This window comes from Dromaius novaehollandiae, chromosome W (assembly GCF_036370855.1).
Source record: "Dromaius novaehollandiae isolate bDroNov1 chromosome W, bDroNov1.hap1, whole genome shotgun sequence".
Taxonomy (NCBI): domain Eukaryota; kingdom Metazoa; phylum Chordata; class Aves; order Casuariiformes; family Dromaiidae; genus Dromaius; species Dromaius novaehollandiae.
In genome coordinates this window covers 20,629,315-20,701,236 of record NC_088130.1, presented here as the reverse complement: position 1 = coordinate 20,701,236, position 71,922 = coordinate 20,629,315, and the positions used below count along the sequence as shown (strand labels likewise).

Here is a 71,922-nt window from a genome sequence, read left to right as displayed (position 1 = left end):
AGGCCATCCGATCCCACCACAAAAATAGTTGCGTAAAATATTGTGTGCTCGTTCTGACCTGACAGCGATGGGCCTGTTCCCCTTCACTGGGCTGGTGGAAATATCCAGCCCGGGCTGTGGCTCGGGTCCTGCAAACCCGTGCTCCCCCACCGGGCAGCCAAATCCCTCCATGCAAGAGGGAGAAAGGGAAAAGATGGGAGGGTTTTCCTTTCCCTTTTTAACATCAGGCTTTTAAAAACTGAACTATATTTTCCTAACTGGCTCCTTTCACATAGGCCTGTTGCCAGGAGGGACGGGAGAAAGCGCGCAGCGAGCAGTCAGGCTTTGGACACATTTCAGGACTGTTGCTATGTCTTCAGGAAAATAAGGACCTACAGCCAAATTCTCAGCTAGGGTCAATTGGCAGAGACATGCTGACCGCAGCGCGTTTATGCTGATTTACACCTGCTGAGAGTCCGGCCCAGGAAAAAAAGGGTAAAGGAAACTGTTCCACATTGGGCATCACGGACCGGTGAGGAGCCCACCTCCTCGGCCGAGCCCACCTCCTCGGCCCTCGCCACAGAATAACCCTATGTGGATCAGTCAGTGAAATCACGCAGGAATCTTGCTTTCAAAAACAATTTGTTCCTAGCTGGAGGAGGCTTTCTGTTTTGTTCAATGGATGTCAGACCCAGCTGAAGACCGGCTCTGCCCCGCCTTGTCCTTCATCCTGGAGTAACGGGATATCTGCTGTCAATCTGGGCTGCGAACAGGTCCAGGCACCACAGAGAAGCAATAGCCTGGTGTCATCATCAGGGAAATGCCATCAGCACAGCACAGCGGCCCAAGTGCTCCTCCTGGGCTGCGGCTTGTGACAAAGCCTGTGCTGCCTCTGCTGGGATCAGAATAGATTAAATTAAGCCCCCTTTGGGAAGCTCAGATGCATTGTAGTCACATGCATTGTCCCAAGTCTCTGTCTCCATGGATTTGCACCTCTTGAGTAATGCAGAGTGTGCAAAACAGGTGTCAGCTCTTCTGACGCAGGCTGCAAAATGTCACTGTTGCTTGTGTCAAATGCAAGTTATTTTACAAGTTGTAGAATAGTGGAAAAGGAGCATTTGACTGTTCTGCTTCCCTAGAGCTGTCCTCTCCCACTCTTTGGCATCCAGGGCTCTGCTAATTCCCTTCAGTGCGGTTGCAAGGTGTCTTTTTCCTAGGGCCAAACACCAGTATGAGCTACTTTGGCTCCCATCTGCAGCAGCACATGGCTTTTTAAACCTTTTTCAGCTTAAAAGAAGCAGTATTTTGTGGTGCAGTAGCTGCTTGTTTATTTATTTGTTTATTTTAGAAGAATCTCAGACCAGAGCTGATTTAAAATTTTCCCATTCTATATGAATAGCAGTTTGGGGCAGAAGTAGAAGAATAAGAATGGTTGAAAATTACTTTATAATAGATTAATATCTTCCATGGTCTGGGAGGCATGAAACTAAATCAACTGGCAGTGCAAAACCAACCATATAGGGTCAGAGTATAAGTTCATCCCCTCATGTGTCCTGTCTCTGATATGTGCTTCCAGCAATCTGCAGGTTAGAGACTCCCCATGCTGGAGGCGGTCTTCTTTTTCTCTTTAATGGCCCTTTTACGGACCTTTCTTCCTCACTTTGCCAGCTTGCTTTTTGAAACCTCTTCATATTTCTGCTGCACAAAGCATTTCATGGCCAGGAGTTCCACAATTTCACATTATGAGGAAAACCTGCCCTTTCATTTTCCTGTAGTACTGTAGCCCATAAATAAGGACAGAGAGAGGTGCTCTCATTTCTCAGTCTGCCTCAAAAGTCCTCTTTCAGCAGAGAAGAGTGTGGCAACCCCACTGGAGTGTAGCACAACTGTGACAAACCAGGGACACCAGCTGGAGCAGATTTAGCTATATGGCAGCAACACATGATACTAAATAAATGTTCTCCCTAGCCTCCATCTGGGTTAGAGGGCAGGCACCAGGTCCTGGCTTAGCTAGAGGAGTCATTGAATGTTAGGATGCCAATAATATTGATTATTTTTATTACAGTAGGGTTTAGAAGTCTTAACTTGGATCTGCTCAGCTCCTGGAGGTTGGGCATTGAAGTGTTCAGTGAGGAAGAGCCGGCAGGTGCGACAACTTGGGCGCACGAGGCCATAGATAGCAATTGCCTTTCTTTGGCCATTTCTAGGTTTGCTGGACACATGAGGTGGCCCTAGGCAGCCCAGGCCTGGGGACGCGTAACCAGAAGCCTGAGAAGTCCTGGTCCCCTGTGCCCGACGCCGCAGCGGGATGGCTCCTCTTCCTTCAGGAGCGCCCGTGGGGAAGGTGTGAGCCAAAACCGAAGCTCTGTCCTTGTCCACTCACAGCGGTGGCAGAAGTCCAGCTCTGCTGCATTTGAGCCAGCGTGTTGCTTCTCTGCGTGAAGCTTTAAAGCTTTAAGCAAGAGGGTGCCTGGCTCCCGGGTCTTTGCGCTTTGTCCTCACTGAGGTAGTTGAAGTCCAAACCCTTGTTTGACAGCGAAGAAAAGACAGCCTCTACCTTTGCAAGCTCTGGTGTGTTTGGAAACAGGTTGCGAATTTCCTCAGTGCTGATGAAAACAAACAAACAAAATCCCTATTTTATTTTTTTCATTGATAGATCAGAATGGGAGTAAGTTTGTTGCTTTAAAAGCCTGGTGTTCTAGATTATCCTTACGTCTGCCCTTGCACCTTACAACCTGCCGTTAACACAGAAACTTTATTTGCTAAAGAGGGTGCCAAAAAAACTAAGCCATCAGGCAGGGAGCTGTAAAATGTAAATGTAAATCCTCTTGCGTTGCTTGAGCCCTGTTACACTCAGTGCTTCTCGTTGGAGCACTGTGTAAATGGTTCCCTTGCTTTTGTGGAGGTCGAGGGAAGAAGAACGGGTATAGGGATAATGCCAGGACAGTGGCATTACTAAGCCTCTAGTTTTGCAAAATTGCCCATTATATTACTGCTTATTATCTCAGCAAGCAAGGTCAAAACAGTGCTTTTAAATATTCGTTAAGTCTTGGCCTCCATGCACTCCTATTGGAGAGTATTACTGTACGATGGAATAGGGCAGAAAAATAATGCTGCTTATTAATTATTAATATTTTTTTCTTCTTCTTTTGTGTGAGACTCACCTTTAAAAGCTTGAAATCACATTCTCTGGTGTCCAGGCAGGCCAGGGCAGCTGGTAGGAAAAGGACAAAAGACTCAAACTACTGCAGCAACATATTGGGCCAGCTTTGCCTGTGGTGTGAGCATGGCTCAGGAAGCTCCTTGAATGTGCCCAAAGGGCTCTGGGCTGTAAGTGATGAGGGAGTCTGCTTATTCTATTTGTGCTATAAGGGGCATGCCAGCATCTGAGTCTTCGGTGGGTCTGGACAGCAGCACATGGCTGATGCTTGGTAAATACCTTTCTGTAAGAATCAAAGCAGTTTAGAAGCTTAAGTTACAATAGATTTCTGGCAATATCATCTCAAAATGTGATCTGACAACTTTTTTTTAAAAAAGAATAAACATAGATACACTTGCTTTTGGCGTACAAGAATACTAGCCTTAAAAATGCTTTGAATTAATATTTCTTGTACCTCCTCCCCTTACAGAATGCTTTGATGTGTTCTGAAAAAAAAATATCAATAACATCTATGCTTGTACAGTAAGCATACATAAAGCAAGTAGCTTTTCAGATAGACTGCTCCTAGATCAGGGTTGAAGAGCTGCCAAGAGGCTTTTGCGTGCAGAAGGACACTGTTGGAACAGTGTGCAAATGGCTCAACTTGTTGAAACAAGCCAAAACAAGATCATTTTTTTCCCCAGATAATTGCAACAAATCAAGTTGGAGGTAAAAGCACTTTTGCCTGGGCAGGCGGGGGGGCAATATGAGGTAGCTGAATCAAAATAGGAAGACAGACTTCAGCAGCAAAATTAATTCCTAACATAGCTTCAGGGGAATCAGTGGATGTTATATTGTGATGAATATGAGTAATATTATATAAGTATATATGAAAATGGCAACTTTAATGTGATACTAATCACATTTAGTAATGCGATTATTAAATGCCATATTTCCTAATGGGTTAGCTAGAGTATTGAAAAGCATTTATTTAAGAGTTTTTCTCCAAGCCTTGGCAGAATTTCAGCAAATTGTCACATCTGGCTAGGACTCCAGCATGTTCATGAGATGATACCACGGGACCATGGTCCACTCTCATGTGTGCTGTGAAACCCCAGTGACTGCAATGGGAGAGCAGGGTGCTGAGAGCTACTGATCTTTCCTTCTGCTTTGGAAGGGTTTATCATGGAGCTGGAAATGGTTAGTTATGAGCACTGCAGACTAAGAGAACATTCCCCTTTCTTTTTCTCCGATACACAAATATTATTTGAGCTGTAACGGAAAGTAGAAAAAATTCCAAATAAAAAAATAAATTGACATCGTCAGTATAGTCAACTATACATACAAAAAAAAAAACTCCTGAAGATTTATGTCATACACTGACTCCTGGCCAAAGGGAACATGTATTCATCCTAGATGGATTATTTTGAGTGAGGATGGTTATTCTGCCAAGGGAAATTCATAAAATAGCTCCAAAATACAGCTGCAGTCTCACTATGATTATGTCACATATTCTGATCAGAGTGCATTGACTAGGCTGTAGCACTTGATTTCTCTCCATGGTTGATGGTTATAAAAGGCCTTCTACTTTTTTTGCTAGTGACTGAGATGATTCTTGAAATAAACTGTGCCAATTTTGAAAAAAAAGAAAGTTCCCAAATTTTCCTGAAAATAATTTAATGTCTTTTCATCTAAAGCAACAAACTTCACAGAGATCAAGAACCTAAGGGCACATCTGAATCATCAGAAGCCTTCATACTGGTTTTACTGTCTGAAAAGAAATATGGTCAGAAGGAGGCATGTGAAGACCAGGAGGTCTGCTCTGGAGTCCTGGTGCAGAAACGTGCTTGGGGAGCAAAAATTCTTCAGCTCTCTGTCTAAAATCAGTGCCAGTCAAAGCTGCCCTCCCACAAGCATGCAGGGGCAGAAGAAAGCGGTGGCTGAAGCTTGTTAAGAAAACTGGCTTAACCTTCGGGTTGTCTTGTTTATGTACTTTTCTTTCAGCCCATGTCCTTCTAGACATTGTTAGAAGGGGACACGGAAGATAGCTTTGGATAAAATTTGTATGATATAAGGAACTGTACAAACACAGCTCTGAAGGGCAATGGAGACACAGGTTGTATTTATCATCTGTCTGTACAGTGCCCTGAGCATGATCTTGCTTAGTGCCTCTTTGAGCTGCCAGGCATTACTACTAAAAAAGACTAATAGCGGTACTGAGAAAAAAAATGAGGACTGCTTCCTTTGAGTATTCAAATAAAATGCCTTTGCCAGCCATGAGGAGAGCCTGACTCGAAGAGAGCTCGGCATCCCATTGCAAGCCCTGGGGAATGCCACCCGCCATAGACACATTCACACCTGAAAGGCCAGCCAACGCGTGTCCTCCGTGTGTGTGACACAAACAACAAAAAATCTGCACAAGAACTGAAGTTATTGCTGAGAAATCCCATAATGTAAAAGATTTTTACAGAGAACAGCTGCATGTCTGGTCTCTTTTGCTTTATTTTAATTTCTGACAAGTGGTTTTGCAAATTCTTACATGTAAGATCTTTGTTCTTTCAGATACTCTGTAAAACTTCCCTTTTAAGCCTAGGCACTAACACTTTGCTCTGTTCTCTCCTCTTTTCCCATACGTCTGCATCAGACGTATTTATTTATCAGGACAGTGAAAGTCACTGCCTTTCAAACTCGTACTATGTATTACACTCTGATACTTGATTTTAAATAAAACTTTGTTCTTCATCTACAGGCATCGTCCCCAGGAAAGGGGCAAGTCAGCTTCAGAAGTACATGGCCTGGGATCAAACACAGGGGCTTATGCAATGGGTACCGCTCCACATCTGAGTTTTGGTTTACTTTAATCCTCCATCATCCAGGGTTTGCTGGATCTAGCTGTAATTTGAGTGGCTCATTTTGAGACATTTAGAGTGTTTCATACAGTAATTGGAATTTCACTGCTTTAATGTCTCCATTCAAACAGTTTCTCTGATCACAGCGCTGAAAGGGAAGTCTTATGCACATACATAGCTGTATGTGGGGGAAAAAAAGACGTTTATGTGATTATGGTAATAGTTCATAAAATCTAGCAGACAAAGAATAATTTAGAATTCATTTATTCATGGCAGCAGAAGTTGATATTCTTCTTGCCTACAAAAGAGTTTCAGACGTTAATCTTTTCCCCTGTATTTCTGTTATTCCAGAGTGTGGCTTGCTTCAATATTATAGATGCTCTGACCTTTTTTTTTTTTTTTTTTTTTTTTTTTTGTCATTGCCTATTTTAGTGTCTGCAAAATGCTGTTCTTCCTTAAATAAATAATGCTGATTCCATGAAGATGGTATCAAAGCTGTCTCCCAACTTTCCTGCAGGATTACGCATTTGAACAGAATGCAAGTTTTGCTCTCTGTTTTGCAGCTAGGTATTTTACTGATACAGAATAAATCACCTCCCTACAGCTGAAGATTTAAGCAAGTTAACATATCCCTTTGTAATCTGAGAATTTTTTTAAAAAATGATTAATCTATTTTGGGAACAGGGGAATGGCGTGGGGATATGTCTGTTTATACATGTTGTTCGTGTTATTTTAATAAGACACTGCTTTTTCCTTCTCTCTCTCTCTCTTTTTTTTTTTTTTTTTTTTTTTTTTTTTTTTGGTGATTCTCCTCTGTGTCTTCAGCATCTGTCTATATCTAAGATGCTTCAAACCTCCCTAAATGTAATTTTAAGCTGAGCTCATAAGAGGCTGGCAGCAGCCTCAAATACTTAACTAGTTACTTGGGACCAAATTCTGCACTCCCTTGGCTGGACTTTGTCGAAAGCCCTGCGACTGAAAGCAGAAAGAATCTGGCATGTGGCCATGCGAGACTTGAAGCACAGAGACCATAGGCGCAGCGATTCAGATTGATCTCTGTATTAACTTCACTGGCGCGGTATGTCTGGAACATATTGAAACAACTTTGCGGTGTGATCGGTCAGTTACGGGCTCTCGTTCTGGGGACGGGGCTCTTGAGAGCCCTGTCCTCCAGGGTAAAGGAAGCTAGCCCTGCCTGGCTGGCAGATGGCAGGAGGCACTTGTCCTCGGAGGGGTCTGCAGCGGGAATCTGCAGCCTTTGGTGTCAGGCCCGATGCTTTGTCATGGTTTTATCGATGAGCTGAAAATAAACGCAAAATTGCCGTTAATAAAATTTGCAGATGACAAAAGGAACAGAGGTCTGCTACAGAAATACGGGTATAGAGAAGGCAGACAGGCATGAAATTTCAGAGGGACAGCAGTCTGGCCATTTGCCTTTTTGTTCATACAACTTATCGAGTAATAAGAATCCCTGACGTATGTGTGTGTATGTAGTCATGTGTGTATGACTTTAAAAAATTTTTTTTCCCTCGAGCATGGGAACAAAAAGCTGGAAATAAGATTGGCCTCTGCTTTGGTGAGCTTTGGCAAGCTCCTGGTGTGCTCGTTGCACCCATGGGGTGCACAGCTGGGGAGGCTTTGCCCTGGGGGAGAGATGGGCGCTGGATGGGATCATCCAGCCCCCAGACCCAGAGGCCTTGGCAATTCCTGCAGTTTTTGGAAACTTGTCCAGTTTGAGCAGGTTTTGTTTATGGTTTTGCAGTCTTTGCGGCCAGGGAGCCTCGCCCTGAGACCTGCAAGGGACGTGCCCTTTGCTTTGTTCGTTGTCACACGCAGGCTGTGAGGAGCGGAAACACATCAACCGGCGGCGTCGCAGAGCTGATTTGAAGTGGTCTTGAGTTACAGGGCAAAAAGGAGGTGAAATCCTGACCTCCTTGAGATCTCTGGGCATTTGGCTATTCACTCCAGTGGAGCCTTGCCTTCTTTCGGGGTCTTTAGGCTTACCTAAAACTAGGTATACTTTTATTTTTTAATTCAAAATATGTATACTGTGATTAAAAAAAGGTGCAATTCCAAATACATACTTTACTGCACAAAAAAGACACTTTTCCCGACCATAAGAAAATCCTGTCCAGCAAGCTGCGCAGCTCGAAGCAGAAGCAAGCCAGACCCTTCTGCAACCCCCGCTTCCGCATTCCCATGCCGACCTCCAGCGCGCTTAGCGCACGGGCTGCAGGAGGAGGCGTCACATCTCCATGCCTCTGTATTTTCACTAATTCCTGCACAAGCAGTACCGCTGGTGGCCCTGCTAGGACAACCCTGAAACAAGCCACCTGCAACAAGGAAAGAGGAGGGAAAAAAAAAAAAAAAAAAAAATCCATTGAGCTGGTTCGTGCTCATAGTGCACCTACAACCGGGCAAGATGGCCAGGGTGCAAGCTGGCCCCGGCACCCTAGTTTCAATTTCCTGCTATTTTAAGTTCATCCCCTTATGCCCGTGCCCCCCGCCACATTGCCAGGTGTGAGAATGGCCCTCCCTTCCCTTGGCGTTATGAACACGTGTACCAGGACAGGCCACATTTCGGGTGTGTGACCCTTATGTCAGCTGAGGGGTTATTCAGATTTCCCCCCCCTCCCCCCGCAATGAGAGGGAAGTGACACGTAGCCCCCTTGGGGGCCGCCTGGCTGCCCATCGCTGCGGCGAGTTGTGTCAGGACTGTGAGGCGGGCGCCGGGGCACAATCGCCACTGGCCTGCCCAGCTTTCGCTCTGCGGAGGAGCCGGCCCGACGAGGTGCTGTCTTAAATATCAGCCTGGAAAAAAGGAAACCAACCACCGTGGGCAGACCAGCGCCCCTGGGTGAACGGAGGTGGCTGTAGGAAACATCACCAGAGCGTGAGCGTGGCTGGGAACGGGCCTGATGTGGCTGCTCAGGTCACGGCGGCCGGAGCCACGGCCCTTGCTTCCTCAGCGCCCCCCAGACCCGGTCGCAGCGGTCCCGGCCGACCCCCCGCAGACATTTAGGGGTGTTGGGAGGGCAGGGCAGTGCGGGAGGGGTGTGGGTGCCCCAGAAAGCTGGGCACCGCTTGTAAGGAAGCCGGTGAGATGTGGGTCCTGGGCAGCCGAATTTGGGCTCTTTTTTTTTAATTAATTCTCCAGCTAACAGACTAATCGCCGCTCAGCTGCCCCCACGGTGCTGGTAGCAGCAGCAGCGAGATGTCGGGGGTGGAGGAGGCTTTCCGCAAATTTGCGACCTACGGCGACACGTCGGCCAGCGGCAGCGACATGACGGGGAAGAACTTCTCCAAGCTGTGCAAGGAGTGCGGCGTGGCCGACGGCAAGGCCGTGACCGGCACCGACGTCGACATCGTATTCAATAAAGTCAAGTGAGCTGGGGGGGACGGCGGGGGGTGGCCACGGGGGTCCGGCTGCCCCGTGACATGCCCCGTCCCCGGGCAGGACCAAGGGCGCCCGCACCATCACCTTCGCCCAGTTCCAGCAGGCCATGAAGGAGCTCTGCGGCACGCGCTTCAAGGGCAAGGCGCCCGAGGAGGCCCTGCAGGCCGTCTACGGCCTCATCGAGGGCAAGGAGCCGGGCAACGTGGGCGCCACGGTGGGTACCGGCCGCCGCTCAGGGCCGGGCTGAGCCCCCCGCCGCCTGGGCTAACTCCCGTCCTCGTGCGGCGGCCGCAGAGAGCCACCACGGCCGGGGCGGTGGAGCGGCTGACGGACACCAGCAAGTACACGGGCAGCCACAAGGAGCGCTTCGACGAGAGCGGCAAGGGGAAGGGGCTGGCGGGCCGCCAGGAGCCGGCCGATGGCAGCGGCTACGTGGGCGCCTACAAGGGCGCCGGCACCTACGACAAGACGCACTAGGCCCAGGGGGGGCAGCAGAGCCGACAGTAAATGCTTGACACGAGTGGGGCTGCGCGTGGTGTGCCCAACGCGCCGCACTTTGGGGGGGGGGGTTCTTTTTTTTTTTTTTAATGGTTATTTTTGTCTGGGGCGGGGGGGAATGCAGCGTGCGTGTTTTCTGCCCTGGGTTGTGTTTTAGGCCATTGGTTTCTGGGGGCACCCTCCCGTTTGGGAGCCGCAGGGAAGCCAGGCGCTGGCAAGGCCCGAGGGGAGGGTGACACCGGCGCTGCCTCCTGTCCGTCATGCTGCTCGAGGGCCCACGGCACGGCGGGCCGGAGAGGGCTGTGGGGAGGAAAGGACCGGAACCCACATAAAAACTAAAAAGCCTTATGCCTGCTTTATGGGTTTTTTTTTTTAATTATTGTTTTTCTATGACTCAGCCCTTAGAATAGGTAGCACGTACTCAAGGTGGCTGTCCTCAGCCGTGCTTGCCTGGTACATTAGGTCCTGTACCACGGTGTAAGCAAAGTACATGTAAATTAAGGGATAATAGGACATTGTCCAAAGCAGAAAAGCAAACACATGCGGTGACACAACAGCAGAGCGTTCTCATGTAACTCTGCTGCCATAACGCGCCTTGCCCGTACACAGCCGGGAGCTCCCCAGTCTGCAGCGCTGGCTCTGGGGCTGGCGGCCGGCCGGCCGAGGCTCCCCGCGCTCCGCGGCCGCAGACAAGCAAGACCCTGCTGTGTGCCCAAAATGCGGCAGTGGCGGCCATGGCACTGAGCGGGGCAGGCCTCAGCTCCAGCATCCCACTGCAGGTACCAGCAGTGCCCAGGTTCAGCTCAGCCTCTCCTGCTGCCGGTGCTTCCAGCTGCCCTTCAGCCAGCTCGGGAGGCTTTGGAGGCAGGGAAGCAGAGGACCAGCCCTCAATATCTGCGCAAATCAGAAGCATATTTCTTCCTTAAGGCCTCATGTTCCTTGAAATCAGATGACTGAAGGAGTAGCCTACGTGAAGTTCTGCAAACACACACAGGACATGTCGGATTATTAGGTTGTTGGGTTTTTTTCTTTTTTTTCATAGCTGGCACAGAAGAAGCTGTGGGAGCTTTGGGAACAAACTGAGAGCTTTGTACTCGTGCTTGTGTACTGTGAGTTCTGGTTTGCATTAACTCGGGTACAATGTGACACTGGAGGGTGCATTTCTGAGGCATGATTCAGGCTGCACTTCAGCCTGTAATCCAGCTCGCATTAGTACGCCGGCACTAATAAGAAGCGCTGTTTGTCCTGTCTATTCCTTATAAGTAGAAACCACAAAAAGATGAAGAATGCCATGCTCGCTCCCTGCAGCATCCACAGCACGGACAGATAAAAAGGAAGTCATGGCTGACCGAACCATTTAAAAATAGTACCCGATTACTACATGCCCTTGGGGAAGCAGCAACATTAGTGGATCTCTGCTCTTAAAATAGGCAAAAAGACAGGCACATATCAATGACAGGGCCAACAATGTATTTGTCAAAGGAAAGACTGCTTGGTGCACTGGTGCACTGGGGTTGGAAGGCAGGAGCATCCGGGATTTTTGCTGTGGTGTTGCTACATCCCTGTGGCTGCCAGAGGCCTCAGCTGGGCACTGAGCAGCCTAATATGTGTCCACATTACATTACTGCCATTTAATATTATCTCCTGATAATAATCTCTCTAACCCTTTTTTTTCTGTGCAGTTTTCTTGCTGTCTTTCAGAAATACAATGCAAGACCAGCTTTAGTAACTGTTTGCCAGCTGCACATTGCTCCGGGGTACTGGAGCACAAGTTACCTGATACACCAGTTTGATAGAAATCACTTGACAACATTGACGAAATCTGCACACAAATTAAAACAAGATCTAAAGATACCACTATGTAGTAAGAATAGAGGCAGGAGGAGAGGGTAATATCAAACACAGGTAGGATTAGAGGGGGAAAAGTGCCTGTGTGTGTGTGTGTGTGTGTGTGTGTGTGTGTGTGTGTGTGTACCCATTCTTCGCAAACCTATTTTGTATTTCTAATGTTACAGTTGAGCTGGCGAGAGGCACGGGGAGCCCAGCACGCACCTTATTGAACTGCTGTAGCTCTGAGTACGCCAGGAGGAAGCTGTAGCTGCTGCCGCACAATAGTGGGCTTCATCCAAGAGCTGGCCCTTTGGAGTAATGCAAGGCCCAGATGTGACTTGCAGTGCCCTACCCTGCCAGTGTAAAGCATTTATGATGGTGGACAGCTGTGGAGAGTTAATGGTCTAGGTACTTATATACAAGGTTGGGCATCAGGGCACTATTTGAATTCAACGTTATGAATTTTAATAGCCAGCAAGGCAATGCTTTCTCCAGCTCCCTCTTGTTTCCTCTGCTTCTCTGGTTATCAAGAAATGCGCACGGCTCCCAGCCCCAGGGTAGCTGTGTGGACACTCAGTGCAGAGTTAATTATATGCCAAGGAGCTGTGTGGGTATTCACCTCAATTAGCACATATATGACAACAGAGAAAAGTACTCATTTGGTGAGCAATGCACGGTACTAGCCTGGCTTCAGAGAGCTCTAGGTGGCTGGAGGGATGTTGTTTTAGTCGGGTATGAGCGAAGCAACTCTTTCAGTGATGTGTCACCTGAAGAAAGGTGTGCAAGCTTGTCTCTCTTTTTCCAGCAGTATTAGTCAGGCTAATAGAAGATAATTCCTTTCCCTGCACACCTCGCCTTTCCGATCATTCCTTCCTTCCTTTTCCAGTGCCAAATTTGGCTGCAAACCTTATGATAATGTCACAGGCTATCTGGCTGTGACAGTGCAGGTGTTGCAGGCTCAGCACCAGCTCCCCATAGTTACAGCAGGAGGGGGAGGAGGAGGAGGAGGAGGCATTTGGCTGTTGAACATTGCACAGCAGCCTTACAACCATCCCTGGGCCCACCGGCAGGGAAACAGGGACTGAGACACGATCGTGTCCTGGGCTCGCTTGCATCCACATTGCACCATGTGGTGTAGTACTTGGGGAATCAGTGATGTTGACCCTTGAAGTGGCCTTTTTCCATCTGAATCTGGGATTGCTTTGCCTCTGGTTTGGGGTTTCTTCACTGTAGCTGTCAAGCATTATATGCTTGGAAGTTTTTCTGTTTTTTCTTCTCCTGCATGAGTTAGAGGCTTTCTGTCCTGACTGCACTTAGGGCTGGTAATTATATTTGCCAGCTTAATGTTCCCCTGCACCATTCAGCACAGTCATGGTCCTTTTCCATTCCAAAACTTGTGCAATATTCTCACATGACTTTTAAAGATGCCATGTTTCATCCCCGAGCTGGGCTCATTTCAGCCCTGGAGAAGGCATCTCTCTCAATCAGGAGCAGCACCCACCCCCTTGTATGTGCGTGTGGGACATGTTCGGTGTTGTTCTCTCTGGAATTCCCTGTTCCTGATACCAGTTAAAGAAAACGGGGACAAAGCGTCCCAGAAATACTTGCTAATCATTTGCAACTAATATCATGATTTATATTCACATGGAACTTGCTTCACAGCAAACAGTGAATAAATTAACAAGTTACTTTGTACGGCATATACGTAGGAATAACCAGAATGAAGCAGAGAGTGCCAGAAAATGAAGCGTTTAGAGACAAATGCGTGAGCCGAAACGTGTTCAGGTCTCGCCACCTCCTGGCAGGGCCAGGCCATACAGCTGCCTTCGCACAAAATCAGACCCACCCGGCCGTTCCCACATGTTCACTCTATCAAACCTCCAGTTCTGACTGCAATTATTTCAAATGTAAAAAGTATGGGGTTTTTTGTTTCTCTGATTACAAATCCCCTCTTTGCCTAGTGTTCGAAGCAGGGGGAGACTGGGGGCAGGAGTTTTAGTGCAGTTTGGGTGGGACGTTAAAGGAAAAGGTATGTGGCCTCCAGTGCTCCAGAGGAGCCACGATTTTGTAGATCTGAGCCCTAGCCGAAGCTGTAACTACACTGTTTTCCTTTCACTGAAAAGCTCTTTTAACACCCTCGCGCCTGCTGCTCCTTCCCCCAGCCGCTCACACCAGCTCCCCTTCCTCCACGCTCCTGCGTGCTGCCCCTTAGCGCCACTGCCACAACCAACTGCGCTGCCAAACAGCATTTCTGATATGAGTCAGTTAAAAAACAAAAACAACCCCCCCCCCCAAGCCACACACAACCAAACAGACAAGAGCCCCTTTATTTGAAGGGTTACTCTGAGCGCCAGCTTCTATCAGTGACCCTGCTGATGGTGCAGTCCCACAAGTGGGAGGGAGGAAAACTTAGGCCAGATTTGTTACTCAAGAAAACAACCATAGGAGTGTATGTAAATCACCCAGCGATCCTTCTGAAGTGAAGTATCTTGAGGAGCTGTCTGTCTTCCAGGCTTTTTGTTATTATTATTCATACTTGCATTCCGTCACATCCTGTCTTCGTTTTGCTGAGGACTGGAGCTTGCAAAGGGAGTCAGATGAAAGAAGTCCTCTCTCCTTTCAGAAAACCTAGAACACTTGCCTGCACTTTTAAGGGAGGCTCCATGGTGGTATAACACGACTTTAAAACCTACATAGTTGATTTCAGCAGGCTCATCTGTCATGTCAGGTACGGTTCGGTGTCAATAAGGGAATCTCAGTCTTTCCACAAGATGAACACTCACAGTAATTTGGTATATACACACTCTCTTCTCTGCGTTAAGCATTTGATAGAAAGCACATACACAGATATTCAAAGGATTCTTGTTATATCAACATATTTTATAAAACAATGTCTTTAATCTCAGCTTAAAAATCTAATCCAGTTATTTCACAATACTTCAAAATACTCCTACGAATTGTAAACTTTTATTACAATATAGTGAAATTAAAAATAGTCAAGTAACACCAATCGGGGCATTCACTCAGAAGTAAGGGGAAGAAATATTCCTCCAGTATTGTTGCATTAGGTAACGCTTTAAGATATATATATATCACAGGGAAATTGAGTGCTGTCACTTGCTGGCTGGTGGGGATTTGTGCAACTGATTTATAATTGGTCTCCCCATAAATGCACTGACTGTACAAGCGCTGACAATTTCTCTGCAAAAGGGATAATGCTAAAAACCACATATGCACAGCTATAGGGAACTTCTAGACATCTCTTCTTGTAGAAAAATGTTTCTTAAAAAAAATCAATCAATCAGCTTCATTATAAATCACATTTGGATCAGGTCACATCTGAAACATGGTTCATTTTACTGAGTATCTCAGTAGCATATGCTTTCTGAAGTATTTTGGTAGTTGGACTTGGAGTATTTGGACACTCAAAAATTAAACTACCAAAAATGACCAGGTATTTCTGGAAGAGCAGAACCTATAATTATTAAAAAGAGACTAATTATTTTACATTGAATCCTACATTTGTTTATAGTTGTTTATCATAGAATGCAAATTAACACTTTTGCACTCTAATCACCAACAGTTTCTTCAATTTCTTTCCCTAGAGAGAAAAATACCACTGCATCTCTAAGAATACCCTGATAATACCACAATTAAACACAGATACTCTAAACAGCTGTATACAATAAATATATCTATCTCTAAATCTTATTTTTCATATTCATCTGAAACTTATATCCAGTAGATGAAACATGTGTAGATTCCTGAGATATATGTAAATGCCAGTAAAGTGACTGTTTGTGGGAAACAAGTGATAGAAATTTTGACATCTAGAATATTTAAAATGAGACAGGACAAAGAAAGCATAAAGGTACAAACAGGAACAAAGGTTGACTACATTATTTGTTGTTGTTATTGCTATACTTATACAGTACTGGAGACACTGCATGGTGCATTAAAAAAAGGAGTAAGACAAAGACCTTTTCTTATGGGGTTTGCAGCCTAACGCAAGATGAAGGATTATTAACAGGCAAATACATTTAGGAGAGGACAAAAGTAAACATAAGCCAGTTTAAAAATGTTTGAGCTAGGGGTGAAATTTAGCTTTGAGGTGATGAGCTGTGGTGAATCTCAAATGCTTTCAAAGAAAGATTAAAAAAAGTGTCTGCTGCTCACCTTGCTGCACAAGGGGCTTTGGTATACCCCAAAGAGATGCATGGAAAAGATCTCTGGAGAGAGCTGAAACAGGACAGAGAGAGAAAGGTGCTACTCTTTACCTTTCAACGTACAGCTGGCTTTTTAGGAAACACAGTCATGGACTTTATGTTAAAACCCCAAATCATTTCCTTAGGTGCTGATATGTCTTGCCCCCAGACAAGAACATGTCCCTGAGTTCCTAGGTTTCACCAGGAAGAAAATACTGCCCTGGGGGACAGCTGGGCTTCCACGTGGCGTGAGGAAAGAGAGAAGCTGGTATCACTTAAAGGAGCTGATGATTCCTTTTCTCTTTCCAAACGTTAGAAATTCAGATCTCCCAGTTGCTCTCGGCTCACATTACTACTGAAAAGAATAGGATTTGCTTTTAAAGGGACTTGGGGGTAAAAATCAAACATGCTGTCAGTCAAAGTGACTGACAGACTTTCACAGTGAATTTCTTACACAGTGAGAAATGTTTATAATGTTCCTCCATGGGGAGGGGAAGGCTGGAACAACTCAACGTATTCAAGGGCTAAGAAAATTAATAACAAGACTCTAAATCCCAATCTACATTCAAATACAAGAGAGGAAGAGAGCTGAAAGATATTAAATAGGTTTTACACCACAGCAAAATATGTCACTAAGATGTAAATAAAGTAGAACGTAGCAGAAGTCTAAGCATCTGTGCTGCTGTCCGTTCTGCACGCTTTGTGGCCCCTCCACCTTTGACACCCTGTTTTGGGGCTGGATATTGCACAGAAAGCAAGCAAAGGCAATTCCACACACAGGGCTTAGCTTAAAGCTTTACGGGGTGAAAGTGGCAGTACAAAAATCAAAGTCACTCGGTTTCGGAAACTGAACACATGGACGGCTGTAGCTCCTCAGAAGGTGCTTGCTGAAGACAGACGAAGCTGCTTTTCTTTGTGCTGTTAGTGGGAAATGTCGTAATAGTAGTCACGTAATCTCAGCTCTACTGCGACAAATCCTGGTCGGTCATCAATGCTGTGAAAAGACGACAAATATCACTGTGTGGGAAGGAGAACGTTGTAAAAGGCTTGAGGGCCTTGTAACACTTCAGACTTTACCTCAGTCATGGCTCACATAAAGCTGCTCACAATACCTTTAAGGCTACCAAAATGTTGCTGCAAAATGAATACCAAGTGGCAAATGTCGCTGCAGAGCACCCAGTCAGTGGAACTTACCTGCATGCCTGTTACTTTGTGGATTATGGTCCGTGAACGCATTACGTGAAAGAAATGCTAAATCAGCTCCCTTTTATTTTCTACCTCATTTACTTCAGTAATAATCTAGAGAAGAGAACATTCACAGTGTAATGTCTGCCTTAAAACAGGCACTACAATCATATGGAGTGGCTTAGCACCATTAAGAGGAGTCTTTTGATGTGTGGCCATAATATCTTGCTTTCCTCTGTGTCTGCAGATCTTTGTTGATTTGGAAGAATATGACTAAACTGAGAACAAGTCCTGGCAAAAGTATGTAACATATTGACTGCCTGACTTGAGCAGTCTTATTGCATTTTCTTTTTTTTTTCATTTTTATTTCCTCTATCAAGGACATTTTAATACAAATAAATAGACAGCAACATTCTTTTATGATATAGTTATTAAATGCCGTTATTTAAGACTACATAACTGAGCCTAATAAAAGTGATCCTGATTCACTCTACAACTGTTACGTCATTCTTTGAGTCAAACAGAAAGGCAGAAATTATTTTATGGCTCCATGCTCTTTCTCAAGTACTAGGTATAATAAACTGATAAAGAAGCAAGGTATCTAAAAGTGAAATACTACAGCTCCTGAAGTGGAATCCAAAGACCTTTGTTTGACACACATATCCTCTGACCTGGAAGAGAAAGTCATGTCACAGTGGGATTTGGGTGCTATCTGAAAACTTTCCGACAGGTAAAAAGTGACTTCGACAGAATAGTTAAAAATGATAAATTATAAACCAAATTTTTTCATGCTTTTTTCAATATACCAATTAGAAAAGATTAGATAGGTTTTAGTTCATCTTCTTCTGCTCTACTTTTCATAACAAACTTGTGGAAAGTTATTGAGCTGAAAAAAAAGTTTCTTAAGTGCTAAGTAAGATTTGAAAAGACAAAATCCAAGTTGAGGATATTTTGAAACAAGAGAGGAAAAAAAGAAGGTCAAAACTATTAAGAATTGAGGAACAGAAGGAACATTTTGGAATAATACGACTTTCTTTTACTTTTCAGTAAAGAAAAGGCTTTGGAAAAGAAAATGAAACAAAATACAATCCCAAACAGAAAGAAAAACGTTCACTTCATTTCAAATGTTATTCTCCAAGTATATCAGACTGATATCTCTGAGGAAAGACTGTTTTTGACAATACCCTGTTTTTTGTATTTAAGTGTTCCGTCAAAAAATGGACCAGATGTGCAAAATCAGCTTCTTGTGTACACCACAATTACCTCAAATCATTTTCATTTGAAAGTACAACTGAATCCTTAGTTTGGAGGTTATTTGTAAGCTAAACACCAGCTGAAAGGATATGTTATGAAATACCTTTCTTGCTTCCTTTCTGGCTATTAAGTAGATTAAAATGAAATGCCATTAAGAGAGAGATTATCACATCACACTCACTTATATGTCCAACACAATTTCATTAAATCGTAGACTTCAGTTGGACAGACTTCGGGACGCTCCATTCGTTCTCCTCTTTCAATCATCTGTGCAACTTCGCCACCTTTCATTCCCTGGAGTTGGGTGATAAGTTTTCTGAGTTACAAATGATTACAGTATACATGCCAGCATAAAACAAACAGAGGCCCAGAGCCAATTTTGGGGCTATCCTTTGACTCATTCATTGTCACAGATGGGTAGCTAAGGCCTGCTTTGAGCTGTGACCACACTTCCAGGTAGGATAAGTTCACATATGTTCTGAATTTTGACAGACAAAAAAATTGGCAGCTAGAGCTACTCACCTTATATGGCTTCTGTCCGTAAGAAAAAGCTTCCCACATTAAAACCCCAAAGCTCCAGACATCACTTTTGCTAGAAAATTTGTAAAAATTCATGCATTCTGGAGCATACCACTTCACTGGCCATTTTCCATGACTTTGTGCCTAAAGTAAGCCATAATAGAAAAGAAAAAAAACAGGCTAGAGACACAGCAGTAAGCAGTAAACAACATCAGAATTCATGTAGACCAAGTTAACTTGGAAAATGTAACAGAAAGGAGTCAAAATGCCTGCACACATTTGCACTAAGTAGCACAACATTTCTGTCTGATGTAGTTGGCATTAAGGGATAACATGCAGAAGCATCTTCAAAACTGTTACTAAACTGTTCATAATCTTCCACTTTCTAAATGAAACAGTGAACTGAACGTTATGCCACAGCAAAGCTTAACTAAATGACCTGGAGTTATGCCTGTAGCGGCATTCAATTGTAAGTTGCTCTTTAAAAGTAAGATTTTTCATCTAGCCTCTCCACAAGAGGACAAGAGATAGATACCCAGCTATGTTGAGGCTCATATTTACTTGAAGTCGATGCTTCATTTCAAAGTGCAATGACTGCCTTGTGGCAAACGGCAATTTGATTAAATTCTGCCGTTACACTCTATTACGACAACACAAGTGTCAAGATATCAGAGTGCAGTGCTCGTCCTAGTGAAGCAGTCCCACAGCGTTTCACAGCCTTGTAAAGGGAACAGGCCTTTAATACTAAATCTCAGACCTCTAACAAGCAGCTCTGGTTAGGCTAGGTGCAGTGATTTAAGATGTTACTGCTTTTTCTGGCAGCAGCTACTGTTCCCATAGGAAGGCTATCGGAAAGGAGTATTTGCTTGTTCCTCCTCTGCTCCATTTCATGGCTTGGCTTATTGGCTTTAAAGGGCTGATGAAAGGGAAAAGGCAGAAGAAAGGAATAATTTGAACTGCAGGAGCAGTATGTCAGAATAAAAGATGCAGACATGATAAGAGCCTGCATCTCCCAAGGATGGTTTTACCTTATTAAACATGGCAGTTATTTCAGTCCCTTTAGCTGTAGAGAGGTCAAATTAATGTAAAGCCAAGCTAAATGAACTCTGCATAGCTCGAGTGATTATTTACCAAGTGTACTTTTTCAGCACATTCCCAAAATGCAGTTCTGTTAGTCAATAATACAGTGTGCTGGCCTGAATTTTGCTTGGAGATGGTGAAAAACATACGTGCTGAAAAGTTCCTACCTGCAACAAAGACATTTTCCTCCTTTTATACGAGGAAGTACCCAATTTCCACAATAAATTTCAACCTTCTAATTACAAGTTCATCAAAAAGGAAATAAATAAAGAAGGAACCGGCCTCTTCCTCCTACCCATCTCTTTATGTTGATGATGCGTTTTGAAAATCTGTTTCAGTGAGCTGCTAGCAGGCTAAAAAAATACATGATATATCTATTATAGTGTTTCTAATTTTCAACTTTTGAAAACAGCAGCACTTCAACTGAAAATAATCTTAAGCTATACTGCTATTCAGATTTGATATTCTGTGCAAAACTTACCTTGTAATAACTTTCATCAGCACTAAGAGCTTTAGAAAGTCCAAAGTCACTGATTTTGGCATAATGTTGGGTGACTAATAGTACATTTCTTGCAGCCAGATCCCTGTGTACAAAGTTATTCTCCTCCAGGTATTTCATCCCCATGGAAACCTGATGTACCAGCTCTGTTATATTCTTTTCTGTGACATGTCTGAAAATCATAATTGAATCTTTTAAGAGGTCAGTAGTTCATTTTCATGATTTTTCATGGAGCTACAATACAAATCTGCACTATGACCTTCCCCACATCATAATAGCAACCTGGTCCATTTATTTTTAGCTAAGTTTTAATTAGAACTGGCAGCAGAAGAATGTCCTAAGCAAGACAAAGTGTGATCATATCAGCAAAGAGCTATTGAAAGACATCTGGAAATTTTTCCTCTATTCAGAATGCTCTATTTTACCATAAATATTTGATAGTTGGTAGACACGCGCAAGATAATCATGCCCCAGATAAGAGTAAATATTGTAAAGAATTATTACAATAACAGCATTGCAATTTAAAATTACACTTAATTTAAGACTAAAAAAGGACCTGTCTCATTTTTTCTCTTTAGATAAACTCTAAAAAATGAAATTGAAGCTTATATACCTGTTTTTTTGCAAAAATTTGTTCAAGGGCCCAAGTTCAGCCATTTCCATTACTAACATCCAGGCCTCAGCTTCACATATGCCTATCATTCGGACAATATATGGGTTATCCAGTTGCTGCATTACATTCGCTTCTCTCAATAGTTCATCCTTTATGGCTGGATCATTACTCTCGTTCTTAAGAATTTTTACAGCCACTGGCTTGGCACCCCTACAAAGGAGAATCCAGTTCTGGGATTAGTTGCAGAAAAATCTGCATGCAAATGCATACAATCTTCAAATTCTGAGAAAAGACAGAACTGAACATTCGGAGGGGAAAAAAAACCCAACTGTAACAGGAATCTCTCTGTCAGAAGACAGCTAAGCAAAAGAGGGAGAATGGGAGAAACTTCACAGAAATATAAGCTGTCATTAAGGTCTTAACAAGCCTCAACCCAGATGTATTGGACAAAATTTTCTCGCCCCTTCTGGCTATTCTCAACTAATAAAAAGACCAGGAATAATGAAAAAGCTCCCTAAAAAGTGTCTGACTGTTGAAAGAATCCCCAGAAGAAAAACCCTAAGAGCCTTGCTAAGCAGTGGGGCGTTTTGGGGGTGAGCCTAGAAAACGCAGCATTGCATGGTCCCAAGGCAGTGCTCTGACCTACTGGGCAACTGAGCCTGCTGCTGTAACCTGCTCACACAACTGCGTGAGAAAGTCGCTGATGAGACCGACAGAGCTCAACTGTGAACTACCAGTGTGAAACAAGGTTAGCAAATACACAAGCCCGCACCAGAACCACTTGAAGCCCCTCAGCCTGTACAGCAAAAAGAAAAATCCTCCCTGGCTCTAAAAGCCTGTGGTTAAAAAAGTACCTCTAGCTTTTAACAGTGAAAGCTCATGTGCGATCAGTCCAGGGGCTTAAACAACATACTGACAGCATTTGGTTATGCAAATGCACGAATTGTCAGGTGCTCCCATTTCTGCCAGTTTAAACAGGGTCCGTTCTGACAGCAGTTCTACAGTGACAGGCCACAACATGCTCTGTTTTCTTGAAAATTGACATTCCAGCCTCAAGAAACAGGTATTTATCATAGTTATTTAAGGGAAAAAAATCCCTTAGTTACAAGTAAGCTGTCCATAGCTCTCTGGTTCTTGTAGAGAGGCTGTGTAGACTAGAAATGCCAAGTAGCATGACTGCCCAACCAAATTATGGAGGAAAGCAGAGGGCTCCCCGCTACACAATCCTTGCCAGGAGAGTAAATAGTTGTAAGGGGCATTTCCCCAATTTACAGACGAAAAAATGGCTGGGAGGCGACTCTGCTATAGGCAAGGAGGTGCCTCAATTCAAAAGGAAAATGAGTGTGTAAGGGAAGAGAAGCTGGTGAATTTTAGCCCAAATTCCTGTAGGTACAGTCTGACACACCAAATGACATGCAAACATTATTTCCGCTCCAAAAAATACAAGCTAAAGCTTTTGTACATCAAACGCCATAAAAACAGAAGGGAACACTTACTTTTTCATCTTATAGAACCCTTTCTTTACTGTACCAAAGTTGCCAGAGCCAAGTTCCCCATCCTCCAGGGTTAACAAATCCCTGTCAAGAGTGACATTTTTGGGCCTCATTTCATCTGGATCAGCATATGGACTTTCATAGACCTCAGTGTCCATGGGTAAGGCCTCTCTCTGATCAGCTGCAGTTCAAACAACGAACAAATTACAGGTTATGAGAATATTCTGCTGCCACAGGTACTATATTCACTCTTTCCATGCTCACGATCATCAATCACATCTTTGTGTTTGCTTTACTGAGAGTATTACAAGAACCCACAAGCAGTCCAACCACAAGCACTTTAAAACATCCCAAAAAAGCGTGACCTCCACCTGAGGAAGTGCTATAACTATGGAGCAACTGGATAAAAGGGAAACCAGAAGACATCTCTTCCTATGTTATGTGGAGTAGCTGTATTAGGCACATGGGTCCTTGTCAGAAGGAGAGTTTAAGAGCTGCCCTTTACCTTAGTATTTCCTATTTGCTACCTCAGGCAATTCTTTATTCAGACCGCTGTGCCAGGTGTACTTCAGTTTTAGGCACTCATCTTTTCATTGCATCTTACAGAGAGCCTAGGTACCAGCTTTGCACTGTGGATTCAGTGGGGCACAAGTCTTTTTTATCAATTGGGAGGATGCAGCTTTTAGAGTCAAGGAGGTAACAGTCTTCCACTTCAACATGGAAAAAGGGATTTCTGTTAAATCACTTTTGCAACAGATGCTGACATCTGGCAAACTCTGCTACCAGGCTTTAGCTATGATACCAGCTATACCAATACATGAAATGGCATGGAATATATGCAGGAAAACAAAGAAATACAGGTGGAGCAGAGACCTCTAGCAGAAACATTTTTTTTTTCATGATATAAATTACTCTGCCTACCTGTATCAGCTCCCATGAGCGTTCTCGTCCTTTGGAGCACATAAGGATTAAAAGATGCTGATTCATCAGCGGAGTAAGCAATAGGTGACTGTTGCTGTAGCACACAAACAGAATTTTTCTGTTTAGCAACGAACAGGTAAGTTAAATACATTTTTTTTCCAGATGACTATGGCATAATGATTGCAAGAGACATGTAGGTGAGAATCAGAGAGTAAGAAAGGGATCAAACAAAGCTTATCTCATTCCGGAGGTTATTGCTTGAGTAAATATGCAGGCCAAATAAAACACACACTGCTAAAGCATAAAAAGGTACTGCAAATATTTCAGAGCATTTGATCTGAGAGAATTAACTGGACTGGGTCATGCACAAATCTTATCCTGCACATGTTAAATTTACATGCTTCCATGTAACACTGGAAGTCCTAAGGATTTCTCTTTAATCTATTCTCCCCCTCATCCCCGCCATAATCTCTCTCCATATCTAGGTCATAGAGAAATTCAAATTAAAAAAACTTGTTTTTCTTGTGGGTGTTACAGAATGACTTCACTTTTATTACTTTGAGGAAACAAGAGTAAATAGAAATTATTTTAATAAGCCTGAAAAACCAGACATCATGGACCGGCTACTATGGGACAGTCTGTCTGCTCTGTGATGGTCCAGGGAGGGAGAAAATGACCTAATTCCCTACCACGCTTGAGACATATAGTTCAAATACCACCCCTCTGCCTTGATCCTTCTGTCTGAGGAATACCACGGAGCTCACGAAACCCATCCGAGCACAAACCCAGCCCACTCCAGAGCTCCTTGGCTGGGTGATGGCTCTTGCAGGAGTGTGCACCACAATATGGCATAGGTGGCAGAAATTTATAACCTGCTGTCTCCTGTCTGTGGACTGTGAGAGAATCCTTTCAAGAACAGGGAATTACAGAACCTTTTTTCTGCAGTTTATTCTCTTTTCTTTAAGTAAAACAAAAAAGAAAAAAAAAAGAAAAAAGTAGAAAAAAGGTCTAAGGTTATCAATGAATGACCTCATCTTCCTAGCAGAGTGTCACTCAAAACCAGAAATTCAGACATCAAAAGAAGGTTGCTGAGCTCCAATAAGAAGCAAGTGTTTACTGTACTTACCAAACACCAGAGGGGCTATTTTGCAAATATCTGAGTATATCAATTTTTTCTCTTCTAATAACTGAAGCTTTCAGTGGCATAAGTTGCCCTCCAACAAAGCCGCAGTTTTCAGGTAAGGAGAAAGAGAGCTTGAGAAATGCTGAGGCTTGAATTACTGGATACAGCAGGAGCTCTATCACGGGGAAACAGCATTTTGCAGGGGAAGCATCTGATCCAGCCGATGCAGACCATTAAACCATAATGAAGTGATCTGCCCAGGTGGGTGACACAGAAGTGGTTTTAATATGTGGACTTACAGCAAACCCCACATAGGGGACTAACACTCGGGATCATTCTGGGATGAGCGTGGTGGCACCCAGGGCGGGAAGGGCAATGGTGCTCAGTCCTGTGGATCAGCGCCATGAGGCCAGCTGCTCTCAGGATAAGGCACAGGGGCCCATGAGCTGCTTCTGACCTAGGCCAGGGGCTGCACCGACCAGCCAGCCCCAAGGCTGAGGTGTCAAAAAAAAAAAAAAAAAATCAGATGGAATTATACTTACTGAGGCCACAGTGATTTTAGTCTGTGGATTTTGTATAGCCTGTATTGCTTCCAAGCACATACCAAGGCTTCTTAGGTGTTTTTTTTTTTTTTTTGGGGGGGGGGGGATTCCTAATTACTACGAGCTATTCAGTATTATTCCTAAAAAGAGATTACAGTTGCACTGGACAACTTCCTGGCTATTCTCTTTCCTCCTAAGCTAAGTATATTTATATTTTAAAAATGACATTAGTTTGCCTTCCAAAAATATATTCTTAGACCTCAGCAGAATCAGTTAATTCACATGTGGATAGACAAATCATTAATGGGTACAAATCATCAAACTGCGCTGATTTTATGGAAGCCTCTGGTTAACAATTCTTGGCCAGGGGGTCCAAAAGAGTGGGAGAAAATGACAAAAATATACTGACCACCTAGGAAAGGGACTGAGATGCTGTATCTTCAGAGGCAGTTTCCAGAACACTGGAAGTAAAGTTCTGAAATACTTAGGAATGATAGAAATTCAGTTTCAAAGGGTACACAGGTACTTTTTGTCTACTTTATCCCCCAAATAATCTCTTCAATAGAAACAAAAAGTATTCATGAGATGGCATCTAGAAGATACTGCACTGCTCTGGGACTATCTCAACTGTGCACCAAAAAGTGTGATGAGACTCTCTGAACCCAAGCCTTGTGGGGTGTCCTGCAGCACAACCCTTACTGAAACAGTGAAATCTTTCCTCTAGTCACAATTATGCAAAGTCATATTGGCACAGCTGCAGCTCCAAGCCAACCAGTGAAGCATGTTAGCCCTATTTTCTTTCCTTCCACAAGTAGCCCAGCGAGCTCTAGAGTTTGGGCAGCTGCTGTTACATAAGAGGGAATATAAATTCAGCCCATGGAAACATACAGCTTCAGCAGATCTCCCTGGTTTTCGGATGAGGAAAAAAATCGTGCATTGCTTTTCCTCATCAGCAGCTCAAGAGAAATGCAATACAAGCACTTTGGGAAAGGCCTTTCAAAATGATAACCTCAGGACTTTTAATGCACTTTAACTTGCTGCTTGAACAAGTGCTTCCTTGAAGGCAATACCACCCAGCAGCCAGAACTGTAATGACTGTGACACCTTGTATAAATCACCTGCTTGACTTGATTAGCCCTGAACAACAAGGCGGAAACATGTAGGAAGTGCAGGACGCTCCGCCAATACTGGACAAGCCCAACAAGTTTTGAAGAACTCAGAAAGCAAACTCTCTCTGAGACCAGAGAAGTAGTTGCGTGTCCCTGATCCTGGGTCTCAGCATATGAAATGTCATACTTTGGAGTGGGCAAGCAGAACTAATGTGCACCAAATTCTTATAACCCACAAGAAGCCATCCAGCAGTACAGAAGAGCTGGTAAACATATAGCTTTGGCCATGTCACAGAGGACTCCTCAGATGGGGGATATAAAGGCATTTCCTCTCCTTTGTGCTTCCAGAACAAAAGGAAGGATCAGAAAGGGTCAGATGCTCGTGTTCAGGAACTGCATTGAAAGATGAGTGCATCACTCCTCTGCTGGGAATAAAGCTCTGGAGCTGTGAGTTGGGAGTGATACAGAGAGACCAAATCCAACCAAGTTTTGAACTGGCTCTACTTCTCTTCTCATAGCTGCTAATCTTTAAGATGAATGATAACAGCTGATATATCCTTTCTGCTGGCTTAGTTAACTAATATATATGTACACGTGGAATGATACTCTTCATTGTTGCAGTCTGATTAAATAGCTTAACAACAGCTTTTTTTTATTAACATTTCTGGCTGAATCGCTATTTGATGTTTCACAGGTACCTTTTCAGCTCAAATTAGTAACTTGGGAATATTGTGTAGCCCTTAGGACACTTCAAACTTTTTTCTTTTTTTTTTTTTTTTTTTTTTTTACTTTTGCCAATTGTACATTTGTGGCATGCAGCACACTCTGCTTGCCTTTTAACAGGATGTTCTAGCAGAGAGGTTGGAATTTTTCTCTTAAAGTCAAGTGAGGCTGTCTAGAAATGGTGCAGGAGGTGCATATCATTACATGTACCATGCTCTAGCTAATAATACAAGAAAATTTCCTTTTTATTTAACTAGCATTTAAATCCAGAGTATTTTCTGCCCTATGCTTTAAAAATAGCAAGTTTAATTCTGCAGGTCTTTTTCTGACAAAGGGAGCTTTGTCTGTATATGACTAGTGTATAGGCTAGAGGATTAGTCATGGTATTCTTACAAAAAGCAGCGAATGAATAAAATGACTATGGATTTGCTCTCCCCGTTAAAAAGGAATATAAGAAAAGAGTCCACTAGAGGAACCTGCTAAAAACAGCACACACTGTGTGATACCTCGTGGTAGGCATACTAGTAAACTACTGGGCAGGCTGTCATTTTATATTCTTATCCTAAAATGGTGTGCACTTGTCCTGTTTTCATATCCACAGATTTTTTCAGCTAGGGTTTAATTAATATTGGTTAAGCTTTTCAGGTATACACGGTTTAGTTAATCTAAATGTGCTATCCATCCCCCTGTTAGAGGATGTCTATGCTGGTGTAAGCACTTTTATAATAATATAGCTGTATCCACAATGAGAGGTGAGTAGGAGGCAGAAAGTTTGTATAGGCTCAAAGATACCTTTCTAGTGAAATGAATACAACTTTCTATCCATGGATAAGGCCTTAGCAGGATGATACCAGAGCAGGTATGATAACACATAGTTGCTACACTCAAAACAAGATTCACTTACTGGGTACTTTAAAATATGAATGAAATGGCTCTCCCTGCTTCTAATTAAATCTCATTTTTATAGTAAAGATCATTATTGTGAAGGCAATCAGTACAGCAAGTGTGATTTCTTTTCGTGTCAATGATTCTCATTTGTAATAACCCAAACGTGTATTTGGACTATAAAATCTTCTTCGCTGACTAAGCCAAACTGCCTACGAAAATGCAGCATGACAAACATTTTATTACCCAACTACCCATTGAGCTTTGACTAAGACTTTCTATCGCCACTAGGTGGCACCAGTTCATTTAAATTGTCACCTAAATTGCCACTCCATATCAGTGAGCAAAGCAGCTGGAAATACTTTGATTTGGGTGAAATACTTTGATTTGGGTGCTAAACCAGTATCTACCCAAAAAGACTGTGAACTTCTAAAAAACCAATTTCTTAGTCTGAATAAATATAAGAGCATGATTTTTCCCTTTTACTGTCTGAAAGTTTTTGACATATTGAGAAGTAACTGTCTTCCTAATTAAGCAGGTTTTAAGGAAACTCTGCGTGTTACGGTTAAGGGATGGCAAATGTTGGAAATGGTAATAGCTGAGCTTTCCTTTTGCTCAGGGGCTATAATTCAGAAGTCTGTATAATTTGGTGTGGTTGAGTATTCAGAGTAAGCGCACATTAACGATGACCAAATCAGATTCTCGAAATTACTTTCTTAAAAAGATCGGTCTTTCTCGGCCAGGGTGCTTCAGTCTGTTCTGTGCAGCACGCAGGCATGGGATTGCAGAGAGCGACCAGAGAGAAGCACAGGCTTTACCAGGCCAACAGATGGCAGTGACCAACCCTCCTCAACCCACAGCTGGAGAATTCCCCACAGCACTCACTTTTCTGAACAAAACCCAAATACCCCTCTTGTCTGACAAGCAGCATTATTGGCAAAGTTTTCGGGTGACTTTAGAAAGATTCCAGACACTCTATGTGGACTGGTACATGCGGCCAGCACATTAAAAATGAAGTGCAGGTCCCGCAAGACCTTGGAAGATGTGCAGATATCAACAGCTATCTGTACCTCAGTATACCAGTGAACTGAAGTTACTTATGAAAAACAAGTGTAACTGTTATCTACTAATACTATCCACTACAGTAAATACCAAACATAGCTTTGCACTCTGAACAGTATCTCTACGGCTTCTTGTGCCTGCTCATTTTTGTTCAAGAGCAAATGGTGATAAATAAATAAACAAAATGAAAGAGTCGCAGGTGGAACAGGGACACACACGTTATTCTCAGCATGCAAACAAAGCCTTAATTACGTGCTTCACAACTACATGGATAACTGGGCAGCAGCATTTACTGGCCATGCAGCACTCATTAATACACCGAGCTCCCTTGGACTCCCTGACTTCTTATCACCTTTCCCCTTCTGCTTAGTCCTGCAACAACCTAGAGTTGCCTAAATGCAATTAACTTCAATGCATAACAAGATTTGTGCACACAAGTTCTGCAAAACTATGTTTTGTGATAGTTATGAATAAATTGTTCCCTAAATGTGCTCACTAATAGCAAGCCAATTTCCTGATTAGGAGTGATAGTTCTCACTAGAAGTATCATTTTGTTCTGCTATAAGGGACTATTTTTAAAAGTACATTTTATCACTTACGTGTTATTTGCAGACATGTGGAGAACAGTGCTAATATTTTGGGATGTGAGAAATTATTTAAAAATACCCCTCCCCCTCCACAACTTTTAAAACTTCTTTACAGCCACTGCTTTAATTCTGTAAAATCAAGGCCATGATTATGCATGTGATTAGGAAAGAAGCAGAAAGATTATAAAATCTTCACAATCTGATTGTTAGTAGTCAAGACAGACATTTAATATCAGCAAGCCAAAGGGGAAAAAAAGAAGGGAAATTAGCCAAGTGTAAGTCCTTTTAACTCAATCAAAAACCTAAAAAGACTGTATGATGCACCTTTTTGCTGCCAGCCTTTGGAAAGGTGTACGATTTGAGTCTTGAGATAATTCCACCTCTTGCCCAACTCTAGAAACCACAATGTCAAAGAGGAACAGTAAATGTGTCAGGAAAATAGCTAGAGATACTTTATAAAACAGACGTAGTATACAAGAACAAAACACCCCCAATCTTTCTCTTGTTTATGCCTGCAAGTACATTTAAGATGCAAAGTACTATGTGAAATCTTAATACTAAATTTTCTTCAAACTACATTACCCTCAAACCACCTTGAATCTGTAGATGTACCTTGAGGCAGTTTTTAAATTGAAGCACATTGCCCTCTCCCTGGCTCTCCTACACAGTGAGTTTCTTTTGTCTCCATTATTGAATTTTAGTCCCAATGAAACACATTTAGCAATGTAAATCAGATAATAACCTTAGTCTGTTGAGAAAGACTAATGTACCAAGCAGGATTTGAAGCATACCTTGATTTTACAACAAACATAATGTGGTTATTGAAGCAAAAAGCACATAAACAGACAGTCATTCCAAACAAAAGTGAACAGGCTCTGGATTTTACAAGTGCACTTGTGCTCTGTATAAGCATACCTTTAAATGAAATGCAAATACATTCTACAGAAATACATTCACTTAACATAATTAATCAGCATATCTAAGGGTCACTGAGAGACCATACCTGCCTAATTAAGATTTTGATGCAGTACTATAGCGACCAAGCATTCAAGCTGCTGCTCAGGCTAAAATAATAATCTGACTTGCCTTTTCAGTTACATTAAACAGTCTTTGAACTGACTTACATTTAGATGTTAGAAATTTTTAAATAATCCCATTTGGACTTTCTTAAATATAAAGATAATTTACTAATGATTGGATAGGCACGGTGTTTTTCCCAGCTTTCCTTTAAAAAACTGATTTCACATACAAAAAAACATTTTTTGTTTTAAAAAATTAAGCACAACCCTACACTTCCTATTCTTGCTGGAAGAACAGAAACTTTTTTGATGTTTGATAGTCTTCATAGCTGTGATACCAAAATTCAGATACTGCATATTGAAACAGCTTACTGAATCTGCTTTGTTCTTTTACTGCATGAAATGCTCTTTCCATATGGGAATAAGAGAGTCCCAGAGCACTTACTAGCTATCATTTTGCAAAAAAATAAATCCTCTAAGGGGTTAAGTGATCTTTTGCACATGGTGAATATAGTTCATTATACTTTTCTGGCAACAGTACCTCCTAATGCTTGACCTTGCAGCTATCTGTACCGTCTTGACAGTAATAATGCTTAACTCAAATGATAATATTAGAACTACAGATACATTCTAAGAGGAGTATTTTAAAAGCTAAAAAAGGACAGTAATAGTACCAATCTAAACTTAGGCTGTACTCAGAGGGTTTCAGAATGTTAATACTATCTGGCAAACAAATAAAATACTGGAATAAGCAAACAGAGAATTCAGGAGAATGCCCTGATATTCGCAGCTTCACTGCAATGTCAACAGCTGATTTTAGGTTCATATCGAAAGCTGGTCTCCAGGTTTAAACACTTTGGGGATGATGTACAGGGAGAAAAAAAAAAAACCATCTCCAAAGTCAGAGGGGATCAAAGTCACCTTAAATTAAGTTATGGAGCCTCTGGGCGAAAGGCAAGAAAAATCCTAGTCCACATACGGCACTGCTGACAGAAATATTAAGGAATTAGTCTCCATGTTCTGTACAGAGAAGGCATCTCCTATACAGACTTCCACCACAGGTTGTTCCTTTGCTGATAAGGCATATGAGAATCACTCCAAGTTGATGTCCAGATGAAGGGAAGGGGACAAGACCAACAACTCTGGTATCTTGCCTGGCAGCTTTGTGGTTGCATTCTGGGAAACAATAATATTCTCTGTTCTTGCAGCATTAGCAAATACTACAAAAATCACTTTCCTGAAGTTGTAAATTGTAGTCCAAGCCCTCACGAGCTAACAGTTTGGAGTTAAATTAGCTGGATAGACAGTCTACTCTGCATATCATCCAGCAAATGATATTTCTACACTGGTCATCCACCTTCTTAACCTTCAAAGCAACTTGAGATTTGGGCATGTTCTCCACTAAGGCTTTGGAATTTCCCACCAGCCTATTTCAGGTATGAATACATCATAAAATCATTGAAAAACTGTGTTGGACAGGAACATCAGAAGTTATTAGGCTGTTCCTCCACTACCAGAAAGGTCTGCTGCGTCATTCTTGATGGCCATCTAACCTGCTTGTAATGGCCTCCAAAGGCCTTCATTGTCTCTCCAAAGGACTTATTTCAGTGCTTCATTACCACCCAACTCTTAGGCAGATTTTCCTTACCTTTAGCCTGAACTTTTCTTGCTGCCATTTAAACCCATTACTACTTTTCCTAGCCAGGTTGAAGAATTCAAACAGACCATTCCCCTACCTTTTTTCAGCAGTTAATTGTGTTCTGCCCCTCTAGTCCCTCAATTTTCCTTCTTTATTCTAAGCAATCTTTTCTCATAAGTCATGGCCATTCTTGTTGCTTTGACCTGGATTCTCACCAGTCGGAGATTTTTCTAGAAGTGCAGTGCCAAAAACTGGAGAAGGTATTCCAGCTGAGACCGTACCAGTGGTGAACAACTGGAAGCACTCATGATGTTTCCTTCTTTGGTAACAGCATGATGATACTGGTTTGATGATTCCTGTTGCTGTTCTGCTCCAATACAGGCCCCACATGCTCTGAAAAGTGGCTGCTGCTCCCCAGCCCACATTCTGCAGTTGATTATTAGAAGCGCAGTATCTTGCACTTGTTCCTACTGAATTTCACCCTATTTTCTTTTCCAGGCCATTTCTCTAACTCATCACAATCAATTTGAATCCCAATTCTGTTTTCACACTTTTTTGCAGTCCATTTTGTAAAATCAAAAAGATGCAGAGCTTCAGGAATGTCAGAAACTCTTTAATTTTAGACTTAAATCTTAATTGTGATGGTGTAGGAAATGTGAAGATAGATTGCACACCTTCTACATAAGGCTCTGTGGTGTTATTCATCCTTCTCATGACGCATTTCTGGTTTTGCAATCTGAATTCACTTGAATTTCAAGCTCTGTATACAGGAACAGCTGCATGAGTAGTCTCAGTTATAGAGTTACTGTTTTTGCACAAAGGTGTTAATATATGAGAACCTGGCAATGTTACCTGAAGTCTTTGAGCTCCATAAATAGTAATATTAACTTAAAATGTTCCACGTTATATTTTTATCTTTATATTATATGAAAGTACCTTCGAGAGCAGATTTGTTTTCAAGAACTCCTAAAGAAACAACAGAATTCAGATTTCAATTTTAAGAAAGTGCTTTTCCTTTTATCCATCATGACAAGTCTTAAATCTACTGAACAGATTATCAGTCCTGAAAACACTAATGGCTCTGTGTAAAACTGCTTACATGAAGAAGTGTATATAAGTCAACTATCTGTGAGAAAAGTACATGTTTAAAGGTGGAATTAATCTCACTTAACTGCGGCTATCTAAAAATGAGGCATTTAGTCTTGGCTAATCAGCTGGATTGCTTCTCAGTAGAAAAAAAACAGGCACTTACTGGTCATTCCATAAAAGTCATTCCACCACTTTGAGATACTTTTGGGATGAAGTGACATGTGGACAGGCACGTGTCTCTTTCTCCAAAATTAGCCTCAAGTGAGCTGTCTCATTTGAGATTATTAATATTAGTCAGAATTAACTGGTCCCTGTTTGCAGGACCAAGTCTTTCATCTGTAAAGCACTGTGAATAACTGGGGAGATATAACTGCAATGGCACTGATGAAAAATAGAAGAGGTTGGCCCATCTTCTTTCATTACACAGTCCTAAACATCAGTCAGTTTAGTCAAATGCATGGCTACTTCTTTGAGAAATTTAAATACCTAAAGTAAGATTTTTAAGGATTTCACACATTTACTTTTCATTTGTGTTTAAACTGCAGAATTTTCTCTGGATAACCTAACATGTATGTAATATTCCTACACTGTATATGCTTGTCACTACAACTTTGTGTGTAGATGGTGTGCATGCAGCCTGACATGCTTAAACTTCAGCTTTGTCTTCGTAAATGACTCAGACCCAAATCTTGAGACAACATTTTAAAAAATGACAATGATTTTTCCAATGGTTTTAAGTGTGTAATTTCCAATTATTTTAAAAGGCACCTGATTTTCAGAAAGTGGGGGCATGAAAATGGTTGCTCAATGGGCCCGTGGGGACTCGGAGTACTAAAATAAATGTAATTGGTTTATTTGAACTAAAACATTTGTTTCTATAATGTGGGATGGCATCAATAGCAGAGAAGCACCTAGACAACTTAACAGCCTAGATGATTAGGCTGTTCTGGGAGAGGTGAAACGATTAAGTTAAACTCCCTATTTCAGATTAGGCCAGCTGTAACTGAACGAGATGGTGTTTTGTATCACACCTCAGGTGGCTCCTCACTAAGAGGACTGTAGTTTCCATCAGCTTTAATATACTACTGCCACCCTTTCCTCCCATCTTTGAAACTCTTCCTTTGAAAGTCTCCCTCTATGCCTCTGGAGATAATACTTCATATGACTATAGTGATCATTTAATGAAAGAAAGGGGTTTTTTTTCATTGCAATACACACAGATAAAGCTCAAATCAGTGAAAACACTGTAATACTTTTCCATAGTTTTAATCAAAACTCTTTAACCAAAACTTTTTAATCAAATCTCATTCAATGAGTTATTTTGCATATGAAAAATACTGATTTTCACATACATTATGAGTATAAAACACATTCACAGAATTAAATGCTCAGTGCAAAACTGATGAAAAGAACAACCATGCTAGAATATTTTATTCTTTTCTACCTATTGCTTATTTAACAGTCCCTAGAAAATAAATGCACTGCTGCAGTGATATCTATGCATTAGAATTCCTAGAGCACTGCATAAGATTAAGCCTTCTAAAATTAACATTATTGCTATACCATGACCTATTCTTACCTTAAGAGGGGCTCCATGAGGTGGAGGACGAGTGTCAAAAATAATACTATCTGCAAAGGAGCCAAACACAGAAAGACACTGAGCAAGATGGGAAACGCACTGTAAGAACAAATAATTTCACTTTGGGGATCAACTTTCTAGTTTTTATATCATATTGCAATGCTTGTCCTGGCCCATCTTCTTTGCTTTTGTCTCCCATGTCTGGGATTTAATGTCACAGAGGCAAAATATGTGCAGTGCTTTAGTAATGATTCAAAGGATTGGAGAAGTAAGGGCCTATCCTTTCTCAGCACAGCACTGGTATCCGGCCAGAAAGACAGAGGGAATTTTTATAATCTTCTATCCAACTTTAATTTAAATTACAGTAATCTGCACCCACCTACCTGGACAGTGGAAAAAATGCACACAATAGAAATATAATATGCAAATAATAGGAATAACTCACCATTTTCTGAGCCAAGTCGTGGACAAGGAAAGGTAAGAACCCTTGATAATCCATCTGGTTTGTATGAATAATGTTCAACTAACTACCAAAATGAGAGGGGAAAAAAGGGGGAGACAGAGACAGAGAGAGAGAAAGAGAGAGAGAGAGAGAGAGAGAGAGAGAGAGAGAGAGGAGAGATGAAAAGGCAATATAGGTATAATTAAATAAATTGCTTCTTTAAAACTGTGTGCACACATACAGTAATTGGTATATATTACAGCAAATGAACTGGACATACAGCAGCTCTTTAATGCCTATACTTTTATCTCATCTTTAGTTCTCTCTAACAGAGATGTAGGCTTTTGAGGTAATCTTGCAGCTGAATCTAAGGAACAGGATTTCTAGGACTCAGTATTCTGTGCCTGATTCTGCTGCTAAACAGCTTTGTAACTCTGAGCAAACCACTTCTTTTATACATCTGAATTCCCTCTTGCTTGTTTTTTCCCCACTTTGTTTTTTTTTTTTTTTAAATAAAGATGGGCAGCACCCCAGCACAGAAATTGTGCAAATGTAAAAAGCTTTGTTTGGGCCTCAAAATCACAATAGGATGTAAATAGTTAATAATAAGTGTATAGCACCAATAGCTTTGGCCATATGTATTTCTGGATTGTCCTCACCATGTCTCTTGCCATTTTATCACAGGCACATTATTGCTATTGTGGCCCTGCTCATTTGGGTAGGGAAGGAGGCAGTCTGCAAGTGAAACAGTTCGAGCCACTTTCAAAAAACATACTAAGATGTCATAGCAGCTCTCAAATGCACAGCGACTGCAGGAATGACATGGATATTTATAGACAAGGCTAAGAGTTAGTATATACAGGTGAAGATTCTCACATTTTACATTTATGACTCACTTTATTTGTTTTAATAGAATTTTAAGCAAGAGCACATAGCAAACTTCTGCAGAGCTTTCATTCCCTTTAGCATTTTCAGTTTACCCAGTCATTTCTCCAGTACTCAGTTTTATTACAGACTATTGCATAGTCAGCTCTCTATTCCCTGACTGCTTAATCTTGGCCAAGTTTCAAACCTATTTTGGTGGTAACCCTTAGCAAACTATGTTTATTCAGTCAACAAGCTAGGGAACTTCAAAGCTAAGGAGTCCAGTGAGCGTATAGCATCCTAAACCTTTGTGCTCCCTAGAATCCTATTTCTGGCTATCATAAAGGACATTACTGAAAGATTGTACCTTACATAGCTGTAATCGAATATGGTCACTTACAAATGCAAATGGTCTTCCATTCTAGGGAACGATCAGTTCACTGAATAATAATTACAGCAATTTTAAACTAAGCCAAGCTGCAACAACACATTTAAAATGATTAAAATCTGTACATTTACATAACTTTCTATATTAACACAGATTCTCTTCATGTATAAAATGCACAAAATGTTGGAAACATATGACAAATAACCCGCCAAAACATGTTGGTATTTAGCTAAAGATTGTTGATGCACAGCAAAGTAAAACAAACTGCCTAAGTGGGTTATATAGAAACACGATGACAGATACCCAAGTGATTCAAATTTAACAGACCTGCCAAAGGGTGTCAAATCTTTTTCCATCTGGTATGGAGAGCTTTCCGGTCTTATCTCTGTCAATACGGTAATGCAGTACTTTTCCATCACTGAGCAGACACAAAGCATAGGAGCCATTGCTGTCCCTTTCTCTGATTCTGTAAGAGGAAGAGAGATTTTCAGGGTTACTCTCTACTACCAGTGAGCTTTGGGGATAAAGATTTTTCTTTGCATCACTTTTTCCTATAAGCTTTCCAAGTAAGAAACAGGGCAAAATCTGCACTGCAACTTTTGAGGATGTTTTGTTAAACCTTTCATTTAGTTTTGTTAGCATCATTTGTTTTCAGATAGAATTCCCTAAAGTTTCTTTTTTTTCTCCCAAAGGGCAACTGGCAACAACAGAAAATCCACCATGTGGAGCTCTTTGCTAGGCAGCTGCAGGAGCAGAGCACAAAGTGCTCCCTGAGCTAGGAAGCACATCAAGGCTTGCGCACTCCAGGCCTATGAGGCCCAGAGAAGTCGGAGAGCCGGATCCAGTGCACGTAAGTAGTTCTACTTCAACCTCTTCTACAGCTGACCTACAATTAAAAGCAACAGATAAGTATCTACATTAAGGCCTGACTTTTCTCCTTTGTCTTTTATTTTGAAACACAGCGATGACAGTGCGGGGAGAAGATAAAATACTAAAAGAACGTAATGTGAAACACAAATAAAGGGAAAATCTTTGTGCACTGAAACAGCTTGTGGTTTACATGATTGTAAGTTTACAGTTAAACAAAGTGGCACGGCTGGGAACTGAAAATAAATCACACATTTCTGTAACCATCCGTTTTGTAATTTCTCTAACGACATTAATGCATTGTCAGAGATTTCACATGAAATTCACGTGAGACCTCATACGGCACTGGGTTACACAGCCGGCCCAAATTTCACCAGGAAGAGATCACAGAGTGTAGTATAAAACCTTGTCTAAAATTTGTAGGCACCAGGATGGTAGGAAAGCAGGAGATCTGGAAGCAGTGTCTGAAATGCCTGTGCTGGGCTGCACAGTTGTTTAAAATGCTCTCAGGGCTAGCTCGCATTGAGGGCAACGTCTTTCGGTGACTAGACCTAGAGTAGGAATTTGCTACTAGCTCCATCATACTTGGCCTGGCATTTCTACTTTTGAAAAGCAGACTTTTGTTTTTAATTTGAGTTGCCTGTGTTCAGTTGCTGCTGACAGAGAGATGGCAACAGAGTTAGCTGGAAGTTTTCTGGAATGATGGTTTTTTCTTCTGAAAAGCCCAGATTCAGCAACAATGAAACACTTCTTGTTCCAGTGCTGACAGAGGGCCACTCACTCTCCATTGACTTCGCCTTCCCTTCCCTTGATGCTTCCCACTTTGCCAGCAGCATGTGACGCTGATGAGGCAGGGCCTTCAGAGCCCCAGAGGAGCCAGGGAGCGACCCACTCGACCCCTGATCTCCAGGAACTCTCTGGGAACCGGGCAGCTCAGTAAATGTTTAAAAGTCCCCAAATCAACTGAACCCAAATTTCAATCTCCTCCAAGGAAACGTTCAAAGGACCTCTCAGCAAGGTTTGAGAAAACTGTTTTCAAAACTCAAAGTTTTTGGCAGGAGGAAAGACCTTTGGGACCAACTTTATCTGCCAAGCAGTTTTCAGATTTCACATGAGAACTGAGATTAGCTGTCATTATATGCATCAGCAGTTATCACCTACAGAAAACTGAGCTACATAATACCAAATAACATGGGTAACTACTATGATGAGACTACAACACACCGAATAATTTTTCCAAAGCCCTGAAAAGAAATATAGCAGGGTACTCTCACTAAGGTGTTGGGATGCTTTGCTGGTGCAGTATTACTGCTTGGCATCACATCTCCAGAGACTGCCAAGGCGAGCATTGCATTCTGCTCCTCAGCTGACTCACTCGAGGCTAAACTAAAACAGGGTTTGTTTCATCTGAACTACTTATGCAACTCTTTTTTCAAGAAGAGTGATTCTCATTGCCTAACATGTGAACAGGACACTGGCCAAAGGAAGAGGAAAGTAGAGTTATTCTTTTCTGAAACCAAAGTATCCTGCCTAGTGTCTCTAATGCAACTTTAAACACGCTGTGGTTTTTCATGACACGTGGGTATTTTCTGAGCATGCTGATTTCCTGTGCTGACTGACCAGTGGAGAGCAGCAGGTTCTGCTGAAATGAAGAATAGCTTTCACTCTGTCTTCCACTGACTTGCTTTTTAGCCAACAAGATTTAGGAAAGTATTTTCAGAATAGCGAGCATTGTCTTTGAAACACAAATGAATGCCATTTCATTGAATTCAGACCTCTGTTCAGAATAAAGCACATGTAAGGTTATAAAAATGCAATACACAGTTTCCCAGCAACAAGTTTCCTTCTTGATTCACAGGGAGAAATAGCAGCTCAAATATGATTGCTGAAACTGATTCCCATTTGCAGCAGTCGTTACTATTGCAGGAGGTACCCTGAATATTTCTTAGAGTACAGACATTAGTGGGAGAACAGAGTCCTGATTTCTTAGGACCATGGCACAGATCCAGACAACCCTGTGAGTATCCAGTGCAGGATTTAGGCAGAATTCAAGTTGGTAAGGTTGTATTTGCATTTCTGAGCTCCTCCTTTCCCCCACTCAGCAGCTACCTAACCCTGAAGACATCTGGAGTTCACAGTCACGGCAACTTCAGGCTGACAGATCTCTCGCTGCACGTACAAAAAAATCTCACATCTAAAGCCTATGCTTGACCATGGTCCAGAGGAGCCTTTTTCTCTTGGGGTTGTGAGTCAGGAGGTGTTTTCTCAAGTTGTGCCCCATGAACTCCAGCACAATTTGGATCCCTACCAAATACAGCAGCAGGAGTCCCTGCTATCTTTCAAAACATGACTGAAGAGCAGAAGTGTCAAGAGCTTTTAAACAATAGCCAACCGATTGCCCAAGCCCTATTTTTGGCAATCAGAGACCTTACTGGTCCTAAAAGCCTGCCCACAGAACTTACTGTCACAATCCAAACCAAAATTTTTGCTGTCTCTGCTGACACGGATTGTCAGAGGCTAGGTTTCACAATTTCATTTTGGCTTTGTAACCCATGATAATGGCTTTCTAGGTTAAGTTAACCCTCGAGAACTCCAGCTAAGGATATAGTATCAAGTACTTAATTATTGGTGTTAAAAAAAATGGAATCGAAGAAAAAGGCTGCTCAAACTGAAAGGTTACAAACTGAAACCTGTTTGAACGGAAATCGGCACATCCTTCACATCTCATGATGGTGCTGGCAGTGTTACTCAAGGTCATCATGTTAGATTTGGGGGCTCTCTCTGTATAGGCACATTTCATTCTATGAAAAGTAATCATTTTGGGAACAGTGAGAGAAAAAAAAATTCCAACAACACGATGTGCTTTAAATGGGCTCTGCAATGAAGCACAGCATTGGTACAAAGTGGTAACTAAAACTCTTAATTAAAAAAAAGCTACGGACTTGAAAGAAAAGAAAAGAAAAAAAACATTTTGATAAGGAAGGGAGCTACCAGTGAAATGTCATCTACTCTTCCATCTTATACCTTTGCAGAGAGCTACAGAAGCACAGAAAAAAAAGCCCATAAAGATAACAGACATCTAGAAATAAACAACGTCCTTTCATCCACTGAGGTTAAATTAAAAATGTGAATGCTTTCACTGAGAGCAAGTCTGGGTTCACAGGCATATTAAAGACAAGCACCAAGGTATCTAAGTTTTCTAATACATACATTTTAAAACAGTAGTTTTTCAAGGAACTGGGAAACCAAATTGTTACAGGATGCAATGCAAAAAAGCTTTAGTCATTGCTTTTAATTTTAATGCCATCTATGGCTATTTCATATGTTTTTATGAGTGTAACCCAAATAGCAACCAATAACTATTTGGAGTACCATTACAGGCTCTGCAAATAACTATTCATTCTTTACGTTGGTAAAATCTCTATTTTTACTTGGAAGCAAAAAGAACTACACCTCAACTTTCTTTGTTTCCAAGTAAAGAGCCAAATGATCCCTTTCTTTCTACAGGAAAAAATCCCTGAGGGTAAGAAAAAATTGCTATTACAACATGGTTCATTGACTGTATAGAAAAAAGAAGCCACAGCATTCTGCAGTGGAGAATAAAAGAAATCAACTGGCAAAATGCTAGCTTTAGGAATGGTGTGAAAGTAATCCCACTCCTGAATCCAAGGATGTGAGAAAGTCTGGTTTTGGCCCTACTTTCCGTGCTCAGTGACAACTTCCTTCATGCCAAAATACTGACACTCCCAACTCCTTCTCAAGCTCCAGCCTTTGCCTACTTGTCTGCCCTTAGGTGCATCTCTCTTGCAATGTTATTTACAACATGGCTATTCATTATCTCTTCGAGCATCAGCAGCACACTGAACATTGACACTTTGAGGGTGATAAGGAATGAATTCAGTGCCATCTGTAACACGATCGTACAAGAGAGAAAATGGATTGACTGCAGTCTTCATGCACATCATTATTTCTCTCCTGTTTGGGATCGTATTCAAAACTGTTTCAGAAATGCCAGCACACTACAGAATTCAAGAAGTAGCTCAGCTGCACGCTGTCTCTATCTATGTTGCAACCTAAAATTTGATCTCTTGATAAGACCATTGTGCTGTACTACATAGTCAAAGTACTACAATGATGAAACACCTTAGCAAGCAGGACTGCAGCCCCGTAGCCTATTTTGGTGGAGTCCCCCCTGCCAGCAAAATATGCTATGCTGCCCCCAAACCCAGACACGCAGCTTTTGTGTATAACTGCACCTGCAACAGGGACTTTTCTCAGTAGCTATCTCAGTCAGGGATCATATTCTTTCTCCACACCTCTGACCGAGCTCCGCTGCCAAAGTGCACAGTGCCAAGCTAGCCCTGAGAAGCCACAGCCCTGCTGCAGCCCTCTGCAAGCCACACGTGCCCAACTGCAGATCAATAAACAGCTCCCCCAAAGAGCTGTGGTCATCGTGGGGACACAGCATCTCCAGCAAGGTGGTGTACAGGCTGTATTTCACCATTTACCTTGGAAAATTCTTATGCTCCTCTTCTAAGCCTAGTGACTTCCTGGCATTTTGAAGATAAGCTTCATCATTAATTAAGGTCCCTGAATTAAGGTCACGTTTAGTAGGATTATTTTCCTCATTCTGATGTCCACAATGCCCAGTCCTATTCATGGATACACACATAATAAGGGTAGATGTACATACAAAAAGGCTCTCCAAGATTAGATAAGTGGTCCACCTAGCTCGGTAAACACTGGCAGTGGGAGATGCCTAGGAAAAGACAGTAAGAGTAATGCAAATATAGACTGCTACATGTATCAGCAACACAGATTTAAAAAAAAAAAAAAGACAGACAAGCAAACTCTTAGGGACAACTGCATTTCAGAGCTTGTTACTTTGAAATGGTGTTACCAGTGTTAACTATTGTGACATATAAAAGACAGCTTGGTCTCTAGAGGTCATGAGGCGCCATGATGAGTAGTGCTGTGAGACATTAATAGTCTGAACTAGTCTTGTCATCTTTGGCATGTTTAGTCACATACTGAAGATATTCTTACGGCACTAAAATGATTTTTTTACTTTTTCCTCTTGTACAACTGTTCACGTTTCATGTGAATTACATATGACTATGAACATATATATAAGGTGTATGGAACCTAAGCTGTTGATTATGCAATGCCTTCACCTACAATTTCCTAAAGGTTGACTTTTTACACTTAATGGCATTTGCGAGTATTGTTTATCTTCCTTCAGGCTTCAGAATTTCTGCATGTGGTTCTTTACACATACGCAAGATCACATGTCCATATAACTAAAGTGGTCACCACTGATGGCAAACTGAGATATGCCAAGAGCTAACACACACTTATCACAATTCTTTCCTATGTGAAACTGCAGAGAAAACTAACTTTTCTTTTACTATTGGTCTGTCACTATTAGCAAACATTTAGTTTATTTTTTACCTGATCCCTGCACACTCACGCTCACATAGATAATATCAACAATATCACCTGTGATAGTTTAGATAACGTTGTTCACCATAATCTGTAATTATGCCCCCTACTAGGCAAAGTTGCATGAAAAACTAGTATCTATAAGAATTTGGCTAAGAACAAGGAGCCCTACACAGCACGAAAAAATAATGGTAATGAAGCTGACAGAGGCTTGAGATTTCAGTCCAGTCCTCTACTTTCAGTCGCTCCTCAGCTCATTTTAGAGCTACCATATTTTACTTCTATTCTGCTCCTAGAGTTTTTCCTCCAGATTTCGTAGCTACAGTTCCCATGAATGTTCTTCCTGGAAGTGGTGGGCACTGCTTGCTATTTCGCACGTGCCATTGTTTCTTCTACTTGGCTTTGAAAATAAACTCTATAGCACCTGCATACATACTTCTTTCACTGACTTTTCAGTCATGACAAAAATCTTAAAAAGTCCTTTGAAAATTCCTTAGCAGAACACTCCCAGTTACCTCAGTGCTCTGCCAGCGGCTTGGAGGAGGGGGCTGAGTGTTAGGTTCTTGATGCTGTTTCTGACATTCTGAATTGCCATCAGAAATCTTTCCAACTATTTTTGTATTGATTATACACAAAAAATTCTAGATTTGATAATCTTGTAATCCTGCAAGATACCACTGAAGAAGTCTAGGTGTTAGATGTGTTCACACAGAGACTCCCGTACTGGCTTTTGTGTCAAGACGGATCATGCAGCTAGCAGATTTCTGGGTGAACAAACCTTACTCCAGCCTTTCAAAATTCTTTTTTTTTTTTTTTTCCATAATGAACAGGATGATGTCTGTCATGTACCAGCACTTAATTCAGACCTGCTCATGGACCTGCTGACTACCTTTGGAGTACCTTACCTCTTTGAAAAATCTAGCTGCCCTTTATCTTTTAGTTTCCGGGCTGCCCTCTGACTTATGCTTGTGACAACTGAACTTCCCTTAGACACATAATGTTTCTAAGTCTACCCTTCAATCAGCTACCAGGCTTGACTGTCTCAATCTGCATGAAAAAAAACCCCAGTCCTTGAAGAGCTACATTCACAGTATTCAGCCCACAGATGTACACAAGATTCTGACACACACCCTTATTTGATAAGGAAAAAGTATGCGATATGTGTGCCTGCAATCTAAAACAATGCACCTTTCTAGTACTCATGGCAATTCTGCTGCTACTGCTTCAGCTAGCTAACAAATGTGTGGTTTATTTCCCAATCTCTACTAAGCAAGCCCAGATTAGGCAAACCACTACAGGAAGCAGAAAATGACTGAATTTGAAGTTGCTTTGTTGTTTGCTATGAGCTGCTAGGTCTGGGAGCTAGAACAGCTCCAGAAGGAAAATAACATATAAGCAACAGATTACTTCTCTTGCTGCTCTGGCTGCTGAGTCACAGGTTGGACAGAGATGCTGCCCTTGTTTTTTGTCAAGGAGCACAAGAGTGAACAGCAGCCGAGTAGTTAGTGAGCTCTAAAAACTGTGCCACGTAGGCAACCTGTGCAAGGACAATTAATATGTCTGAAAGTACCTACCGATGCAGAAGTAAGCAGTGCAGTCCTTAATAAGAGCGACCCAGGCTGAACATACCGACAGTTATAGTTTGATACTACCCAAGCTCCAATGGCACTTGTCATGGATTAAAAAGAGCCTTAAAGCTAGCATCTTCCCCTCCAAGGGTTTATCTACCACATCCTTTTGAAGTCCAACAGAACCACCTATGACACACAACCACAGACACAGACAATCTCACAGGGCAAGGTCTGACCACTTCCTCCATAGGCCATCAAATGTATCGTTGCAAACAGCTCCAGAACTGCCTCCTCGGCCATCTCCCAGGGGAACAGGAAAATGCTGAGAAAGTATTTCTATTTAAAACTGTAGGAATGCTCAGAGAACATTAAGAAGAGACCAGGGTCTACGAGGGAGACTGTTAAGTATCAGGTCTGCGAAAAAACTACCATCATTCACTCCAAACCCCACCCCTGTTCTGAGGAAATGCTAGCTGAGCAATCCAGTGTTTTGAAGAAAAGTAGCTTCCTTTTTTTTTCCTCTGAGTTTTTGCATAGCATTTAAAATGAGCCACATATATTTGATTCCTCTGCCTTATTCATAAGCCTTTCTTACCGTAACCTACTTTTCTGCTCTCCACAGGTAAAAGAATTACCATGTATAGAGGGCCAAATCAATCCTTGGACTGTTTCTGATGAAGCAGTTGGAGGTGGTTTTGGTCAAAATGAAGTACTTAAAAGAGTACTAAGATTTGACTACTTATCAGATCGGCTGTTTACAAATAGTATCTAAATGCTGGTCTGATCTTACAGAATCACAGAAATTCCATTCTATGGGATATTGTATCATTTTTGATACTTCTTTTAATCTGCATTAGAAGTTAAAAAAAATTAAAAAAGAAAGGTTTTCAAATTTCCCTTATAAAGGAGTTAGAACTTTCAGAAACATAATTACAATCTTGGCAAAAAAATCATCTTGCTCAATTTATCATGTCACATTATAAAGGTCCAGTGATAAAAATTAAAATAACAAATGAGCATGGGCTGAAAATGTGAGGGTCTGTGGCAAAGTGGATGAGAAGAAGCATGAAACAGAAAGAGTTCAAGGACTGAGGGAAAGGAAGAGATTTCAAGAAATGAGACTTCAAATACACTCAAAGTATCAGTAGGTAAGACCTGACAGGACTTAATTCTACTAGAAGAAAGATTCAGAGGAGTTTTCCATTCCTAAAATAAGTTTTTAAGATTGAAAATGAAAACTATCTCACATACAAGGAAACATTTGAAGGCTGCATCTACATCAACAGTTAGTGTGGTACAACAAGAGCATTTTGGTGAAGTGAAATGGTTGGTACCAAAGCAGTACATCCACACTGTATATACTTCTGAGGTTTTACTTTGGACTAGTTATAGAAAAGTTACAGAGAGTTAAGCACTGGAAGATATCATGTAGGTAGTATGAAATTTCTGTCAGGAATTATGTAGGTCTAACAGATCCTTCCTTGGGTATCATCTTTAAGCTTCATTTTGATGATTATGTAAATACTTCCTTCATTTCTTTTTGTCAAAAATGGCAAATGTAAAACCTTGAACTGTTCGAATCAGGATTTTCCTAAAGAAAAGCTGTTTTGTTAGAAGATTTTGACTATCTCCAATCTTCACCAGATGACAGAGATGACTCCGTGATGGCTACTAGTCACCATCCTAAATGATATGTTTGTGCTCACAAAGTCCAGTAACGAAGTTGTGTAAATGTATGAAGACACAGACACAAAATGGAATCATCAAGGTAAAAGTGATTCCTTCTACTGCTTAACTGCAAAACAAAGCAATGGCACTGCCCCTGGGAAAAGTGACAGTTATGGATACCAAAAGTTGCTAACATAGGCAGTTAGTATATTGCTTTGACAGGACACTAACTACTGTTCAACGATTTTTTCTTGACACTGGGCTCTCTGATGCTACGTTTAGAATTAAACCTAATATTTGCTGAAAAAAACAGTGACCCATGCTTTTGCTATGGTTTCCCGCCTTTAGTTAAGTGAAAACTAATCTTGGAGACATTTGCTTAATATAGAAATGGTTAAGATGTATGCCCTCCTGGATCGGGGTCGCTCACTGTGAACAGGCCATCTCTTTGGGCACACTCTCACTTGAGATTCATTCATGGGAACTGTGTAGAAACGCTGCTGGCAAATAGCAGTACCACAGAAAAGGAAGTACTCACAAAAATTTTCCATTGTTTCTTAACCCTACGAGGATACGGTGTTCTGATTCTTCCCGAGAGATCTTCCCATGGAACCAAGGCATCTTCTCATGGGCTGTAGTGGCAATCAATTTCTCCAGCTGAGGTTTTTGACTAATGATAGCTTGTTCAAGGGCCTGACCCTGGAGTGAGAAAAACCACAGAAGAACAGTGAAACTGTTTTCTCCAATAAAAACATTACAGGCAAACTCACAATACCGGATTGCTTTGGGGCCTCCAAAACCGGCAAATAATTATTTGTTTCTGGTTGCTATAGAAATATTGAAACAGAAACTATCACAGGATATTCTAAACGTCGCAAAGCTGGGATACTTCCCTTTGTCACTAGTATGAAACAAAAGGAAAAATAACCAGTAAATCAAGCCCTTAATCAATATCAATGGAAAATTATGTCGTATTTTTATGTTAATGAGACATAGCTAAATATATCTTCAGTGTCACTCTGAAATGTTGTGACAAACCCTCCATATTACTTTTCCTATGGCAGATTACTGAAATAAATTGAACAAGGACAAGTTGCTTTGTATTGCTGCAGTGCATCTATGTTGAAGATATCAATGCATGCTTTCCCAAAAGCAGATAGGACATTCCCAATTTTAAAATGAATTATGCTAATATTTTAGGTATAACCTAAACACTTCTAAACCCACCTATAACCCATCACTTCTAAATTTGGCTGAGCATATCAGGGCAAAACCCCCTAGTTTCACCAGGTTTCATCTTGAATTCAACTTCTGTCTAGACTGGGCTCAGACTCATCAGAAAAACCTGTAAATCTCAGCACTAGCTGCAGTAAATGTAGTTTGAGTGTCAGGTTTCTAGCTTGGGCATTACTCTGAAAATTTTGCACCGCTGGGATCATAAGGTTACTTGCTAATGCCAAAAGAGAGGAGAAAGCTAGCCTAACTCTGAGAGTCGATAATAGTAACTTGGGGCATCCCAAGGCACTTTGAAATAATATTCCTATTGCAGCCTCCTGCGCTAGGGTTTCTATGTTAAGAATGGCTTCTTCGCAGTCACTCCAGGAAAAAAGCCAGTCCTCTCAGCATTGAACATTCCTGCTTGACACATGCAGTACCAAAAAAAAAAAAAGTGCACGCAGTGCTTTGCAGTTAAAAACAAAGCTCTATCTTGTACACAGTCTAAACAAGCATCACAGAAACAATGCAGGTTAAGAGGGGAGGATGTAAAACAAGTCAACATGTGGCTGTGCTTGCCTGCACTCACACACAATGCACATAATCTCAGAATCAAAAGCAAACAAACAGTTTCTGTACCCCATTCATTAGCTTTATTATTTTATTCATTAGCTTTATTATTTTTTGGCTTATGTGGAAATCTGAGTGGCACAGGCTAGTGCAGTGGGAGGTAATGCTATGCTAGCTGAAGACATTCTAAAAAGTGATAAACCTTGCCAAATTTCGGGAAAGAATATGCTCATAGCCAAGTTATTACAATGTACTGGGAGGGGAAAAAAAACACTGCTCATAAAACACAAGCAATTATCACTGCATTACGACAAACCTGAGCTACTACACGGCAGCAGCAAGAGCTGGAAACAAAGACTGCCACCTCTCCTTTTTCTCTTAATTCCAAGACCACTTTATGGCAAAACCAGTCTGAATTTACCTGCAGGTTCCAGGTTTGTTTGACATACTCTCTGATGAGGCTCTCTTTTAAATCTTCAAACGGTCCTGTTTTGGGCTCCACGCCTGGTGGCCGGTGGAAAGGTTTTCTCAGTAGACAGATAAGGCCATCGGCTTCCTCCGAGTGATAGTTAACGAGTTCTGCAGGACTCGCATGAGATTTCCCCCCTGTGATAGCGTATGAGCCGCTCAGCTCCCTCTCAATTGTATAATGATGAACTTTCCTTCCATGGGCCAAGGATAAGGCAAAGCCACCTAGGTAATTCCGGCTTTGGCGGAGCAGGTACAGTCCATCACTCACTCCTCCTTGCGTCAGATACTCTTCAGCTTCCTCGCGTGTAATATTGCCAAAGAAGTATGGCAGATGGTTAGCAGGGTTAGCTGTGCTGGAAGCCATGCTTTTTTCTTTCCAATTAGCAATTTACGGTTTTATATCTGAAAGGAAATAAAGCAACATGAGTATCAGTTGAGAAAAAAAAAAAGGGTGGGGGGAGATAAACCAGTAACATGGCAGTTCACACATAGTGCGTTGGTAACATATTTCTGAAAAGCTTTTTGGAAAGAGTCTGTACTTGTTGGAGCACGTTTTTCCAAATCCCATTGGAAAGTTTCCCCCTCTTATATAGCAATATAGCAGTTTCCTTTAACACTACAAGAGTTTCCTATAACTCTTTCCCTCTCCTCTGGTCCTTGCCTAGCCATACAGACTCCTGACAGTTTACCTGACTGAATACCTCTATTTATCCTGTTGTTCTGGCCTTGAGGTGTTTCCCAGTAAAAGAAGTGAACTAGGTAGGAAAGATTCAGTTCTTCCTTCCAATTCCGTGCCATTATAATTCTCTTTATAACCAGCTTATGCTAGCGTAAAAACAGGCTGAGAAGGGATAAAAGTCCTATATTAAAATAGCTAACATTCCTCTCTCATAGATTTTTCACAGAACATCACCTGTGGCATTTTAAGGGTGAAAAAAATACAAATTAATATGATAGTGCCATTTTGAACAGCTTTCATTTTGAACAGCTTACTTATATTGAAGTAACTTCAAGACACCATTTTGAGCAGCTTACTTATACTGAAGTAACATGAAGACACACTACTGACAAAAATACAGAAGAGAACAAAGATCAGCATCTCTGAAGAATAATAATGAAGACAATATATACGGCTTCAATTCTTTCATTCTTAATTTAACAGTAAAAAATAATCTCTTAAATTTATAAAGTATATTTCTAAAAGGATGCACAAGCGCTCTGCAGGACTTCAGCTATACCAATGCTTTTCCTCTTGTGCCCCCCTCTTCCCTGAGCTATCCCAGCCCCTACCTACACTGTGAGCAGAAAAACTAATTTTCATTAAGTCCCACGGCAGGTGTTGTGCTGGAATTACCTTTATATCTTTCAAGTCACTGGAATGGAGACACCAGAATGCAAAAGCTAGATTTGGTTTTCTTATTAGTGACATTTAAATGACTATCTAATAGATATAGGGAAGAATACCTTAGCTACCTGCTGAGAACATTTAAGTGAACAGGCACTGAATACATTAGACACCAGTAAGACCTATACTGAAGCAAGAATATTTGCAGGTTTTTGTCACAAAAAGTGGTCCACAACAGCAATTACTTATGTTATCCTGAGTCCACCAGTTGAGTCATGAATTGTTTCCTGAAACATTATGAGTTTTTCATACACTTTTCCCCCCATATGAGTCCTAAATCCAATCACGGTTTAATCAGGAGCGGTCACAGATTGTTACATCCATGGTTTCTGGGGCGTGAGAAAGAAGGAACTCCATTTAGGAACAGTTCAACATCTTCTTTCAGTCTAGAAAGAATCACTTTTGAAGGGAAAAAACCCCACTAACTATTAGTGCTTATGCATCCACAAACTCATCATCTGAAAGTGACTTTCAGAGAATACATGAAAAGCTGGAAACAACTAGCAGTACATTCTTGTGTTGTATTATTTGTGCTTACTAAACAAAAATTTTCCTCAGGAAATATCTCACAAGTTCATTGCCAGAATTTTGATTTACTTGTCTTTTAAGTCCAGTTGTGACAACCTGATTTTTAATACTCTCAAGTGTATACAGTAAGTATCAGACAGCCTCTGTTATCTGTAAGTGGATTATCCAGACCTAGGTTAACTAGGCAACTCTACAAGCATAACAAAGGAAGAACACCAGCAGAATCAATTGCCCTTCACAGTTAAAAGGGCAGGCAAGATTTCTGGGAAGCCATGCAGTGGTCTGTGGAATTAGCATGAAATAAATCAGGTTAAAAGGCCTCTCAGCTTGCAGGCGGCCAAAGTGCAAGACCACTCACGGAGTCACGCAAGCATGGGTGGGGAGGCCTTTTCGGCAGGGGGTGCTTCAAGCTGACCCCTTCCCTGCTCCCCGCTCCAAACATGGCTATCAGCAAACCCTCACCGACCTGCTGAGTCTCGTGGTTGGGGTCAAGAAGCAGGATGGAAATACCTGTGCTGCTCTGTGAAGATGTGAGGTGCAGGCAAAGTGGTGTGGCGCGTACAACAAGTCAGACGCACAGGGCTCACACCAGATGGAAAAATCAGGCTTGGCCCTGACTGTGACCTGTCACCTGTGGTGTGAATCTTCCAGTCTTCTCCTGCCTTCCCAAAGAAGGGACAAATTGGAGCTGTGGAGCTACTGCAGCTCTACAAAACAGAGGTGCATACACCATCTTATTTAATACTCTTGCAGTCTGCAACCAAAGTCAGTGGTTTAAGATGATCACTTACTTACTATATTGAAGTTAATATTTCAGAAATTTTTGTCAACAAAGATGACATTCTCCTCTCCCTTTTAAATCTCTTGGTTCTTCTGAACATTCATGTTCTTAATCCAAATGATCTATTCATGTACCTTCTGATTATTAGTTGCAAAAGCAAGCTATAACTGAAGAGACAGCAGAAGGCAGTCACCGGTAACTCACCATCAAAGATTCATTCTGCACAAAACACCATTTGCAAGGGCAATTTTGCCTGCACCAGATGAAGACAAAGAAGGCTTTCCTTGAATTGAATGCTTCCTCTGAGCAGCTAATATAGGACTAAAGGCTCTGTAAAGTGAATATGCGATTTTTTTCTTTGTAACACCAGGTTGAAACGAATTCCACTATGTAACTGTTGTCTAAAATTTTTTTTCTCATTAAAATCTCTATATACATAAAGCTTCAGAAACATTCCACTGAAAATGGTCTGCTTGATTATTATTACTCTGAAAGTCCTTATAAATAGAGAGACCGGGATTGCTCTATATCCTGTTTCCTTATATGCACTTCACCCCTGCCTACTCATGGCTCTCAGACACCCCTGTTGCATTGTCTTTCCTCCATGCTGTACCAGACACTGCTGCTTAGGAGATGAACACTCATCATCCCTTCTCAGTGCTCCTTGAAGGCAGGGTGCAAGTCATCAGTCTCACTGCCAGGGAGAGCAGAAGGAAACAGGTTTGCTGCTAGGTTTCCAAGAAGGCCGTAGAAACTGATAGCAAAATCTGGCACAATTACAACCAAACAAGAATAATTTTGAGGGAGTTTTATGCCCAGAAAATCTTTATGGCCCTCAACAGCAGAGGCAGTTGGGACAAAGAGGACAACAGCTGCCAAACCTTAATGTCATCAGCGCCTTGGTGGGCCTGGACACAGAAATGTGATACAGCACAATCTGTTTTGGCCCTCCACCACAGCTGTACCTCTAAATGCACATAACTGAAAAGAAAGCCAAAACAGTCCATAATAGTCCTCACACGAAGAATAGTGCATGCGTTGTGTGGTAGCTGTTCAAAACACCTAAGTAGTATTTTAGTGAACTGAAGTCAAACAAAAAAAAACGCCACCGCACTCTCTACCTGTGGGAATTTATTTTTATGGAAGCATACACATCCTTTTCCAAGCACCTGCAGTCTTTAGACTCATACATCTACAAAAAAGATTACAAGGAACTTTATGTCTAAAAAGGATAAAGTAAAAAACTTTAAAATTAAGACAAAAACGAGTTACAAACTCGTGCTGTCTGGCTACTAAAGATTCTGACACAGCAGCAACTGAAATTAAAATCCACTTTGACTTTGCCGTGTTTGAGATCAAGCTACTTCTGAGAGTAATGGTTAGTCTCAGATTTGCTATATTCCCTTCAGTATTAATCAGCCAGATGCAAGTTCTCTTGGGTGGTCTGCTTTTTGTGTGCTCTGTAACGCCAAGTTTTTCCATTGCTGATCATTCAGCATGTTCATGAATAGTAAAATAAATGTTCAGAACACTCCTGTACCTATTCACTAGAAGTCACAGCACACATTGAAAAACAGAAAAGATAGTTATGCCCAGCAATAGGACCAACAGTCTCCAAGTACAACTTCTCTTCTGTTTCTAAAACATGTTCTGAACTTCTCTCCAAAGGAGTAGGATGCATTGCAATACCCAGTTAAATTGAACTATTCATCTCAGATATAAAAAGTAGTGAAGCTGCTGCAGCAGAACATTCATTGTGGGTTTAAAAGTTCACCTGAGAGGCTGGACAAATGCTCCGGAAACTAGTCAGTGCCCAGCTTCACGCTGCTGCTTTGGCAGTGCTGTCATTACCAAACCATCAGATCTGAAAATAGTTCAAGTGTTTTTACACAAGCTGCAGCTGTGCCTTTGGCATGACCGTTGGATATACGCCAGTAAGGCTGGGGCTGGGATCCCCCCAGCTGAGAACGGAGATGCTCTGTGCTCGGGAGGCTCCTTTGCTGAAGGACTGCGGGACTGGAACCGGCCCTTGTTACTTCCTGCTGCAGCTTGAATTTCAGCAACTCTCAAAAGACCGACCTGCTAACACGTAACGGTGTTGTCCCGGACCATCTTCCTGCCTGCTGGCTGCATTCTTCACACCGTTCTCCATTTAAAGTCCATTATGATCCATTTTAAGCTAGAAAGAAACAACCTGTACCCAGAACGGTCAGGTTTACATCTGCAAGTGAAAGGGTATAGGTTTTGACAAATTCAGCCTTTATACATTCCTTTCTAGTATATGAATTCTGGAATGTATGTTACTATGTGATGATACCTCTAGTTTTAACCGTTAGCTTCGTTAAAGCAATTAGAGAGTTTGTGGATTTGAGTCAGAGCTTCACTCTGACTAAAGGCAGGTAGTCAGAAACTCTGCCGCTGTACACAGGTGTAGTACCACTGAAGTGAAATGCCCAAATTAAATCTGCTAAAGACCTTTCCTTTAAGGGTTCTTTTCTTATTATTCAGTGACCCAGTTTTCCTTTATTTCTCTTCAAAGTAGTATTTAAAATGGCAAAGGAATAGAAGTAAAAGGTTAACAAAGGAGGCTCTAATAAAAATCCCCCAAATATATCACAGAAGCCATTGAGAAGAATCCTGTATGGCTATTCAAAAACTGGGTGCAAAGATTGGATTCTGTCTTCCTCTTTATATTCAGTTTGACGCAAAAGCAAAACCTCCTGATCTTGAAAAAGTATCATCAGCACTGGTGGCAAAGGGGCAAAGCACGAGTGACTCAGCACCATGCCAGCGGAGGGGTAGAGGTCTTGGGCAAGTAGGTCAGTCATTCTGCTCTGTTGATCAGTCACACTGCTCTGTCTGAACCATTTTTCGGAAGCAGACACTGTCTAGAAGTTTGCAAAAAAGGAAAAATTGGTTTGCCTTTCAATCTTCTTTTTCCTGTTCATCTTTAACTCAAATTAATGAACACCATGCAAAACTTTCACGGAAGCAGCAAACTGCTCCGTGAACTAGGCCTGCTTTCCTATGAATTAGTGCACTACGGCCTTCAAGGAATAAACTGAGCTCCTCCCATTAGGCTCCCTCTTGCTCCTTCTTCCAAAATCCTCACAAACCCCAACATGCTCCCACTTCTCAAGTACTCCGCACCTTCTCCTCATCTGCTAACTACTGGATATCTGGGAAATACATGCTGCAGCTAGGAATGTGCTGTTTGCAGGATTAAAGAAAAAAAAGGTATGTGTTGAAAATGTTGAGCTCATATTTTCCTGCAATGGAGGAACTGTGTTGGCTCATTCTTCTCTCCACACATTTATTTATTCCCATAAATGATTTATTGGACTATCCTTGGGATCCTGTCCACTGAAAAATTTGATTAAAGTTAAAAAGCTACCAGGGAGAGACTGATAGTCTAGTGACTGCATAAGCCTTGTTCTTTAGAAAACCAGATGAAAAAATATTTGAAATATAAGTGATTATTTCACATCAAAGTCAGAACTTTCTTGAAAATACAACAAATATCACAAGTTCTGGACCCCAACTTGACAGCATCACAGATGGACAGAAGAAAATATTTTGAAGGAAGAGTAGTTATGGTGGAGTCGTGTTTGGTAAAAGTATCTGTGATAGGTCTGCATTCAAACATCTTGGATTTCTTTATTGAGACTATGACCTCAGAGCTCTCTTTTAGGCAGGCTGCCTGCCTATTTCCAAGAGCTAGACTACTGACAAATGTCCTATTGTCTTAACATTATCCAGGAAGAGGTTTTTATTTTCTGACACACTCATGATACAGTGTCCATGACAAAACCACTGTTTCACCGGCATGTGCTGAAGATCCATTTGGAGTTTGAGTTGATACGGACCAGAAGGTCCCTGAACACGAGAGTGCATACTCAGGGAACTTAATCCTGCCACTCCCTGCAAAAGCTAAAGCACGCTCATATAGTCTTTCACAGAAAACAAGTACTTAGGTATAACACTAAATACACAACTAATATAAATAAGACTTCAAGCTCTTTGCTGAGTATTGCTGCTTCTCACAAAGAGACATGACTACAGAATGTCGGTGACCTATTTAGTGAAAATATATGTCATATTCTAGGTTATTCCATATTTAAAATTAGCATATGCTACTCCTGTCGAAAGATCAATAAAAACTTCATAGGGAAACTAAGAAAAATATCAAGGCAATATGTTAGGGGGGTATATGAGAAACCTCCACTGCCAATGCTAACATTGGCCTGCTGCAGCCGGGTGACCAATGGATGCTTTTCAGGTGCTGATACTTCTCATGCTGCTGTTCTAACTTAAGAGTTTTACTTGCAATACAACAAATTCAGGAGTCTGAATTTATGAAAACTTGCTTCTACAAAAATCCTGCATTTTCACGTTAGTCAGAATAACTCTCATACCTAATTAATTTCTTGTAATCCTATGACTTTTTTAGGCAAGATGCCATTCATTGTTAGCTAAAGATGAGGAAAAAACAGTAGTTTTTCTTCACTTTTTAGGCAAAAATATTTCTATACCTAATGTCTTCCTGTGATAAGTACATTTTAAAATGTTGTTCCTTTTCAACAGTTTATAGTCTCTAGAAAAGAGAAAAAATCCCCTGTTCTACCCTCTGAATGTCAGTGGCAGAGACCTGTAGCTCAACCCTGGAGATGAGGGACTAGTTCTTAGTTCTTCAGAACATGAGATGGAGAAGTTCAAAGTTCAAACAAACAAATATCTTCTATAAAAAGTTTCTAAAATATGGGGAATATCACAAGCCACTTATTCATAATTGCTTCAGACAACAAAGGCTTTCCAAATACACATTCGCAAAACAGGCTAGTGTTGAGAAAGTTCAGAAAAGGTTTCTTTAGCTTGCCTAATACACAAAGGGTGTTGCGGGTGTGTGGCAACATTTGGAAACATTTGGACTTATGTAGTCCAGACACGGTCCAGCTACACAGACATGCAAGGAGCCAAATATACATAGAAACATCAAATAATATTTAAAAACTTCTTATTTATTTTGGAAGAAATTGTAGGTTTGAGATAGCTGTTCTCTTGGACCTTCACATCTTCCCTTCCTTTCCAGAGTTCAAATATCCTTATAGGACCACTAAAACAATAAAAGAGAATGCATCTGGATTCACATTTTCTCCCCCCCCCAATTCTTACAGGGGCCAAATAACGCTGAGCTCGCCAAGTTAGCGCAGCTACAAATGCAAGGCTGAGAGATGGAGATTCAGTCCCCAAAGGGCTAAACATAAGACTTCACTCCTGAGAGGGCTGAAGGAAGTGTGGTTGGTTACCCGAGGGAAGCACTTGCACATAAGAGTAAAAGAGGGTCTAAAGTACAGCTCTCCCCATAGCCATGACACTTGACTTTTAAGGAAGCTACAAGTGCAAGCAAATATAGTGGTTATCTTGCATGAAAAAAAAAAGGCAATATGCAAATACATAGGAAAACGAGGTTCCCACTTCCTCTCAGGTAGCCTCTGTACCAGTGATGTGCTCAGTGTTGCAGACAGCGAGTACTCCAAACTTAAGGCAAGAGTTTGGCATATCATGCATTAGGGAAACAGAATATTCACACAAAATAGAAGAGCAAAACTCAGGAAGACAGTACGACTCAACTGGGAAAGCACTGAAATGAACCTCTGCTGTCTACATGGCTACCCTTAGCTTGCTTCTCTTTCACCTCACCTACTTAGACAAGGATAAATCCATTATTTTATACAAAGGTTAGCACAGCAGCAAGCACAGTGATACTGAGGCACTAACCTCTACTCTAACTAGACAATAATATGTAGAAATATGAATCTCATTACAAAGACCAAACAAGAATGTGGAAGGAGACCTGGGGACAGCTGGTTAGGTCTACTCATCCAACTATAATAAGATGAGTAAAGGCACTAAACTGAGACCAAAGTCCAAAAGCCATGTAGTGGTGAGACACAGCTCTGACTAAGCTCTTCATTTGAATGGGGTTAATTTTTCTCCTACCTTTGTTTTTTAATGTAATGTTCTGTGAGCAATGTCTGAAAGTAAAGTATAGAGTGAGTCTCTTCTGCATGGGCAAGACAGAAGAAAGGCTCCAAAAGAACTGCAAGAATGGTTATACTGCAGCACATTTATAACTAGACAGCACAGAATGATGAAAAACTCTGACTGAAATACTGTTCTAGTGCAGGGTGAACCAACAGATCCAAGCATCTAACTTTTAACTTCTACGGTTGCCTGATTATATCCTGAAAAAAAATTTGAACAACGTGAACATGCAATTTTTCCAAAAATTTTGGATTAGCTAGTATTCTTGAAAGCAAGACCAGTACATCTTTGAACAGCACTACAATTTTTCATTCTAAGATTCTTATCTATGCTTTCTCCTTATGTAACACACATCAAAGCTGAAAGGAATTAAGTACACATAGAATGAGAAATATACATTTGATGGTGATTTCATTAAGTACATTACGTACTGTGGTACTTTCAGAGGTAAGTATAACCTTAATGGTACATTCCATACTGATGTAAACTCCAAGATCATTACCATAAAAGTATTACAAATCCACTGTTACTGCTTCATATTTAAAGCAGATATTCATATTTTTATAGTATTTTAACAAATAAAATGGATTTAAAAGATCGTTCAGTTCTCATTTCTTCACCTTCAGCTTTAAAATGACCTTCCAGTCTGTCTAGGCAGCTAAATGATGGTCTTAATTTGATTCATCAGATTACCTTTAAACACCTGCTTTACCTTCCTGCATAAACATGAAGATTTTATTTCGATCCAGACCTTAGGAGAGGAATTTTTATGAGAATATTATGCAGATATTGAGGAAGAACACAGTGAGTGTTTAATAGCAAGTAGCTAGGGAAGGAAGTGGAGCAGAAGCTGAAGTTCTAGCAAACTAGAGTTTGATTAGGACACCAGGGTGAACTTTCTGACCTCCTGCAAAAAATCTGAGATCTTCCCTAGTTTAACTGATAACAACGATGAGTTTTATACCTTTTATAGACAGTGGCATCTCCATGTAATGTCCATATAATCTCCATATAATGTCTCCATATAATTCACCATACTGAAGGAGATGCCTGTGGTATTGGCTCAAAGGCAAAACAGATGTCCATGGGATCACCATCATGTTTCCTGCAGGATCCCAGTCTTCCTTGGGGAATAGCCCTGACTACACACTGAAGCCTAAGGCAGCATGTCTCAGTCTCCACCTACTGCCTATCTGACCACCTTGCAGCCTAGGATAACTTTTCCACCACTCCTGCTCAGGCCTCCGTCGCCACGAAAAGAAAACTGCTTTCCTTCTACAACCAAAAGGATGTCTCTGATCTCTGCATCTTCTCCTTCAGACTCCAGCATCACCACACTTCACTCATCAAGGTCAACTATTCTTTCTCTGCACTTCAGACTCTAAAATATGCCTTCTTTCCACTCCAAAGGCTTTCCTATTGCTCCACGCACTCCTGGGTAACACTGACAGATGCACAAAATGTATTTGTCAGTGTTTAAGCACGTTCCACTTTTACTGTTGCTTCAACTTTGGTCTCTTTCCTTAGCACTTTTACAGAAGTCTCTGTTTTGGGTACCTATTTTACTTTACAGCAGTTCAGTTTCAGGAACACTCTCCTTCTTTCATGTACTTTTGATTTTTTGCAATGTTTTTAGGACAACTACTGCACTCCTGCTAGGTTTCTTAAACAGAGATGTATTCTTTAACAGAACTCTAGTTTAATTAAATTCTGTCAGGAAGCAAAGCAGGAAGTGTGGTATCTTTGGATCCAGAAGACGTTTCTGCACAGGTGCTCTCAGCTTGGACCTAACAATACTCTCAGTAATCTGTGGGATTGCCAATCTGTGGCAGGTTTTGTGTGTTCTCACGTTTTCCAGAGTTGCTGCTAGTGGCTTTCTCAGCTTAAGATGAAACAACGTTTCTCCTAGTTCACGCAGGTCCTCTGCTTTCTGGCCAATTAAGAACAGAAAACTGCCTGCTGAACAGGTGATATTGAGGCTTCATCTACCAGATTTCGAGGAAACGTCATTTTTCTTCCCTCTGGTATCACAGATTCATTCATCCAAAGCATTAAAAAAAAAGGGCGATCTAAAAAATGTTTTTCTTTGGCTTTGCTTTCCAAACTCATTTTTATCTATATGGAAGAAGGTTAGACAGATGTTTTTATCTACATTGAAGCATGTCAGAAAGGCCCTCATTTATTCTAAATTGCAGCTGACACTCTGGTATCATCAGATGACTCTGGGCACTGTAGCTATTGAAATATTTCCTCAGGAGATACTACTTGACTTGGCAACACTATTACTGCCCCGCTGTCAGGCAAACAGATGCTTAGAAAAAGCACCACAGCATTCATACGTTATTTAGGAGTCTCCTATGCCACAGTGTGACTTCTAAAAAATGGAATTTATTCTGGAGTTTTTTTAAGCTTCTTTGGTGCCTTCCACGAGCTTTTGTACTGAGGTCACAGAGGGGCAGAGCTCAGTGGAAACCCTTCTTCTTCGATGCTAGGACTCCATCCTGTCTCTTTCATAACACCTTCCTTTTCGGACTTTTCTAACTCTGGCAACCTTTCACAAGTCATAGTTTTCCTCTGAAATATTATTTATGTTTTGATCTTTTCAAAAGCTCAGAACGTTACTGAAAAAGTACTGTCAGGCACTTCTGAATTAGAGCTACTTTTTTCCCTGGGGGTAGAAACCCTATTATTTTCACACATATTTAAGCCAAAAAAAAAAAAAAAAAACCCAAACAAGAGCAACAGAAAACCTTTTTTGCTTTTTACTTTTCTTTCGAAAAAGAAAACTAACGTAACCCTCCCTTCCCCACCCTGGCCACGCTCTAGTGACCATTTCTGAGCCTCCTGCCTAAGGAACTCTTAGGCTGCCACGAATGCAACCACTGCCTCCAGCAGAAAGATGCCTCCTGTCAAAGCAAACACTTCCACCCTAAAACAGACTGCATTGTTTGGATGGAAGCATGCTCCCTTTCGGGCGAAGTAGTTTACTGTGATCGGTACCCATTAAGCTATCAAAATAAGAATGGAACCAGTGGGGATTTACTAACATCCAAAGGAAAGCATTCAAGACACCCCTGGCAGACCCTTCTCTAGTCTCCTGGGAAAAAGTTACCCCACTGCGACAAGGTGTGAACAAACCCTTTTGGGCACAGGCAGAGCTTCACCAACACCACCTGTGGCTCTGCAATGACTAAGAAGAGTACAGGGAGAGCCAACTCTTCCTAATGCTGATAAAAAAGCCTGGGTTGGGGTGCACAGTAGCAGAAGTCCATTGAAGGAGGCAAAAGCTACCTCTGAATGCTTCAGAAACTATTTAGCTGAGTTATGTGACATGTAAAGTACCTCTCTACTTTTGTTTCAAATTAAGGGCCTTTCCAGGAAGCAAATAACAACTTGATATACCTAAGCAGCGAGTCTCAACTTTTTTTCACTTGCAGATTCCCCTAGATTTTCTGGTATATGTGTGAAGACCAGTATAGCAAATGTAGACCTGCTGAAGAAGAGCTTGATTCTTTTAAATTACTTCTCATGAACTCTTAAAAGAGAAATTCATGAGTATTCAAGGATCACAAAGTGAATACTGCTGTCCAAAACAAAATTACCTGTAAAGCAATGTAATCATTCTAATCACTGGTCATAAAATTTGGGTATACAGAAATTACAGAGCTCAGTTCTGTTTCTAACTCACCTGAACTAAAAATTCTCTGACTTGCATAGGAATCAAGGGCAGAATGACTGAACTTGATGTGAAATTAGCTGCTGGTAGGCTAATGCTTTCATTTAGACTTTCTGTGAATACTTAAAGCAAATCCTCCACTGCTCCACATATTCATACTTTTTTATTAAAATGTTGTGTCTATCCAAAGCTGGATGTTGTCCTTCAAGAGAAGAGTACTCCAGCAGAGCTTCAGAATTTATTTCTGTGATTCAGAAAGCACTTTCAGGCAGCTCATTGCTGTATGAAAACACAACCAAGAACTGTTCAAAAAACATCTGGAGTCTGATGCAGATATACAAGATAGGAAGGGGCACTGCAAGATATCTTTGAACTTTGCTAAAAGATTACTCAGGAACTTCCTAAGAATCACAGTCTCTTCTCCATCTAGGGTCCTTGTCCAGCTTCAGAGCTGCGAAACAGGTAGACTCAGACCTTCATCACTACAGGGCAACACAATTGGCTACTTTTAGAAAAAGAAGCGTAATGCAAGATTTTACTTTTGGGACTTTGTTTTATTGCCTGACAGAACCCCTCCTGGGAGGCCTAATAATGTCTTGAATCTTGTGTGTTTACACCTGTTTGATTACTAGTCAGATTTGGTTTCTTTAAGTTGTTCTCAAAGTTCACACTTAATCATCACAGGGTGGAGACTATCTGCTCTCTTAAAAGTATGTCATGAAAGAGAAGGAATGAACTGAAATAGATGCAAGTGAGAACCGAAAAAGATACAAGTGAAGAGAATTACTAGCACTCACAGGGTAAAAACTAAAACTTCTAACTGAGATATGATACACAGAAGCTATTACTGCAGCTCAGACAGAGCTGTGAAATGAACTTACAAAGTCACCGAGAACATGTGAGAAATAAAATAAAAATGCTATCAGTATATTTGCAAGGAGAATCACCAAAAATAACTGTAACTCTCTATCCAATGTCCTGGATATTTTCAGGTTCAATGATGCAGTGATATTAAGTATCTCAGCACAGCATGTTTCCAAATGGAATATATTCCTCTTTTCACAGGAGACTAAGGTTGTAATCTAGAGGCTGCTATGACAAAACAGTTATGGACAAGGCAAAACAGTTAAGCTAAGGCACATCAAACTTCCATCAGGCTTTCACTAAAAGTGACTGTAAAATCTTCTTTCAAGGTTCTCCATTTTCTTATTTTTCTGGTGATACTGTAGATTCTCACTACCGTGAGAACAGAGATAGCTTGGCTTCATTCAGAAGGTCAGGCCCTGAACTTGGATACAGACATAGTCCATAGCTTTGCTTGTTTGTCATTCCGTAGGATTTTTTTCCTTTTTTTTTTTCCTTTTTTTTTTTTTTTGCATACACTCCAGTGAACAAGACATCTCTCTGAACTCAATTGCCATCAGTTCTAGGAAGAAGTCACTATTATCAAACAGAAGATGGAAGAAAAGTAAAACCTCCTCCTCAAAAGTAAGAGATATCCCAGCAGAAATTGAACATTGTTCCACCGGAGTAGAAGTTACAAAGCCATCATAGGACTAGAACAAAATGCCTGGCTCCTTTTTAGAGCTATTCAGGGCCACATTTCTTTGGAAATTGGCAACAAACAACATTTTGCTTTTAGTAGTGTGAAGACTCAAAAGATCTGTTTGACTTCTGCTTCCATAAAGCATTTGACAACTTTTTTTTTTCCAACTAGCTGTTACAGCCTGACATTTCCAAAGTTACTAGGAGGGTGTAGACTGCTTTGTGCAGCTTTGCCTGTCTCAGCCTTAGTTCCTTGTCTGTATTTGTATGTTTTAGACTATTACCTCAGTTTTTCAGACGGGAATATTAGCAATCACACACCTTTAAGTGATCAACAAAACAAGAACAATTGCATCCCATTTTACTTAATTTGTTTCACTGAAACACACTGTTCTGTCTCCAGGACTGCTAGAACCTGTTGCTGAATGGAAGTCTCAATGAACTCATTGTGAGTTAGAACAGCAAATTTAGGCAGGTTCCTCCTTCAGATCAAGGTCATCTGTCACCCGAAACACAGTCTGCAGCATCCTGCTCTATTCAAGGTAGAAGATTCTAACAGGAAGAAAAATAGCCTGCTTTCCCTGCTCCCAGAATAGGCAAGTTGCTACAAAGCTGATAAAGACTTTTCAGTGCCACTTCCTAGAGTCTATAAAAACTGTGCCAAGTTACTTTACTCTTTGAAATGTTCTCGGTATGAGGAAATAGCAAGGCTAACACTCTGCTGCAAAGGCAACGTAACTGACACTGGCTCATCTCCTGCTGGCAATTACACTCGGCAACAGTTCATACTCAGCGAAGTATGGAAGAAAGGACAAGCATATTTTTTTTGAAAGGAAGATGTGATACTAGCTCACATAGCAACACTGCCAACATTAAGGATCAATTTCTTAAGTAAAGTCTGTATAATGGCTTTCTAATTAGGAGGCAACCCAAAGGGAGGCTTCTCCAACAACAGCATCCTACAGCAATGGAGCCAGCTCTTCCCAACCAGCTTTTGTGAGGAGGTATGTATCAGAAAAGCAGATTACACAACAAAAAGCTCCCAATACCATTTAGCATGAATCAAGAGCTTTCACAGATGAAGTCTGTGTACTCACCTCACACCATCCTCTATCCTCAGCACAAGCAGCACAGCCCAGCCAGCAAAAGTTCACCCCTAATTGCATCAGGCAATGGATCAAGCAGTCTTCTAATGGGTGGGAATCCCTTCTAGCCAGCAAACGACCACTTGGATTAACCACATGCTTCACCTCTCGCATACAGCATGAGAGCGTTTCAGAAATGCTACTACAGAGAGCAGAGCCCTCCCCTCCCCTCCCCTCCCACAGAGGAAGCCTGGTGGCAGCATCTGGACGGGTGCGATGCTCTTGACGAGGCCCCTGTCGCGCGCCAGGCACAGAGAGGATGCACCTGGCCTCTGCGCGTTCTGGGCCAGCAGGCTGTATTTCCCGAGCTCTTGCATCACAAGCTGCCAAGCTGGGAAAAATATGTTGTAATCAGGTTCGTTTTCTTACTTTGTGCCATCCTCTGCATTACATCAGTTGTTACACTTATGAATGATCCAACGTAATTTTCACTACCAGCAATCAGTTGGCACGTGCACGGGTACCAATCGAGGCAGAGGAGGATGGAGAGGCACGGCCTTCCTCACCAACCCCAGTCCAGCCGCAAGGCTGGCAACGCAAGCGTGCCCTGTGCCATGCCAGGGCCCCTCTTCAGCTCTTGGCCACCTGGTGCCGAGCAGCTCCTGCACGAAGGGGCGTGCCTGCAGCAGGGTGGCTGCGAAGCCCTCCTCTTTGTACGCCTGTTCTCTTGGGCTCTGTGCCTCCTCAGTGCAGTATGTAGGTTCAGATGTTTCCAACGCCTAGATACGGCTCAGGATAGTGTGGCTGCCCTCCATCTGTCAGATGGGCTCAGCACTCAAGTGACTTCATGGGTTTGCTACAGATCCAGACACAAAGCCACAAGAAGCTGCCTGCATTTGACCACACTTGGGTCTCGGGAGTCAAAGGCAATCAGATCCATGCTAGCAACATCTCTCCTTCAGTATACCACTGCTTTCAAGGGAATAGAGTTGCACCCCTTGCAGAGAAGAGCTCCACTGGATTTTAGTTCACTCTCCCCTTATGAGACTTTTTTTCTGCACTTCTGCATGTAAAAGTGCATACTGGGCTAACCAGATCTGTGTTATTTTCACTGGATGAAGACAGACAAAGAAGCTGAGCTCACCTAAGCAGTGTACGACATCTTACCAATAGCACATTAGACCTGAGGACAGAATATTGGCTTAATACTTCCCTTGCCATCTACCTTGTTCATACTCAGACTCCTGCATCAATGATAGCCTCCGAGTCAGAATTGCTCCGATGAGCTTTCTTCCTCTTGACGCTAGTTTAATGCGGACATCATTCTCGTAAATTTATGAGATGTTCCACTGATTCAAAACATAGCTAATCCCATTATCTAATTTACAAAAATAATCTTTACTTAAACAACCTGCTATTTGCTTTACTAACTTTTGAGGAAAATACTATGGAATTCATATGTATTCTTTGAAATGCAGTAAAATTTAACTTTTTGTCTCAGAGAGAGACTGCATTAATGTCACTCACTTTAATTACATTCCTTATATTTCAAATGTTGGAGATATTCACCTTGTCAGAACCTTGGTTTTGTTTTTACATAGAGTGAATTAGTTATCCTGATTCAGGTTAGCAAATTTGGGCTGAGTTTCCCAGAGTAGGAGCTTATCCACAGATACCTGCTTAGTATACCTATCAGCTCGCTTTTCTGTATTCTTTCCAAATGAAACCCTGAAAAGGATATTTCAGTTCAAATTTTGCTCTACTATATTTTTCAAGAGCATTGAAAAAACATCTGCACTTGCAGCTGATTTCTAAACTCAGTTTTCCTGTCTAAATGAAGAAATAAACTCTTCAGGCAACTCTACCAAAAAAAGAAAAAAAAAGAAAAAGAAAAATCAGTTTCTAAAAAAATACTGAGACATCATTTTAAACTGAGATTAATTCCTCTGAAATTTGTAGAGTCACTTTTGGAATCTGAATTAGTATTATTAAAAACAGAACTTCACACTTGGTGGTCAGCACACATTTTAGCTTTTTAGATCTGGCATCCTACAGGTCTAATTCTCTCTCACTTACACTGGGTTTAGCTAAGAGAAACTGCACTGACTTCTACAGGTTCTGTGCTAAGGTCTCAAAACTGTGGGGCTTTTTACCTCTTTTTTTTTTTAATCCCCTTGCTTACTTCATTATCTTAACCAAGCAGGGAAAAAAAAATAGAGAGAGAGAGAAAGGCTATCCAGGAGGGTGTGGGAAGGATAGCTGTGGGTCGTGCATGATATGATGACTCCCAGTCATTTAACTCATTTCACCCAATCTGCTGCTTAAGATAAGGATTTTAAAGTATTTTTTAAAATAGTTAGACTATATCTTTGGACCTGATAATATTAAAATATTTATGTAATTCTATGCTTTTCTCCCTTGTACATATTTTGTTCCAACTTCTCCTGCAATTATTGCCCACATTTTCTGCAGCTTCCTCCAACCACAATTGTGATTCCTGCCAAATTCAACTCCATCCCTAGCCTAGTGGCTGTTTCACTACTGTGGCTAGATTTATGCGCTACAGTGCCACAAGTTCTACTGCTTTACAAAAGCATTCAGGACCTCCCAGCTTACCTCTATGGAGCACCAGTACTGGAAGATTCCTTGCACCGCCTCCATGAATTTTGAAAGGAAGAGCTGCTATGCATATTAGGTTTTGTGCATTTGGGACATCCAGCATCCCTCATCTGTTCTGAAGAATACTATCCCAAAGTAAATTAGGACAAAACTGGAGAAAAGTCATGGTATTCCTAGCTGTTCAGATTAATACATCCCAACATCAGCTAGCTACAAACTGAGTGATAGTGAAACTGCACAGAGCAGTACTCTGTATCCTACCTCTGCATATCAGTTATTTAGGCTCTAATATTTGTTCAGTTTGCAATTGTTCTGGTATCTGGTACAACGGGAAGGCTGCAGCATCTTACATATCTTGGACTGTCCTTAGAACTCTAGGATCCCACAGGGTCTCAAATATTTTCCCCTTTCTTTCCTTCTTTCTACAAAGACATGCTTACAGAAGTGGTCACTTAGTCATTGCACGCACACAGACAGGAAGTTACAACCTAATTTTAACTTTGGAATGTGAAGACAAGCTACACAATTTTATTTTATTTTTCTGAGGCAGATGATATTGTGTGTCAAACATTATGAACGTTTATCCATTATCCTTTCTTACAGCAAATCCTGGATTCACCTCTTTCGATGCGGGAGCGTACAAGCTCCTTCATACTTCTGGCAGTTGCAGTGCAAAGTTTCCTCATTGCCGACAGGCAATGCAGAAGTCGGTGGCCAAGCGTTTTCAGCCATAATGCAAAAAGACTATTTTCTGCTCTCAGTCCTTCTGCTTAATTCTATGCCTCCACAGTACTCTTTATGTTGTAAAATGAAAAGCATAAAACCACACTACACTGCACCAACTATGTAACCTTGCTGCTGAAACCTAAAATTACAGAAGGAAAACACAAAGCTTAACCACCAACTTTGCAATCAACATATTTTTACTATGCCCAAAATAAATACTAATAATTGTGTAATGTACTATACTGCATACCAGAACAGGGTCTGATCCAGCAAAATTTAAGATGTTTTTACTCATGAGAATAAACAAGAGGATTAATCAAATTAAACTACAAATATTGGGAAAAAATGTTTCACTGTAAAAGTGTTTCTATAAATGCCAGTTGACACATCAGGTGAGCTACTTTCATTTCCTCCTCCAAGATTTTCTTACTTTGTCAAATGCAAGCAAGACTACTGTTAAATTTTGATTATAAAACCTGTTTTCCTGTAATAAAATACTATTTTTTCCCTAAGTGAAAAATTAAGAATCTGATCGTGCAGTTCCTTGCAAGGTGAGAAGTGTTCATTCTTATGACTGGACATTACTATTCATACTCACAAACACCTGCGAGACCAGCTTCAGATTTTAAAAAGGACCAGTTGAGCTAGAACTAAAGAAATGGGTACCTTGAACAGTACAAGGATTCGAGCCCCAGTGCAAGTAACTCACTTAAGTACATTTTTACCTTTAAGTACAAAAGCAGTCACTTTATATAGCTCATTTGAATGGTCTGTTTGTAACTATTACTCACATTCAGAGACATGCGCCGTAGTCTTTGTAATTACAATAGAAAAGCAGACAAGTTCCTCTTTTCAGCTGTGTTATTCTGGAACTAGACACGCTCAACTGAAAGCAGACTTTGGCCCAGCCAGTCTCATACCACAGACCTCTAGGTACTGACCCAAAAGCCTGTAAAGCCAAAAAAAAGGATAATGCTACCTAATAGCTCCAGTGCATCCAGATGCTAGAGCAAACAGTTTCTTACAGTCACCATATTCAAATTAGCAATACCTCGGACTCACGGATGGCTGCCAAATATTGTATATTAGAAAAGTATTAGGAAGGAAAAAAGAGGTGTAATCTGCAAAAAAAAAAAAAAAAAAAACCAACCAAAAAAAAACCACATTGTGATCCCATGCCCTCTGACGACAACATACATTTCAGAAGCGACTTCTGCTTTCAATGTCCCTGGCAGGGCAGATCCAGAAGAAAGGACAGCAGAGTAAGGAAATGCCCCATACAACTCTTTTTTTGCCATCAGCATCTTTAAAGATGCTTAAACCAATTTATACTTTTACCATCAGTCTTCTGAAATGTTATTTTGTGCTCAACACAACTTTTAAAAAGACACCTGTTAGCTGCTTCTAAAAATAAATTCAGCTTTTGTCTTCTCAAGACTTCAGATCAAATTCTGTTCTTATATCATTATAACCACAACAACATGAAAATGGAAGAGCAGCACAGTTTACCTTTGATTTCACAGTGTTAATATTTTTTTTTAACAGAAACAAAACCAGAACACACTAACTGTATTTCTTCTTGGGATTTTGTAGTTATTTCAACTGAATGTGAAAACTGAAGCAATTATTTGCTGTTCTCTATTTCAGCCATTTTGATCATCCTAACTGATTCTAAACCCCTTAGTCCAAATTATTTTATCTTCACCAAACTATGATCTTTCTCCCCCACAGGAAAACTGTCAGAATATTAAGAACATTCAAACTTCCTTATTTGCGTGTTTATTGTTCAGTGCTCAACAGAGGGATTAAAAAAAAAAAAAAAAAAAAAAAGTCAGTTCCCCTAAGTGGGCTGCCTTAAAGTACTCTATGCTGCTACAATTTACAGCTGCTGATCCCGTAAAAATATATGGATTTAGGCTCTGATACGAGATCTGTACAGGACAGCTGTGCCTATAGATTAGGCTGCAGATTTAACCTAAAGGAGATCTACGTTTCTGTGGATAAAAGTATAAAAGCAGCCCGACAGAAAAGAACATCAACAAAAATTATGAGCGTTTCACTACATTAAAAGGCATATGTTTCCTTTTAAAATGGAAATATTTCCCAATACAGCTTTGGCCAAATGGGGACCCCGTTTGCCACTGGAGTCAGTGCCAGCAGCACCTAAAAAAAAAAGTATCGCTTGACTTTGCCCAAAAATCATCACTTTCAGCTGACCTGGCCAACTACCAGGGGTAGAGGCGCAAACGACGCCCCAGGACAGGCCAAGCGAGCAGCAGCGCGCCAGGCAGCAGGCCCACAGCATCCAACCGACTGCTGCGCTTGTCGTGACACTACTGCCGTTTTCTTGGAAGCAGAATAAGGAAGTCCGATAAGAAAGCAGCGCGTTTTTAAAGATATTTTGTCAAGCTTCAAATCTTTGAACTAGTACAGCGCCGCTCCGAACCGCTACACTCACTTCTTACAAACTTGGCTTTGTTTAAAAACCTATCGCCACAGTAACCTATTAAGACGGAATTCAACCCGACTGTCTTACGGAAACGTTGCGCCTAAGCCACCCCAGCGCTGGGCGCCTCGTACTCATGTCCGAAAGCCCCGCAACGCAAACGCCTTCACGCCGCTTCCCGGCCGGGCTGCTGCCCCCTCGCACCAGCGCCGCCGGGCTGGCGGCTCTGCCCCCTCGCTCCCGTTCCGGCGCCGCACGCCCCCTCCCCCGCCCAGCACCGCACCTGCCCGACTTCCAGCCGCCCAGCGCCGCCGCCTTGCCGCCGCCTTCCCGCCCGGCGCCGCCCTGCCGCCCCCTCCCGCCCGCACCTCCACGGCGGCCGGCAGTAACGGTCCGCGCCGCCGCCGCCGCCCGGCCATAACGGCCCGCGGGGGCCTCAGGGGGCGCCGCCGCCGGCGGGGCGGCAGGGAGACCCGGCGCCGCTACTCACCGCTGCCGCAGGCCGCCTGGCGGGGCGCCCCCGCCGCCCGGCGGCTCCTACCTGCGGGGGGTGGCGGGGCGGCGGGAGCCGGGGCGGAGCGGGGAGGCGCGGCGCGGCGCAGCGGGCGCCCCGCGGAGGCTGCTCTCAGGCGGCACCGCCGGGCCGGGCCGCGGTTCCGGCGGGAGCGGGCTGGACCCGCGCTCAGGGCCGCTGGAGCCGCCGCTTCCTCGTTTTCTGGTGCCTCTGCGGCTACTTCCTCCAGGCGGGTGTCAGCGCGCACACACCCTCCTCCGCGCCGGGGGCACCGCCTGCCCCTGCCCCGCGCCCGCCGCGGGCCCGCATCGCCTCGGCCTGCGTGCACCGAGGCAGCAGCAGCAGCCGCCTCCCCGCGACCCCCGGGACGCGGGTCTCCCCGGCGGCCGCGGCACCTCGCGGGCGGCCGCCTCGCTGAAACGGCCCCGCTGCCGCTCCGTCCCGCTCGTGTGTGGGAGATGGAAGCGCGTGGAAGGGAGTTTCCTCCCGAGGAGGAGAAGCGCCCTTTCCCTGCCTATTGCAGCTTCGCGTGCGTGATTCGGTGGGAGCGCAGCTCTTGGGAGTGGAGAGCACTTGCCCTTTGGAGCAACACAGGGGCCTGCTTCAGCGCAGTATCTGCCCTTCCTCTTGTATTTCACTCAAAAATATATTCAATCAAAAATGCCTGTGTTTCCAGTCTTGCAGGAACTCCAGGCCTGGAGGCGGCTCCAGCGTGCCCAGCCCCAGGAAGGCACAGAGCTGACAGAAGTCCCTCTCCCAAGACCTCCCGAGCACCCTGGGGGACGGGGAATTGATTCCCACCATGGACGACACCTCGCAACCCAAAGGCGGCAAGTGTCCTTCGCCAGCAACTCTCCAGGGACAAACTGCTCACCTCGCCTTACCGTGGGGAAACAAGGGGCCGACGAGTGACACCAGCAGCCTCACATCTTACGGTGCAGAAACAAGGGGCCGGCGAGTGACACCAGCAGTCTCGGCAGGCCCGGGAATGAGCGCCCAGCTGCCAAGTCCCCTTCAGCCATGGCGGTGTCATACAACACCCGCCACGGTCCGGTGGTGGCCAGTGCTGGTGGGAGGTAAAGCCCACTTCCTCCTTCCCCTTCACAGATCAGTGCTTACACTAACGTGGGGGTACAGGCATGACGTTCTGTTGAGAAACACCGGCTCTCTTTCCTCATTGCAAAATGGACAAAAAACGCTTATAAATAATACACCTGCCAAAGTTCAAAATCCTCATATTTCATAACAGTGAAAAAGGTCTCTGCTTTTGGTCTGTCTCAGTAGCAATGCAACTTTTGGTAACTGCTGTAGCATAGATCCATTTCTCATTGGCACTGCCTACGTGGTACAAAGAAAAGACAGAATTAAGAAAAACTGATTACAGAAATGTATTTTGGTGGCACAATTTTTCCCAATGTCTAAGTGTGAACAGAGCATAATCTGTAGAAAATGGCTTTTGAAAATCATAATTTGACTGTGAACTGCTTTTTAAGTAGAAGTTGCATCTTAAACTGGTAAAAAAATCACTGGTACTACATGGCCTTAAAATCAAGTAAGGTGGATAAATACTTCTGGCTGGTGTCCAGAGCTTACTTTCTTTTTTTATTTCATGTGAGATTTAATGGAGTTCTGCTAGGCAGATTTTTGGTGAGGGTCTTGGAACAATGAGATATTCTTATATCTATGAACATACTGAAGCCTTTCTATTCCGTTTGGCTGTGCTCCATACAAGTAGGCCAGTAATCAGTGGAGGAATTCCTCTTTGGGGGATGAGAGGGTTGTGCCTGGCAAAATTGAGCAGAGTACATCTAGTGCTTCCGGAGAGGTTCAATAAATTTCAGGAATCTCCTACCCAGTATGAATACATATAGTAGAAACCAGTAGTTTGCCCATAGCCTGCCACAGGTTATTCATACCACAAAAAGTAACTTTGTAATCCTCCGTACTTTTCATTAGCATCTGAGGGAGCTTCAACACTTGTCACTGCTAGTTGATGTGAAAAGAGCTCCACTTTCAGTAGACGTGACTTTGCTTAAGGCCACAATACATCTATTGTGGTGGGAGGCTTTGCAACTACAAGATTGTGCTATGTCAGTCAGTGCTAGTAGGAGAGGGGAGAGATGGGGAGTGGGTGAAATGCCTCATCTCTTTCTGGTAAAGTTGGACCTAACTTTTACTGTAGATGCAGGCCAGATTTTTCCTGATATAAACTAATTGAAAAATACCAATAGAATAC

The 71,922-nt window shown here is 42.0% G+C and overlaps 2 protein-coding genes across 8 annotated transcripts; one reads left to right on the top strand and one right to left on the bottom strand.

The window, feature by feature from the left end:
* The first annotated feature begins 9,181 nt into the window (after positions 1–9,181).
* LOC135324474 (tubulin polymerization-promoting protein family member 3-like) lies at positions 9,182–9,841 on the top strand. Its single transcript, XM_064500967.1, has 2 exons — positions 9,182–9,334; positions 9,425–9,841. Exons 1-2 carry the CDS (start codon positions 9,182–9,184, stop codon positions 9,839–9,841), a joined length of 570 nt encoding a protein of 189 aa, XP_064357037.1.
* A 4,162-nt stretch (positions 9,842–14,003) lies between these two features.
* On the bottom strand, positions 14,004–70,589 carry LOC135324157 (tyrosine-protein kinase SYK). 7 transcript variants are annotated; one of them, XM_064499760.1, is made up of 15 exons: positions 70,571–70,589; positions 48,267–48,718; positions 46,599–46,759; positions 36,840–36,978; positions 35,264–35,345; positions 34,819–34,868; positions 33,087–33,116; positions 29,817–29,885; positions 23,462–23,555; positions 22,544–22,721; positions 21,048–21,257; positions 20,417–20,606; positions 18,859–18,999; positions 18,518–18,630; positions 14,004–16,891 (listed from the first exon to the last, which is right to left on the bottom strand). In XM_064499760.1, the coding sequence occupies exons 2-15, from the start codon at positions 48,678–48,680 to the stop codon at positions 16,819–16,821; spliced, it is 1,944 nt and encodes a 647-aa protein (XP_064355830.1). In that variant the 5' UTR covers positions 48,681–48,718; positions 70,571–70,589; the 3' UTR covers positions 14,004–16,818. The 7 variants fall into 7 exon arrangements, with proteins under 7 accessions (XP_064355830.1, XP_064355826.1, XP_064355828.1 ...); XM_064499756.1 differs by lacking the exon at positions 70,571–70,589 and adding an exon at positions 69,663–69,784; XM_064499758.1 differs by lacking the exon at positions 70,571–70,589 and adding an exon at positions 69,456–69,473.
* Between the last annotated feature and the right edge of the window lie 1,333 nt (positions 70,590–71,922).

Bases quoted from the DNA above. Each gene is read 5' to 3' on its own strand.
- LOC135324474 (XM_064500967.1), top strand. From the start codon at position 9,182: ATGTCGGGGGTGGAGGAGGCTTTCCGCAAATTTGCGACCTACGGCGAC. The intron at 9,335-9,424 runs GTATTCAATAAA...GTCCCCGGGCAG, and splicing joins CCGGCACCGACGTCGACATC to GACCAAGGGCGCCCGCACCA.
- LOC135324157 (XM_064499760.1), bottom strand. From the start codon at position 48,680: ATGGCTTCCAGCACAGCTAACCCTGCTAACCATCTGCCATACTTCTTT. The intron at 23,556-29,816 runs GTGCATCATACA...TGTGTGCTACAG, and splicing joins CAAAGGCTGGCAGCAAAAAG to CAACAGTCACCTATTGCTTA. The intron at 20,607-21,047 runs GTATATAAGCTT...TATGATTTTCAG, and splicing joins AAATTTTTGCAAAAAAACAG to ACATGTCACAGAAAAGAATA.